General features: G+C 43.7%; 1 protein-coding gene and 1 long non-coding RNA gene across 3 annotated transcripts; both read left to right on the forward strand.

The window, feature by feature from the left end:
- Nucleotides 1-26,841: 26,841 nt before the first annotated feature.
- Nucleotides 26,842-54,896, forward strand: LOC308093225 (dermatopontin-like). 2 transcript variants are annotated; one of them, XM_080439483.1, is made up of 5 exons: nucleotides 26,842-26,971; nucleotides 27,953-28,043; nucleotides 28,364-28,552; nucleotides 51,361-51,513; nucleotides 54,451-54,896. In XM_080439483.1, exons 1-5 carry the CDS (start codon nucleotides 26,935-26,937, stop codon nucleotides 54,494-54,496), a joined length of 516 nt encoding a protein of 171 aa, XP_080295609.1. In that variant the 5' UTR covers nucleotides 26,842-26,934; the 3' UTR covers nucleotides 54,497-54,896. The 2 variants fall into 2 exon arrangements, with proteins under 2 accessions (XP_080295609.1, XP_080295610.1); XM_080439484.1 differs by lacking the exons at nucleotides 26,842-26,971; nucleotides 27,953-28,043; nucleotides 28,364-28,552 and adding exons at nucleotides 47,442-47,525; nucleotides 50,605-50,695; nucleotides 50,857-51,042.
- A 2,599-nt stretch (nucleotides 54,897-57,495) lies between these two features.
- On the forward strand, nucleotides 57,496-59,423 carry LOC308093065. The gene is made up of 4 exons (XR_013933844.1): nucleotides 57,496-57,734; nucleotides 58,891-58,974; nucleotides 59,085-59,201; nucleotides 59,320-59,423. It is a non-coding gene; the product is annotated as an uncharacterized lncRNA (long non-coding RNA).
- Nucleotides 59,424-62,881: the final 3,458 nt, after the last annotated feature.

Genomic DNA, 62,881 nt, shown 5'->3' on the forward strand with positions numbered 1-62,881 from the left:
TTTTTTTACATCTCTCGGGCTTATCCGAGAGTGTGGCGTTGTAGGGGAGGTGTCCCCGCACGCGTGCGTATGTCAGAAGTGTCGGCAGTGTCCGCCGGCGCCGGTCCAGTGTCCACCGTTGTCTGAAAACTGCACTTTTCTGACCTCTGACCTCACTGGACGGTCCGCCACACTTTTCTTTACACCTCTCGGGCTTATCCGAGAGTGTGGCGTTGTAGGGGAGGTGTCCCCGCACGCGTGCGTATGTCAGAAGTGTCGGCAGTGTCCGCCGGCGCCGGTCCAGTGTCCACCGTTGTCTGAAAACTGCACTTTTCTGACCTCTGACCTCACTGGACGGTCCGCCACACTTTTCTTTACACCTCTCGGGCTTATCCGAGAGTGTGGCGTTGTAGGGGAGGTGTCCCCGCACGCGTGCGTATGTCAGAAGTGTTGGCAGTGTCCGCCGGCGCCGGTCCAGTGTCCACCGTTGTCTGAAAACTGCACTTTTCTGACCTCTGACCTCACTGGACGGTCCGCCACACTTTTCTTTACATCTCTCGGGCTTATCCGAGAGTGTGGCGTTGTAGGGGAGGTGTCCCCGTACGCGTGCGTATGTCAGAAGTGTCGGCAGTGTCCGCCGGCGCCGGTCCAGTGTCCACCGTTGTCTGAAAACTGCACTTTTCTGACCTCTGACCTCACTGGAAGGTCCGCCACACTTTTTTTTACATCTCTCGGGCTTATCCGAGAGTGTGGCGTTGTAGGGGAGGTGTCCCCGCACGCGTGCGTATGTCAGAAGTGTCGGCAGAGTCCGCCGGCGCCGGTCCAGTGTCCACCGTTGTCTGAAAACTGCACTTTTCTGACCTCTGACCTCACTGGACGGTCCGCCACACTTTTCTTTACACCTCTCAGGCTTATCCGAGAGTGTGGCGTTGTAGGGGAGGTGTCCCCGCACAACGTGCGTATGTCAGAAGTGTCGGCAGTGTCCGCCGGCGCCGGTCCAGTGTCCACCGTTGTCTGAAAACTGCACTTTTCTGACCTCTGACCTCACTGGACGGTCCGCCACACTTTGTTTTACATCTCTCGGGCTTATCCGAGAGTGTGGCGTTGTAGGGGAGGTGTCCCCGCACGCGTGCGTATGTCAGAAATGTCGGCAGTGTCCGCCGGCGCCGGTCCAGTGTCCACCGTTGTCTGAAAACTGCACTTTTCTGACCTCTGACCTCACTGGACGGTCCGCCACACTTTTCTTTACACCTCTCGGGCTTATCCGAGAGTCTGGCGTTGTAGGGGAGGTGTCCCCGCACGCGTGCGTATGTCAGAAGTGTCGGCAGTGTCCGCCGGCGCCGGTCCAGTGTCCACCGTTGTCTGAAAACTGCACTTTTCTGACCTCTGACCTCACTGGACGGTCCGCCACACTTTTCTTTACACCTCTCGGGCTTATCCGAGAGTGTGGCGTTGTAGGGGAGGTGTCCCCGCACGCGTGCGTATGTCAGAAGTGTCGGCAGTGTCCACCGGTGCCTGTCCAGTGTCCACTGTTGTCTGAAAACGGCACTTTTCTGACCTCTGACCTCACTGGACGGTCCGCCACACTTTTTTTTACACCTCTCGGGCTTATCCGAGAGTGTGGCGTTGTAGGGGAGGTGTCCCCGCACGCGTGCGTATGTCAGAAGTGTCGGCAGTGTCCGCCGGCGCCGGTCCAGTGTCCACCGTTGTCTGAAAACTGCACTTTTCTGACCTCTGACCTCACTGGACGGTCCGCCACACTTTTTTTTACATCTCTCGGGCTTATCCGAGAGTGTGGCGTTGTAGGGGAGGTGTCCCCGCACGCGTGCGTATGTCAGAAGTGTCGGCAGTGTCCGCCGGCGCCGGTCCAGTGTCCACCGTTGTCTGAAAACTGCACTTTTCTGACCTCTGACCTCACTGGACGGTCCACCACACTTTTTTTTTTACACCTCTCGGGCTTATCCGAGAGTGTGGCGTTGTAGGGGAGGTGTCCCCGCACGCGTGCGTATGTCAGAAGTGTCGGCAGTGTCCGCCGGCGCCGGTCCAGTGTCCACCGTTGTCTGAAAACTGCACTTTTCTGACCTCTGACCTCACTGGACGGTCCGCCACACTTTTCTTTACACCTCTCGGGCTTATCCGAGAGTGTGGCGTTGTAGGGGAGGTGTCCCCGCACGCGTGCGTATGTCAGAAGTGTCGGCAGTGTCCACCGGTGCCTGTCCAGTGTCCACTGTTGTCTGAAAACGGCACTTTTCTGACCTCTGACCTCACTGGACGGTCCGCCACACTTTTTTTTACACCTCTCGGGCTTATCCGAGAGTGTGGCGTTGTAGGGGAGGTGTCCCCGCACGCGTGCGTATGTCAGAAGTGTCGGCAGTGTCCGCCGGCGCCGGTCCAGTGTCCACCGTTGTCTGAAAACTGCACTTTTCTGACCTCTGACCTCACTGGACGGTCCGCCACACTTTTTTTTACATCTCTCGGGCTTATCCGAGAGTGTGGCGTTGTAGGGGAGGTGTCCCCGCACGCGTGCGTATGTCAGAAGTGTCGGCAGTGTCCGCCGGCGCCGGTCCAGTGTCCACCGTTGTCTGAAAACTGCACTTTTCTGACCTCTGACCTCACTGGACGGTCCACCACACTTTTTTTTTTACACCTCTCGGGCTTATCCGAGAGTGTGGCGTTGTAGGGGAGGTGTCCCCGCACGCGTGCGTATGTCAGAAGTGTCGGCAGTGTCCGCCGGCGCCGGTCCAGTGTCCACCGTTGTCTGAAAACTGCACTTTTCTGACCTCTGACCTCACTGGACGGTCCGCCACACTTTTTTTTACATCTCTCGGGCTTATCCGAGAGTGTGGCGTTGTAGGGGAGGTGTCCCCGCACGCGTGCGTATGTCAGAAGTGTCGGCAGTGTCCGCCGGCGCCGGTCCAGTGTCCACCGTTGTCTGAAAACTGCACTTTTCTGACCTCTGACCTCACTGGACGGTCCGCCACACTTTTTTTTACATCTCTCGGGCTTATCCAAGAGTGTGGCGTTGTAGGGGAGGTGTCCCCGCACGCGTGCGTATGTCAGAAGTGTCGGCAGTGTCCGCCGGCGCCGGTCCAGTGTCCACCGTTGTCTGAAAACTGCACTTTTCTGACCTCTGACCTCACTGGACGGTCCGCCACACTTTTCTTTACACCTCTCGGGCTTATCCGAGAGTCTGGCGTTGTAGGGGAGGTGTCCCCGCACGCGTGCGTATGTCAGAAGTGTCGGCAGTGTCCGCCGGCGCCGGTCCAGTGTCCACCGTTGTCTGAAAACTGCACTTTTCTGACCTCTGACCTCACTGGACGGTCCGCCACACTTTGTTTTACACCTCTCGGGCTTATCCGAGAGTGTGGCGTTGTAGGGGAGGTGTCCCCGCACGCGTGCGTATGTCAGAAGTGTCGGCAGTGTCCGCCGGCGCCGGTCCAGTGTCCACCGTTGTCTGAAAAATTCACTTTTCTGACCTCTGACCTCACTGGACGGTCCGCCACACTTTTTTTTACATCTCTCGGGCTTATCCGAGAGTGTGGCGTTGTAGGGGAGGTGTCCCCGCACGCGTGCGTATGTCAGAAGTGTCGGCAGTGTCCGCCGGCGCCGGTCCAGTGTCCACCGTTGTCTGAAAACTGCACTTTTCTGACCTCTGACCTCACTGGACGGTCCGCCACACTTTTTTTTACATCTCTCGGGCTTATCCGAGAGTGTGGCGTTGTAGGGGAGGTGTCCCCGCAAGCGTGCGTATGTCAGAAGTGTCGGCAGTGTCAGCCGGCGCCGGTCCAGTGTCCACCGTTGTCTGAAAACTGCACTTTTCTGACCTCTGACCTCACTGGACGGTCCGCCACACTTTTCTTTACACCTCTCGGGCTTATCCGAGAGTCTGGCGTTGTAGGGGAGGTGTCTCCGCACGCGTGCGTATGTCAGAAGTGTCGGCAGTGTCCGCCGGCGCCGGTCCAGTGTCCACCGTTGTCTGAAAACTGCACTTTTCTGACCTCTGACCTCACTGGACGGTCCGCCACACTTTTCTTTACACCTCTCGGGCTTATCCGAGAGTGTGGCGTTGTAGGGGAGGTGTCCCCGCACGCGTGCGTATGTCAGAAGTGTCGGCAGTGTCCACCGGTGCCTGTCCAGTGTCCACTGTTGTCTGAAAACGGCACTTTTCTGACCTCTGACCTCACTGGACGGTCCGCCACACTTTTTTTTACACCTCTCGGGCTTATCCGAGAGTGTGGCGTTGTAGGGGAGGTGTCCCCGCACGCTTGCGTATGTCAGAAGTGTCGGCAGTGTCCGCCGGCGCCGGTCCAGTGTCCACCGTTGTCTGAAAACTGCACTTTTCTGACCTCTGACCTCACTGGACGGTCCGCCACACTTTTTTTTACATCTCTCGGGCTTATCCGAGAGTTTGGCGTTGTAGGGGAGGTGTCCCCGCACGCGTGCGTATGTCAGAAGTGTCGGCAGTGTCCGCCGGCGCCGGTCCAGTGTCCACCGTTGTCTGAAAACTGCACTTTTCTGACCTCTGACCTCACTGGACGGTCCGCCACACTTTTCTTTACACCTCTCGGGCTTATCCGAGAGTCTGGCGTTGTAGGGGAGGTGTCCCCGCACGCGTGCGTATGTCAGAAGTGTCGGCAGTGTCCGCCGGCGCCGGTCCAGTGTCCACCGTTGTCTGAAAACTGCACTTTTCTGACCTCTGACCTCACTGGACGGTCCGCCACACTTTTTTTTACATCTCTCGGGCTTATCCGAGAGTGTGGCGTTGTAGGGGAGGTATCCCCGCACGCGTGCGTATGTCAGAAGTGTCGGCAGTGTCCGTCGGCGCCGGTCCAGTGTCCACCGTTGTCTGAAAACTGCACTTTTCTGACCTCTGACCTCACTGGACGGTCCTCCACACTTTTTTTTACATCTCTCGGGCTTATCCGAGAGTGTGGCGTTGTAGGGGAGGTGTCCCCGCACGCGTGCGTATGTCAGAAGTGTCGGCAGTGTCCGCCGGCGCCGGTCCAGTGTCCACCGTTGTCTGAAAACTGCACTTTTCTGACCTCTGACCTCACTGGACGGTCCGCCACACTTTTTTTTACATATCTCGGGCTTATCCGAGAGTGTGGCGTTGTAGGGGAGGTGTCCCCGCACGCGTGCGTATGTCAGAAGTGTCGGCAGTGTCCGCCGGCGCCGGTCCAGTGTCCACCGTTGTCTGAAAACTGCACTTTTCTGACCTCTGACCTCACTGGACGGTCCGCCACACTTTTCTTTACACCTCTCGGGCTTATCCGAAATCCGCGATTTCAGACAACAGTGGACACTGGACAGGCACCGGTGGACACTGCCGACACTTCTGACATACGCACGCGTGCGGGGACACCTCCCCTACAACGCCACACTCTTGGATAAGCCCGAGAGGTGTAAAAAAAAGTGTGGCGGACCGTCCAGTGAGGTCAGAGGTCAGAAAAGTGCCGTTTTCAGACAACAGTGGACACTGGACCGGCGCCGGCGTACATTGCCGACACTTCTGACATACGCACGCGTGCGGGGACACTTCCCCTACAACGCCACACTCTCGGATAAGCCCGAGAGGTGTAAAAAAAAGTGTGGCGGACCTTCCAGTGAGGTCAGAGGTCAGAAAAGTGCCGTTTTCAGACAACAGTGGACACTGGACAGGCACCGGTGGACACTGCCGACACTTCTGACATACGCACGCGTGCGGGGACACCTCCCCTACAACGCCACACTCTCGGATAAGCCCGAGAGGTGTAAAAAAAAGTGTGGCGGACCTTCAAGTGAGGTCAGAGGTCAGAAAAGTGCCGTTTTCAGACAACAGTGGACACTGGACCGGCGCCGGCGGACAATGCCGACACTTCTGACATACGCACGCGTGCGGGGACACCTCCCCTACAACGCCACACTCTCGGATAAGCCCGAGAGGTGTAAAAAAAAGTGTGGCGGACCGTCCAGTGAGGTCAGAGGTCAGAAAAGTGCCGTTTTCAGACAACAGTGGACACTGGACAGGCACCGGCGGACACTGCCGACACTTCTGACATACGCACGCGTGCGGGGACACTTCCCCTACAACGCCACACTCTCGGATAAGCCCGAGAGGTGTAAAAAAAAGTGTGGCGGACCTTCCAGTGAGGTCAGAGGTCAGAAAAGTGCCGTTTTCAGACAACAGTGGACACTGGACCGGCGCCGGCGGACACTGCCGACACTTCTGACATACGCACGCGTGCGGGGACACCTCCCCTACAACGCCACACTCTCGGATAAGCCCGAGAGGTGCTCGCGTGTGTCCCCACACGCGTGCGGGGACACCTCCCCTACAACGCCACACTCTCGGATAAGCCCGAGAGGTGTGAAAAAAAGTGTGGCGGACCGTCCAGTGAGGTCAGAGGTCAGAAAAGTGCCGTTTTCAGACAACAGTGGACACTGGACAGGCGCCGGCGGACACTGCCGACACTTCTGACATACGCAAGCGTGCGGGGACACCTCCCCTACAACGCCACACTCTCGGATAAGCCCGAGAGGTGTAAAAAAAAGTGTGGCGGACCGTCCTGTGAGGTCAGAGGTCAGAAAAATGCCGTTTTCAGACAACAGTGGACACTGGACAGGCGCCGGCGGACACTGCCGACACTTCTGACATACGCACGCGTGCGGGGACACCTCCCCTACAACGCCACACTCTCGGATAAGCCCGAGAGGTGTAAAAAAAAAGTGTGGCGGACCGTCCAGTGAGGTCAGAGGTCAGAAAAGTGCCGTTTTCAGACAACAGTGGACACTGGACGGGCGCCGGCGGACACTGCCGACACTTCTGACATACGCACGAGTGCGGGGACACCTCCCCTACAACGTCACACTCTCGGATAAGCCCGAGAGGTGTAAATAAAAGTGTGGCGGACCGTCCAGTGAGGTCAGAGGTCAGAAAAGTGCCGTTTTCAGACAACAGTGGACACTGGACAGGCGCCGGCGGACACTGCCGACACTTCTGACATACGCACGCGTGCGGGGACACCTCCCCTACAACGCCAGACTCTCGGATAAGCCCGAGAGGTGTAAAGAAAAGTGTGGCGGACCGTCCAGTGAGGTCAGAGGTCAGAAAAGTGCCGTTTTCAGACAACAGTGGACACTGGACCGGCGCCGGCGGACACTGCCGACACTTCTGACATACGCACGCGTGCGGGGACACCTCCCCTACAACGCCACACTCTCGGATAAGCCCGAGAGGTGTAAAAAAAAGTTTGGCGGACCGTCCTGTGAGGTCAGAGGTCAGAAAAGTGCCGAGAGTGTGGGAGATCACTGCATAACCTATCTCTGATTTTGAAAAGTTAATTATAAACCGCAACACTTTTTTCCTTTCTGCATGTCCTGCCATCATTTATATGTACAATAAAGCTTAATACAAAGCCCATGTGCCAATGTCTAAGGTGTGTGAGGTATATTTCCCACTGTCGACAACCCATATGAAGTATCTCTTCCACGGCCTTAAAGGCTCTATTGCACTTTTGTAGTTACCAACAACGCCATATTGTAGATAAGTTTGTTGTTCCAGAGATGAGAATGAATGGTTATAGAATGAATGGAGTCATCACTAGTCAGTGAGGTGTCTTTGCTTCCAGTTTATTACAGCAGCCAACCATCTCCACAGCCTAACGGCCGGGAGTGGCACACACACTACAAGCTTACATGTCATAGTCTATATAGCAGTGGTCACATTGAATAAGGGGCTGGGGGTCAGCCTCCAAAGGTGAGACCCCACCCAGACAAACAATAGATCCCCCTTTTAGTCCCTGGTTCGATTTGCAACTGTATAGGCAGGAAAGGGGGATGGGGAACACATGCTCTCTCTCCCAGGTAAGCAACAAAGAGAATGTTAATAGTACCCCCACACCCCGGTCAGCCAACAGCTGTCTCAATCCGCTCTTCTGTCTGTATGCTCCCTGTGAAATATGGCTTACATTTATATCTATGTTATTAAATATACTCCATGTGTTATCCTTTTCCAATCATAGACCTACATTATTCCCATTTAACAATTGACAAAACAGAAATAAACTAATCTACAAAAATTATACAGGTCACATTACAGTGAAACAACAAATAAGATTGAGAATAAAAGGTATATTGAGATTTGTTTATTTCTATCTGCAGCAAAATGTTGGTGGGACATGTTCCACAAATACAGTATAACAAAAACATAGAATCAGCATGCTCATGTACATGTTATGCCTTAATAAACACATGCTTGAAATGCAATAATGGATTATCATGTTACACTTGGTTATGTGGATTTGCTGATGTTTCTCATCCTCTATAATAAAGCTGTTGTCATACTGTTAACATGAATAAGATGTATCTTTCATATGTGTGCGCTCATGACGTTTTCGGCTGCTTGAAGTAGTAAAACTCCTTCCACACTGACCACAAGGAAACAGTTTAAATCCAGTATGTACAACCTGGTGAGCTTTTAAATAATGTGAATGGCTAAAAGCGTTTCCACACACATCACAGTGAAAGGGTTTCTCCCCTCTGTGAATTCTCTGGTGTCTTTTAAGGTTAGACATATTGAGAAGTTCTGTCCACACTTATCACATCCATAGGGTTTCTCTCCAGTGTGGATTCTCTGGTGCATTTTTAGGTTAGACATAATAGAGAAATGCTGTCCACACTGAACACACCCATATGGTTTCTCTCCAGTGTGAATTCTCTGGTGTAATTTAAGTTTGGACATTGTAGTGAAGTGCAGTTCACACTGATCACACCCATAGGCTTTCTCATCAGTGTGCATTTTCTGGTGGCTTTTAAGGTTTGTCATTTGAGAGAAGTGTTGTCCACACTGATCACATCCATAGGGTTTCTCTCCAGTGTGAATTCTCTGGTGTCTTTTAAGGCTGGACATTATTGAGAAGTGTTGTCCACATTGATCACATCCATAGGCTTTCTCTCCTGTGTGAATTCGCTGGTGGCTTTTAAGGTTTGCCATTTGAGAGAAGTGCTGTCCACACTGATCACATCCATATGGTTTATCTCCAGTGTGAATTCTTTGGTGCATTTTAAGGCTGTAGATGTTAGGGAAGTGTTTTCCACACTGATCACAGCAGTGGTGTTTTAGCTTTGCCAAGCTTCTTCTTTCATTCAGCTCTGGTAGGACAGGGAGGCCAGGCTGATGATGCAATACTGGATTGGAAACAATGACAGTTGTTGAGAGTTAGAAGAAAGACAGTACTTCATGGTCTTTAAAATAGTTGTTATTGTGCAATAAATCCCCAACAATGTTGTCAAGTAGTTAACTAACAATGACCTAAATAACCGTAATTAAAAATAGCATAGCTAAAGTAGCCGAAAGCTCATAACAACTCATGATGATTTGACACATTGCAAGCTTTTAAATGTGCTAGTATTAAGTGGTTACTTTAGTAATACTAAAAGCACTTGCATTGTAAGTGAATATTTGTTAGAACTGTGAGGCAAAACAGAAATCATCCAAATCTACAGCTAAGCAAGTAGTCAACTTACAATGAAACACCAAATAAGATTGAGTACAACATGAATAATGAGACATGTTTTAGACTTGAAAAGGAAAGGGAGAACAGGGGAAATGAAAAAGGAGAGAGAGCAAGTAACATACCAAGGTCTTTGTTTCCCTCCTGTACAGCAGAGTTGAGGTTGATAGAGTTCATCTTTACCTTAAGTCTGATTGATATCCTGGATGAGTTGTGGACACATTAAAACTACGAACTCTTCTTATACTAGAGAGCCTGAGGTGGAATGATGGACTCCTTTTGGCCAAAGAGAACAATAGAACCATCTCTCCACCAATCAGTATCTAACACCCTGTGCCAAATTGCCCCACATTAGGGGTAAGTTGATTCAACTGAATGGGTAAAATGAGCCATACAATATTTTACATTTTCAAGTTTAAACTTGAACACATAATGTATTCACTTATCAAAAATAATGTAATAACTCATTTCCCTTTTGCAAATAGTCTTATTTATTTTCTTTGTGGTTATTTAAACAATTTAATAGTTGCAATTGTTAATACAACATTGAAAACTTCTCTTAAATGAGTGTATTCATCCAAATGAAAGGTCATACAGCATAATTTGAGTAGCAGAGACATAATAAAACGTATGAATAGTGAATAATATTAGGTTTAATTGGCTCAATTTACACAAAGGCATTTGGTCCATCTTGACCCACGGCCACCATTTTGACAAAACCTGGCTAGCTTAATGCTTCAGGTTAAATGATTGACATGGTTTTATACTTTGGTATATCAACATGCATACGTTTAGACCTGGGTACATTTTATTTTCTATCTACCTAACTCTATTCTCATAACACTGCTGATTCACTGTGCATTATTGCCTATGACCTCTTCAGAATGCTTGTTACATTCCAAAATCACTATCTGCCTGAGTAGTCTCTTTGACTTAGGCAATGATGCTGTGAGACTGACAGTGCACACCATAGACATATAAAGGTAGACGCCTCATTCGGCTCTGAAGCGTCTGTATCTCGGGCACGCTTCCTGCTTCCGCAGGGCTGCCGTGTGCGTCACACACGCGGAAGTTCGGTAGGCCAATCAGAGGCAGGTGGGGGCGGGTCTTTTTGTAACCCAGCTTTTAACCCTTTAAGAGGCAGCAGCTGTGCGCAGCATCTAGTTAGTTGGAACTTGGCAAACTCCACACTCTATTTGTGAAATTCAAATAAGAGACATGGTCCTTTTTCATATCAAGGTCCATTATTTATTCAGCATTTGAGTCACGGAACACCGTTTGATAAGCTTTAGCCTCTCACACCCAAAACGTAGAATATGTTATCGTTCGATAAGATGTTGTCAAAATAACAATTGTTTACGTTCTCTAATTGTGTACTTGTTTAGTAAGTAATGCAGATGTTTAACAATTTGACTCTTGACAGTGTGAAATGTTATACTCAAGATTGAAAGATCTATAAGGGTCCATTTGGTTATCAACTCTCCATCATTTAGCTGGGTACCACCTGGAACCCCCTCAAGGACCACTGGTGGTTCCCGGACCACTGGTTGAGAACCATTGCACTGACAAGTCCCGGAAAAGACGCACTGTGATTGGCCAGTAGTCAACGCACTGTGAGCGCTGTGATTGGCCAGTAGTCACTTTGAGTGACAGGTTCCCTGCGGAAGACGGAAGAGCCGCCGTGTATTGCGATACAAGTCGCCCCAATGAACTGCAGAGGCCAATGAGGTATCTAGGTTTCTAATATCTATGGTGCACACTACCTCTGACTTTGAACAGTGAGATATAAATCACGTGTGATCTTTTCTCTGTAGTGCCCGGCTATCCATTCATTTACATGTAAAATAAACAACTTTATTCATGTCCTCATGTGTGAGTCTCTCTCCTACCTCTTGTTATTCATTATAAGAGTAATTAAGGTCGATGGGCCATTCAAGTCCCTATAGAACCCTAAATGATTGTTCCAAATTCCTTCAGAACAATAGAACCTGGTTGTTGAAGGAACTGCTTGTTTATTGTCTACATAATGTGAGACTGTGCATCACAGCATCTCATTTTAAATTGAATGTGTAATGTATACCATAGTTTCTTTGTTATTACTCAAAGGTAAATGAATAGACTAACTTGACTCCATCAATAGCACAAGTGAGGACGTACGATTTTCTTGGCACAAAGACATTTCACTATGGTCTTTGACATCTCAAAAGGTAATGGGAGACCACTGCATAACCTATCTCTGATTTTGAAAAGTTAATTTTAAACCGCCACACCTTTTTCCTTTCTGCATGTCCTGCCATCATTTATATGTACAATAAAGCTTAATAAAAACCCCTTGTGCCAATGTCTAAGGTGTGTAATACTTTTCCAATCATAGACCTGCATTATTCCCATTTAACAATGTGCCCCCCCCCCATGATGGGGATTGTGCATTTAGTTTCGCCTTATTTAAATAAGAGTAAAATAAACAAGGCATGAACAACCTCTGTCTCAGCTGTGGTGCTGAGTTGTCCCCCGCCCTTGTCCCCCCCATTGTGCTGCAGGAGTTTGTGTGTGCATTCACTGCAAAGCAAAGTAGGTTTATGAATTGTGTTCTTTTTAATGATTTGAATACAGTGTTTGCATTATGTTGACATACTAGGGCGGGCAACTAATGTGTTTTGTCTGTTTCCTTAAAGGGACCAGTCCAGCCACTGTTTTCCACTGTTATTGTCTCCGCCAGGCCGAAAGGCATGGCGAGAGAGTATGTTTTGCCCCCTGTCCGTCCGTCCGTGTGTCCGTCCGTCCGTCCGTGTGTCCGTCATTCTGTCATTTTGTGTACAGCTAATCTCCGGCACCGTTGGCTTGATCGCAGCGAAACTGTGCACACACACTCCCTGGATGCCAGAGCAGAACCTCTGCCCCAAATTTTTCAAATTAGCCTTTTATAGCGCCACCAGGAGGCCGCTTTTTGCAAAACACATTTCTTGACAGTACTCCTACAGATTTTATCCAAACATCACGCAAATCAGTACACAGTATCTCTATAGTCATGTGATCAACACAGATCTGTCCAATTTTCCATATTTCATCCTGATTGGCTAAGGTTGGCTTCCAAAGTTTGCAGGATTGCTCCGTTTTCAACAAAATGCCTCAAATCATGAACGCAGCTTGCGATTTCCGTGAGATTTCACACGCACATTCCCACTAGGCCGAGGAAGAAATGCCACTTGAAAATGTTCAAATCAGCATAATGGTGGCGCTATAAATGGACGATTTGTGTTTTTAACTATAACTGCACCGATCTGCACGAAACTTTGCACGCACACTCCCTAGAGGCCAAGGAAAAACAACTGACCTGCATTTTTCACATTTGTCTTTCATAGCGCCACCAGGAGGCCGACTTATGTAAAACACATTTTTTGATATTAAGCCTTCAGAATTTATCCAAATTTCACGCACATCGGTACACTTGATCTCTATAGTCATGTGATCACGATGGATCTTTTAACATTTTCATATTACATCCTGATTGGCTAACATTGACATCTAAAGTTTGCAGGAGTGGCCCGTTTTGAACAAAATGCCACAAATCATGAATGCAGCGTCCGATTGTGGTGACACTTTGCACGCACATTCGCACTACATTGAAAAACAAATGCCACCCTTTTAACATTGCCCTATTATAGCGCCACCAGGAGGCCAATTTTGCAACACTTTTCTTTTTTATATTACTCCTACAAATTCAAACATCATGCAAATCGGTACACATATAGTCAAGTGATCAAGATGGTTCCGTCAAATTTTTCATATTCCATCCTCATTGGCTAATTCCGAACATTGCTGCCCCACAATAACCTACCTGACCTGGCGGAGACCTGTGCTCCGAGGAGCACTTTTTCTAGTTTCACATGGGTCTTTTATAGCGCCACCAGGAGGCCGATTTGTGCAAAAAATATTTTTTGACAATACTCCTACAGATTTTGTACAAAAATCCCGCAAATCGGTACACAGTATCTCTATAGTCATTTAACGAAACAAGTCTTTCTGTTTTTTCATATTCCATCCTGATTGGCTAAAAATGGCTTCCAAAGTTTGCAGGAGTGCTCCGTTTTGAACAAAATGCCTCAAATCATGAACACAGCATGCAATTACCTTGAAATTTTGCACATACATTTCCACTATGCCGAGGAAGAAATGCCAATTGAAAATTTTCAAATCAGCCTCATGGTGGCGCTATAACAGGCCGATTCGTGTTTTTACCTATAACTGCAACGATCTGTGTAACACTTTGTAAGCGCACTTCGTAGCGGTCAAGGAAAAACCCTTGCCCTGCATTTTTCACATCTGCCCTTTATAGCGCCACCAGGAGGCTGACTTATGTAAAACATTTTTTTTAATATTACTCCTTCCGATTTTATCCACATTTCACGCAAATCGGTACACATGATCTCTATAGTCATGTGATCAAGACGGATGTGTTTGATTTTTCATATTCCATCCTGATTGGCTAAGATTTACATCAAAAGTTTGCAGTAGTGGCTTGTTTTGAACAAAATGCCGCAAATCATGAACGCAGCATCCGATTGCGGTCAAACTTTGCACGCAGATTCACACTATGTTGAGGAGCAAATGCCACCCTTTTAACATTGGCCTGTTATAGCGTCACCAGCAGGTCTAATTAAGCAAAACAATTGTTTTGAACAAAATGCCTCAAATCACGAATGCAGTGTCCGATTGCCGTGCAAGGCCTAAGAAGAAATGGCTACCTGACGTGGCGGAGACCTGTGCTCCGAGGAGCACTTTTTCTATTTGCCTATGACCTCTTCAGAATGCTTGTTACATTCCAAAATCACTATCTGCCTGAGTAGTTTCTTTGACTTAGGTAATTATGCTATGAGACTGACAGTGCACACTACCTCTGACTTTGAACAGTGGGATATAAATCACGTGTGATCTTTTCTCTGTAGTTCCCGGCTCTCCATTAATTTATATGTAAAATAAACAACTTTATTCATGTCCTCATGTGTGAGTCTCTCTCCTACCTCTTGTTATTCATTATAAGAGTAATTAAGGTCGATGGGCCATTCAAGTCCCTATAGAACCATAAATGATTGTTCCAAATTCCTTCAGAACAATAGAACCTGGTTGTTGAAGGAACTGCTTGTTATATTGTCTACATAATGTGAGACTGTGCATCACAGCATCTCATTGTCTCCGCCAGGCCGAAAGGCATGGCGAGAGAGTATGTTTTGCCCCCTGTCCGTCCGTCCGTGTGTGTCCGTCCGTCCGTGTGTCCGTGTGTCCGTCATTCTGTCATTTTGTGTACAGCTAATCTCCGGCACCGTTGGCTTGATCGCAGCGAAACTGAGCACACACACTCCCTGGATGCCAGAGCAGAACCTCTGCCCCAAATTTTTCAAATTAGCCTTTTATAGCGCCACCAGGAGGCCGATTAGTGCAAAACCCATTTTTTTACATTACTCCTACAGATTTTATCCAAACATCACGCAAATCAGTACACAGTATCTCTATAGTCATGTGATCAACACGGATCTGTCCAATTTTCCATATTTCATCCTGATTGGCTAAGGTTGGCTTCCAAAGTTTGCAGGATTGCTCCGTTTTCAACAAAATGCCTCAAATCATGAACGCAGCTTGCGATTTCCGTGAAATTTCACAAACACATTCCCACTAGGCCCAGGAGGAAATTCCACCCTTTTTAACATTGGCCTGTTATAGCGCCACCAGCAGGTCTAATTTAGCAAAACACATTTTTTGAACAAAATGGCTCAAATCATGAATGCAGTGTCCGATTGCCGTGAACGACCTAAGAATAAATGGCACCCTTTTCACATTGGCCTATTATAGTGCCACCAGGAGGCCACAATAACGTACCTGACCTGGCAGAGACTTGTGCTCCGAGGAGCACTTTTTCTAGTTTGAGTTCATTCATTTGCGGTATAGGAGTTAGGCATTGATTTTAGATTTGCATTTTTAGTGACGTGTTTTAATTGGTTCTCTCTTCTCCTTATGTTACATTGTAACCATGTTCAAGGCCGGGTCCGCCCTGTTACTCACGCCTTCCATTCCTCTCTTGGGACTGCACTGTGGGACCTTTGGTTTTTATTGGTGTGTATGTAAAATCCTGACACTGCATGTTTTTGTATTGATTACTTTGTTTTATATTGCATGAGTTTGGTGCCAGGCCTGTCCCCTTCTCTTTCCCCATTTAAGTAACTTGTCACTTTATTTGATAACATCTTTGCCTTATTGAGTATTACCTGATATTTTAATAATCAATGTATTACATAGTGGTTTAATAAAGTATGTTCTATTTTTACACAAACTGCCTCTAGTAAATCGTTCCTGTTTAAGGGAAAGTGGTCATATTACACTGTGTTGAACTTTCTATGGTTTAGGGGTTCCTCCTGCCCCCTCCACAAGCGGGAGGTGGTGTAGTCAGGCATATCATTTGGCTCCAGTTACTACATACATATTGCTCCTTAAGTAACAATATCATCTTACTTGTTACTTGAAATCAAGAGTAATATATTATATGGAATATTACCCCCACCCGCAAAAAAATAAATAAGAGTCACCAATCAGCAAAAAAAGGCTATAAAACAAAACAGTCTCTCATCTTTTGAACTCTATTTCTTCTGCATCTTCCACATTATGGAACAATAATTATCCTTACAGGAATAGTCAAACATCAGCAATCTCTCCTACAATAAAACAAAAATGTGATATTAACTCACAACCCTTATAATGTTTTTGCGTGACCCAAACATCTTTGGGTGAAACAGTCGACATGCATACTACTGACCGGCACCAACACGTTTAAATCCCCATGAATTAAATTGCATTACATTATTAATTTGCCTTTATGTATATCTACCTTACTCTATTCTCATAACACTGCTGATTCACTGTGCATTATTGTCTATGACCTCTACAGAATGCTTGTTACATTTCAAAATCACTATCTGCCTGAGTAGTTTCTTTGACATAGGTAATTGTCTCCGCCAGGCCGAAAGGCATAGCAAGAGAGTATGTTTTACCCACATTTTTGGAACAAAATGCCTCAAATCATGAATGCAGTGTCCGATTGCCGTGAACGACCTAAGAATAAATTGCACCCTTTTCACATTGGCCTATTATAGCGCCACCAGGAGGCCACAATAACGTACCTGACCTGGCGGAGACCTGTGCTAATTGTGTCATGAAAAACTACTGGCATGAAGAGAACAACTGTTGACCACATTTGTTTCTCTGATGATTTAACCTCATTTAAACCACCTTGTTACATGATGAGCAAGGCACTTCCAATGAGCTCTAAAGAGGTGATATCTTAAAGAATTGATGAATTATGATCAAGAAGCTCCAATTCAATTCAACAGCATGGCATTTGACAAGTGTTGCCAAAGCACAATTACAATTATGACGTAAACAACATAACAACATAACATTTTGGAAAGAACTCCCTAATATTTGTGTAGTTGTCTCTGCCAGGCCGAAGGCTGTTTTGCACCCTGTCCGTCCGTCTGTGGACAGCTAATCTCCGGCACCGTTGGCCTGATCGACGCGAAACTGTGCACACACACTCCCTGGATGCCAAAGCAGAACCTCTGCCCCAAATGTTTCACATGGGCCTGTTATAGCGCCAACAGGAGGCCGATGTTTGCAGAACAATATTTTAAATATTATTCCTACAGATTGTGTCCGAACATCACGCAAATCGGTACACAGTATCTCTATAGTCATTAAACCAAACGGGTCATTCTGATTTTTCATATTCCATCCTGATTGGCTAAGATTGGCATGCAAAGTTTGCAGGAGTGGATTTTGTTGCTTATAAATCATAAACGCAGTGTCCCATTGCCGTGAAACTTTGCAAGCACATTCCCACTAGGCCGAGAAAGACATGCTACCCTTTTCACATTGTCCTGTAATAGTAATAGATTTTTGCTAAACAACTGTTTTTTATATTACTTTTTATATTTTATACTTTTATATTGGAGATGTTGTCCAAACATCACGCAAAAAATCGGTACTCATTATTATCTCTATATAATGTGATCAAGACGGATTTGTCCGATTTTTCATATTCCATCCTGATTGGTGAATTTCGAACATTGCTGGCCCACAATAACCTACCTGACCTGGCAGAGACCTGTTTTCAGAGGAACTAGTTTTTACATTGTGTTATGAAGTGTCATTCTGTCTCTACAGCTCCCTCATCACAATGACAGCACAGCCTCTCCTCTCTGGGCAGCCAGGCCTGTCTGTGTCTACCCTTCTCCAAACTGATCACTCAGTCTGTACATTGTCAATGTCTTTCTCAGGTTTGTATCAGTATAAGGTAGTCTGCCACAGCATACTGTCTGTTTAGGGCCAAATATGTTTCTAGAGGTGATACCTTGAAGCATTGATGAAATAGGATTAAGAAGCTCCACTCTACAATAAATAATATAATAAATCTACAGTTAAGGCATACAGGGTCTAATACAACCGTGGCTTCACTGTAATGAGACATGATGAAGGTTTGCAGTTTAATAGTGTTTCTGTCATGTTTTTTTTCTCTCACTCGGCATGTGTTTTTTTGCACTTTGCAGGATTTGATTTGTAGCAAGCCATCTAAACACAGTCAGTAGGATACAACAGCAGTGACAACACACAGCAAGGCGTGTGGGGAGGAATCAATTGGCATACATTGGGGAGAAAAAAGCAGCTCTGTCACTGTCCTACACATCTTCACAGACTGTTACTGGTGAGGAGCATTTCTACTGGTATCACCAGTATCCAGGAAAAGCCCCAAAGTTCCTCCGTTTAATCGCAGGCACTGGATTATCATGTAAAGGAGATCTCAACTGGCAACTCTCTGCTAACGTGATCAAAGAGAAGGCTTGTGTGGATCTGGAGATCTCCTCTGCTGCACTGACACACTCTGCTCTGTACTACTGTGCTGTGAGGTAGAGCCCTGCATGCTTTCTTAATCCAACTCTCCCCTCTCCCGTTGGATTTCTGACCCTTTCCCGCAGTGATTTCATTTCTGACCGCATGCAGTAAATTTCTGGCTGCCGCCATCTCCCGCAACAAAAAACTTAAGTGCCATTTAGTGCCCCATAGTACCGCAATATTACCGTCCAGTCCTGTATAAGCCTGCAATATTTCTATTGAGATCCAAAAACATTACAAAACAGAATGAGAGCGTGAGTGAGCGGGGGGACAGTTTATTTTTGAGCAGTTGCAAAAAGGAGAGATAGAGAATTTGTGTTTATTAAGACGAGCTTCGCACAAGCGAGAGACTGTACATACACGAGAGAGAGAGAGAGAGAGAGAGAGAGAGAGAGAGAGAGAGAGAGAGAGAGAGAGAGAGAGAGAGAGAGAGAGAGACAGAGACAGAGAGAGACACAGAGAGACACAGAGAGACAGAGACAGAGAGAGAGACAGAGACAGAGAGAGACACAGAGAGAGAGAGATTCCGTGACACAGTAGGGGAAATTAGGTTGTCCTCTGAATTCATAATATTCATTAATTGCTAAACTAAAGCATGACCAGGCCGGTGCTCTGTCTGGTTTATTGCAGGGCCGTGCGGGAATATGCGGGGCCCGCAGGTTTAGTTTTGACCGCCTGTTCCCGACAGTGGATATTTAAATACCGCCCGCGCCCGCAATATTTGCACTGGGACCCACAATGCAGGGCTCTACTGTGAGGCACACACACACACACACACACACACACACACACACACACACACACACACACACACACACACACACACACACACACACACACACACACACACACACACACACACACACACACACACACACACACACACACTATTCACTTGTACATTAGTCACATAAGTCAGTTAATCAGTATATATAAGATTATTTATAAAATAAATCGATGAATTATGTCCATGACAAAGTTAGGCTTTTCTCTCTCTAGGTCATTTCCAGTAATGTTGATTCTCCATACATCTGGCTTACCAGTACTTTCCACCCCTGTGTCTGTCTATAGTCTATAGTAGCCTACGTAGGTACTGTAGGTGTGGGACGGCCTCTTGAACAGTGTCCATATGTTGGCTCCCACACACCAGTTTACGATCCAAGATGGCACCACGCACAGTACGGCTGCTTCGTCTTGTGCTCCTCTTAGACAATGCAGCTTTTATATATTCGTATAAGCTCCACTGCAGCCACTTTGTTGAAATCTTTTTAGGGTTTTATCATTATTGTTGTTGTTGTTATTATCTATGCTGCTGCATCGTCTGAAGGAAGTCTAACAATAACACGTTTAACTCTTTAAGTACCTGTACACAAGATGTAACAATAAAGTACAACCTTGAACTCGTGAACTGTCTGGAAGCTCCTGGTGTCGATGGTAGTGACTTCTACCAGCTAAACTAGTTTGTTGTTTGTCAAGGTATTCTATTTCGATGAGAAAGTCTCAAGTAGAACAATGGGAAAAGAAACTTGAGAGTCAAAACAGACAACGAAGGGCATGACAGGACTTAAAGGAATGCAGTGTCACAATAGTTTGATGCAAAGGTGCCTGACTTTGATCAGAGGTAGATGGAGGGCTACCATTGTCGGTACACAGTATCTCTATAGCCATGTGATCAACACGGATCTGTCTGATTTTCCATAATCCATCATGATTGGCTTCCAAAGTTTACAGGATTGGCTGTAATTTAATAACAGAATAATCAACGCAGATAGACAGAGACATTCATGAATTTATTTTTAAAAGTACTTTTTTTTTTTTTTTTTTTCTGGAGCCAGGGTTATGGCAGCTGCAGTACACTGCCATACCCAATTGACGCCTCTGGTTTCAGCAGGCATGGTGAGTGGGGCCGGGAGCAACATTTTCAGGGACAGAAGCAGCTGCAATTTAAAAAGTATTTTATTTTAAAACATGTGGCATCTTCAGCTAGTTTTTTTTAAATTTGTATCCTTTTTTCTCCCTCTGCTTTTCAGCACCCTCCTTAAGTTTGTTTCAGTGGCATTGTGTCTTGACTCTGGTTTGTCACCCTGCATTCGTGTCCGTCTGACTGAGAAAGGACAATATTATCCATGTAACATCTGACAAAACATCCAGTAGAAAATAATGCGTCAAATGTTCACCCACGACTTGTTTAGAATATCATTTTAAACTGCTTTCATAACAGGGATACGAAATGGCAAAAATGAGCCTGTCTGTCATGGCAGCAGTGTAACGATGATTGACATTTGATTTAGTTTCTCTCTACAGATGGCAAGGAAGCATCACTGTATATAAAAAGAAGAGATTAGAATAAATAATTATAGGCCTGAGTCCTCTGATGATCACTGAGCTCAACAATAACACATGAGGATGTAGTTCAGCTGTTTTGATGACAAGGCATTGTCATTGTGTCTTTACTGTAAAACAGATGGGTGTGAGTCTGATCACTTCCTCACTCTGCCTGACATCTGAATGAGGAAACTATCTACCTGCCGTGGTTTCCGCATTCAGTGTCAAATGCAAATCCTACCCCTTAGTACAGCATTTTCCCATAAGTGTTTTTCTCTAACTTCCATCCTCCACTCACACCTTAGCCTCGTCCCCGAGCGAGGAGGTGAGGATTATGGAATTATGGCTACGGAAAGCAAGGTTTCATTCAACAAGATGACAGACTACCGTATCTTTGAACATTGGCATTGTCCTACCGTCAATGGCATTGTGCTTTCTCAAGTCCGTTTTCATCTTTTCACCAGTCTGCGTTACAGTCACTTTCTTTCAATAATAATCAGGTGATTCATTTAGATTATCCCTGATTTAATCTGATCTATGTCCTGTTTACTCCACATGATATTAGACTACGTTTCTGACATGCACAAATAAACCAACAGTTTTATTAGAATATGATATAAGATGCATCTGCACTTTTCTATTCTATTCTATGAGTACATCAAAACACATCACCGTCGGTGATTCACAGAAAGTCCGCAATGGAGCTCAACTGACGGTCAGTTGGTGTCCTACGCACGCACGCACGCACGCACACACGCACATACGCAAACACACACACACACACACACACACACACACACACACACACACACACACACACACACACACACACACACACACACACACACACACACACACATCCAACTGATTCAGGATGAAGAGTGGCACATACCGCCCCTCAACTAGTTGCCCTGGGCAACGGGGCTGTCAGAGTAGCTGAACTCTAGGCTCCTCACTCTGGCTCCCACTGTAGGAAAACTCACCTGACCGGCGGGACTGGAGCGGGACTCCACAACATGAACTCTAGTCAATAAGCAACAAGGTAAATAGTCCCATGTAGAGTGCAGAGATGTAGTGCCTCAAAGAAACTAGGAGATTAGACAGTTGTTTAGACAGATGTTAGGATCATTATTTATCTGGTATCCATTTCTTGGAGGCACAACATTGTTCTCTCTGCTCTCTACTTGGGACTAATTACCTTGTTGCTTATTGACTAGAGTTTATGTTTACTCTGCTTATTCTGATCCCGTACTTGTAAGTCACTCTGTATAAGAGCGTCTGCTAAATGCCTAAATTATAGAGAGAAATTCAATCAAAAGTCAATAATTAGTACACTGGGGCCATGCTGTGACAGGCATGGGTTGCCATCTACACCTGAAATTCAAATAAGGGACCCTCATTTCCAAGAAAAATAAGGGTAGCCCAGACGGCGGGGCTTGTCTGCGGCACTACATCCAGTTCCATCAAACATGTCCTGCATGCAGCCAGTAGGCCAAGCAGGAAGTACCTTTTCAAATTAGCCTCATGGTGGCGCTATACCATTTCGCTTTTCATTAACTCTTTGACTGCCAGAGTATTTTCATAAAGTACTCCCCCAGTGCCAGCAATTTTCGTGTTTTTTTATTTTTATATTTTGAATTTTTCTCATGAAAATAATTTAAGGACACATAATTTAAAGACCCAGCACAAATCCGCCACTAGAGAGCAGCACATGACAGCTTGATCATGTCGTTGGGTCTCTCTCACCCTTCTTGATAGATTAGACAAGGAAAAACATGAAAACGGATGTGACGTTGTCCCAGATTGTTTTGATCGGCGAAAATTACGATGTGATACACGACGGCGATGACTGATCGTCACCCAGACCATAGATTATTTACCTATTTTGGACGAAAATGACTGGGGAAAAAAATCAAAAACCGGAAACGGAATCCAGGCCATGAAACCGGATGCAGATGTCCGTGAAGTAAGTGGAACTCGAGAATAACATTGAATATTAAGCAGCATAGCGCAATCAGAGATTAAACAATGAACGCGCGTCAAGCGCGTCGAACGCGTCGACGGCCAACTGGACAAAGTAGCACTTGACGCGTTATCGCGTCGTCCGCAGTCAAAGAGTTAACCATCCATGATCAATCCGTTCAAGAACAAACTATGTCTGATCAAAATGTAATTACAATATTATTTATATCAACTATATTTTTGAACAATCTTTCTATTAACTACCTATGCTGCTAAGGTACCTACAGTATGCATTCTCTCACTCTTCTGCATTGGATTGATGCCATACAGATCATTTTGTTGTACACCTGTGTTCAATGACAACATAAAATCATCCATCCATCCATACTGTACTTTCCTTGTCTCTGCTCGACACTTTCTTAATCACTGGTCCTAATTATGTTTACGAGGTAGACAACATCTGACCAAGCATCAGACTAGACCTGAGACCCCTGACATATCGCATGTTGACGAGGATGAAATAATTATTTATAATTCTAAGTTCAGTATGCTAGAATGGTGCTTAGTCGGCAACAAGTTGACATTGAGAATGTCAACTCGTGTGATGTGACAATAAAGTTGAAGTTGAGAATGTGTAGCTATGCCTTATCTTCTTGGCAAACAGTTTCACCTGAATTAAAATGTTGTGTATGATGTTTCTTTGGAAGTTTTTGGTTTCCTCGTCGGACCAGTGCCATGTTACCTTCCTCATACCGAATGAGGAGACAAAAAACTTCCAACACAACGACAACTCAAACACACCCACATTCAGGCCCAGCCCCATGGAAAGTGTTCTGTGAGGTCACAGTCAATCTTGACCTTTAACCTTTGAGTCTAGGTGGACGTTTGTGCCAAATGTCAAGAAATTCACTCAAGAAGTTCCTGAGATGTCATGTTCACAAGTTTGGGACGGACGGACGGACGGACGGACGGACGGACGGACGGACGGACGGACGGACGGACGGATCAAATACAAATCCTACCCCACCTTAGAATAGCATTTACTGCAGGGACAGAATAGTCATAAAGCAAGGAGCTTGGTTACTATGGAACTACTGTATGGATACAGTGTAACGTTTAACCAGGATATCTGCAGTGGTTATGTTTATCATGTAGCATGCAGAACATGTAGTACCATATATGGCCTTATTAATCTGTCGAGAAGAGACAAAGGAAACAGCCATAACAACAACATAACATATCCCCATTATGCAGTATAAAGACAGTGAAATTCTACATTGTTGGTTAATGATTCAGAAGTATTTTATCTGTTATTTTAATCTGCAGCAGACTGTAAAAAATACTGACTGAAAGTAGTCCTTGGTGCAAAACAGGTCTGGGTCCCCCAGAGAGTTACTAGAGTAACTACTACTACCACTGTACAACTATTATTGTCTATACTTCTTCCATAGTTGCTTTAAGCCTTCCAGCTACATAGCCCACATAGCTTAGTAACAGTTTTGACCCCACAGGAAGGCAGAGGCTTTATGTTATCGGTTTGTCCATCCGTCCTTCCACCCGTCCGTCCGTCTGTCTGACCGTCCGCCTGATTGTCTGAACCTTGTAAATGTGATATCTCTCCTTGAGGGAATTTCATGACATTTGGAACAACCGTCCGCTTGGAGCTTGTTTAATAATAATAATAAAACAAATATAATAACAGGGACACAAATTGGCATTACATAAAAAAAAATGACAATAATTGCATAATCTGCCAACATAATTATATATTCTTGTCTCTAAAGGGCTTGCCTAGGTGCCTTAATAAGCAGGCATGGCAGTACTTTGCACATCAGGCAGCATACTGAAGATTAATGTCTCTCTACAGATGACAAGGAAGTATCACTATAATTATAGTTGACATGGCTCTATGATCACTGAGCTCAACAGCAACAAATGAGGATGTACTCATGTGTTTTTTCCCGTAAAGTTGATTTTGGGAGAAATCCAATTTAATCAAGAAAAAAAAAGTTCTTAAAGAAACTTAGTGGGCTAACTGAAATCAGCAATGGAAAAAATATATATAAAATATTAGTACTTGTACAGTAGTAGTAGTAGTCCGACTCCATACCCTAGCTCTGGTCAAGTGCACTAGTAGCACTATATGCTGCATTAATGCCCTGGAGACAATGAGACATAGAGAAAGTCTTGCCCTCTGTATGTTTGAGCTTGATATATATATATATATATATATATATATATATATATATATATATATATATATATATATATATATATATATATATATATATATATATATATATATATTATCAAGTGTGTATATTGTGTATACTTATGTGTGTATATGTTACAGTATGATTGGAGAACCAGTACGATTGAAGAATGCGCGCTCGTTTTTACCACCCACCCAGCACTAGAGGGAGCCACAAGCCAGGCTTGTGCACAAACATATATGGCCACACACACACACACACACACACACACAGTCACACACACACAAACACAGACGCGCACACACACACGCGCACGCGCTCATGCTTTTTTTGGTTTATTGAAAGCAGGACTGTTTAGATACTTTTATTGTGTTCTGGCTTTTGTTTTACTTTCTCCCTGACACACACACACACACACACACACACACACACACACACACACACACAGTGATCCATGAAAAGAACTATTCTGTCCCTATCGGTTTACAAATCAAACGGCGCTGAGTCGACTAGTGGAGCGTCGGCCGGTCACCGCGGGCACTCGCGCCTGGAGGCGCGAGGGCGCGCTTCCTCTGCCTCAAGCTCCACTAAGTCGGCGCGCCGTGCGTGTGAACGCGTGTTCAGCGTTCCCCTCATAGATATTATGGTTCCCCTAGCGTAGCTTCCTGGTTGCTATGTGGGGGGGAACAACAAAAGACAGGTCTCCGTCGGCGCATCAAAGCCCCGCCTCTCCGCGCTCTCCTTCTCCTCCTCGGAGGAGGAGGAGAAGGAGAGAAGGAGAGGACGGGACGGTTTAAAACGCGAGGAGGAGGAGGAGGAGGAGGCTCCTCTTCCTCGCGAGCCTCGCGTAATAACCCCCCGCCTCGCAGCGCCGTCCTCCTCCTCCTCCTCGCGAGCCTCGCTAATAAACCCTGTCTCGAAAAGCCCCGCCTCGCCCCGAAGGAGCCCCGTGCCTAAAAACGAGCGCTCTGTCTTCAATCGTACTGGTTCTCCAAACGTACTGTGACATATACATATAGTGTATATATACATATACACGCACGCACGCACGCACACGCACACACACACACACACACACACACACACACACTGACATTCTCGCCTGCGACACCAACAGTGCAGTTCGGCTGGACTCACACAGTGCCAATATGCACACACTCACACACACACACACACACACGCACACGCACACACACACACACGCACACACACACGCACACACACACACACACACACACACACACACACACACACACTCACACTCACACTCACACTCACACGCACACGCACACACACACACACACGTGCGCAAACACGCGCACACACACACACGCACACAAATACAAAAGAGTGCTGACAGCAACAGGGTGATATCTGTGTCAACTCCTTCCCTCCCTCCCTCTTTCTCTCCATCTTCCCCTCCTCGCTTTTACTCCTCTTCCTTTGTCTGCTGTAAGCAGATTATACAATAATGTTAATTTGAGTGAATTTGAGGAGTCTGCACACATACTGTAGTGAGAACCAATTAGTGGTGTTTGATTGCATGTGCTAAAATACAATAAAAAATGTATTGCAAATTACAGCAAGTTGATAAATATTAACAAGTGACATCTTTCTCTCTCCTCTCCTCTCATGACACCACCCTCACAGCATTCTGTCACACACCTTTACTGTAGGTGTGGAGCCACTTTTGTCTCTATTTGTTGCTACTATACACTGGCTGTTATAGTGTATAGTGTTAATACATCAGTAGACTTAAAATCACACCAAAGGCCAAGTGGCCTTGCCCCTGAAACACTAAACAACAGTGCCCTAAATGTTATAAGGAAATGAGGAAACAAAAAATAAAAAAAGATCCAAAGACCTGGCAAACTGACATGACAACTCAAACACACCCACATTATTTCACAATTCACTATTCACTGTCTAGTCCATCAAACCCACATTATTTCCTGGTTCATAAAGGTATATATTGTCATGTTTGCCCGCTGTGGATACATTCTCCCTGAAGAGTTGATGACAACAAGATGCTGTCTCTGCCTCTGTTCCTCATCCTTCTGACAGGTAAGAACAATAAGTTATTATGTTCGTTTTTTTTACAATTGAATCATTTCAGATTATTCCCAAAGACCCAGATACATTACGGTGAGCCAAAAGAAGATGATTGTTGATGACTAGCAGCCTATTTCAATTAGTTTTATGGAGGTGGTTTTAACAATAATTGACAGATGGATAATTGCTGCTGTTGCTGCTGTGTGGCACTTTATTGTTGCAACATTGCTGTAGTGATCACATTAGGACCTTTAAGAAAGTGCAAACGTGCACGTTTTATTTTGGTATATATATATGTTTTTGAGAGAGAGATTTATTATGTTAATTAATTCGTTTTTAGTTTTCACATTTTATTATTTATAGCATTTTAATCGGTATCGTATGGAATTAAATATATATATATATATATATATATATATATATATATATATATATATATATATATTTATATATATATATATATATATATATATATATATATATATATATATATATATATATATCGCACAACACACATTTTGGGATGTTGAATTTGTATCAGATTTTGGGCTCTGTTAAAACACTTTTACAACATTTTAAACTTTTTGAAGCGTAAGGTGGACTGTATTTGAGGAGACTGAGACTTAAAAACCAATGTGGCTCTGAGTCCAGAACCAATGGTGGTCCGAGCTTTTGCTGCCAAGGCTCCTGAGCTCTGAACTCGATGCCTAAAAGTCCAGGGAAGTGACTTTAAACTGCTGTTTGTATCATGAGAACATCCACCCAGAACGTGAATATTACGTGGTGATAAAGCCACTTAATTATTTAGCAAAACAAGGCTGATTTTTCACCGTAAATAAAAGCATCAACCTGTATGAATGAGACATATCAGTATTTTATTCGTCACACTCTCATGTGTAAGGACCTTGAGAATCTCACACTGGAAAACTGTCTTCTTAAAACATACTTTAATGAAGCAGACTTTTAATCAATCTTCTCTGAAAATGTTTACAGTTGGAGAAAGAGTGACAGCATGGGACAACGACTGGGACCAACCTTTGCACCGTGAATGTCCAAGGGGCCAAGCTGTTTCCCACATCTCAAGGTACAGAAATAAATAAATAAATGAGGACACACACGCATGCACACGCACGCACGCACGCACGCACGCACGCACGCACGCACGCACGCACACACACACACACACACACACACACACACACACACACACACACACACACACACACACACACACACACACACACACACACACACACACACACACACACACACACACACACACTCTCTCACACACACACACACACACACACACACACACACACACACACACACACACACACATCGAAGCATCATTTCATTGTTAACATAGTATCAATCATTCCATCACTTTCATTTGTTTCCAAGTGAACACCACAACGGTCATGAAGATCGTCGCTGGAGTGTCCGATGCAGGGCAGCCAGGGTGCTCTTCAATGACTGTTCCTGGTCAGGCTACGTCAACAATTTTGATCGTCCCGTGAACTTCAACTGTCGTGACAACTTTGTCATCACTGGGATGAAAAGTTATCACCACAATGGCTACGAAGACAGACGGTAAGAACAGTGCATGCAAACCCATTATCATGAAAAGCTGGCATGAAATATAAAGCATTAGCTAGACCCTCCAGAAAAATGCGTTTATGCGATCGCAGAATTTACCGCATAATCAGCAAAATGGCGCATAATTATGCGGGGGTAACGTTTTAATACGCACATCGCATCGCATAATATGCGTTTCGCTTCGCATATTTCGCAACTTTTAACATATTTTGCATTTTTCGCAGATTGAATTATTGAATTATTACAACGGGGGTCATGACAGTTTGGCATGTTGGTGTATAATCACATTATTCCTGGCCACGCCCACTGTGGGCCTGGCAGGTAGGGTAGTAGGGGAGGTGGGGAGCCCCCATATCAATGAGTTTCCTGTTTACCAGTGTTGCCATGGCTGCTTTTAATAAACAATTATTATTATTATTTTTTAAGCGTAGTTGCTTAATTGGTCATGCTTTCTAATGTTTTCAGAGTCACAGACCTCCATCTGAAAATATGTGGTGCCAGGGACCCCCATACAAGATTTATGTTGTTAAAATGTTTCAAAAGTATTCTAAATATTTTACTTTTTTCCCCCAATATGTTTTGAAAATAGCAGATCTACAAGTGGTAAAACTGAGCCTAGTTGCTTATTTTGGGCTTGTTTTCATAGACCTGGCCGCTTGTTTCTTTTGCAAAATATGGCAACACACTGATTACCTGCATTACACCCAAGAGGGAAATAGCAAGAGTCGCATTCTCCGGTTTACTTCCCGTTTCTGCGTGACGTGGGTGGACGCCTTTTTAGGAGACAGGAAGCAGCTTGGAGTCTATTGATTCCAATGGAAGAGTGAACGTGAACACAGCTTCTGAACCATTCTTTAGCTCCATGGTTACTGAACTAAATATTGGACCCAATCGTCACAAGACACACAATATGTACAAGATTTTCATACTAAAATGGCTTTTTTTTGTGACACAAATGAGGAGAAAATCTACTTTGTTATCGACTTTTCTCTATCCCAGCAACACACTCTCGCGAGATTTGGAAAGATATCTGGAGGGTCCATCTCGGTCCATCTGCAGTCTGACGGAGACATAGAGGGCTCTGTCCCTTATATTATATTTTATTATTATATTATATTTTAACTCTATGCTCTGTCCCCATAAGATGCTCTAAAAACTGATAAACTGAGATTCTGAATATAGTATGTGAAATCATATGGACATATTCAAAAATAAATACAATGTGTGTTCCAATGCTCAATATCATTTTCCATTATTGAATGTCTTGGTTGATGGGGTATGATTTGGGAATCATGACATTTTGTTAAACATTCATGCTAAACACTAAAGTCTATATTGGTAAAATATATACCTTATAAATAAAAGGCCCTGTTACAATGTTGCGCAGAAACAGGAGCACATCTAGCATAAGACTGAATAATACGTGTGTGTTTGTGGGGGGAATTGTATGGGTTTCTTAAAAAGCATATTTGCCAATAACAGTGCACTTTCAAACATGGAAAGCATTTATTTTCCTTAATGAAGAAAATACACAAATACACATCCATATGACATTGTCAGCCAGGGAGAGGGGAGGGGGAGGGTGGTGGGATGGTCGGGGGAGAAGACAACCACGCCTACTTAGGAGACCATTAAATGGTCTCCAAAGTAGGCGTGGTTGTGGTTGTGGTTGTAGGATTTGTGTACTACTTCACCTCTAGTGGCTCCAATGGAGAATGTGTATCTTGCTAAATGAACAATCTTTGATTACACCTCCAGTAGGCGAACTGCCTATTCCCATATTGTTGAAGCAAGGGGGCGGGGCTGGCGGGGCTGGGAGAGAGTCAGCGCACTGAAGTCAAGGCACAGACTACTGTGTTGTTGACGGACAACGGATGCGCGCTTATGAGAAACAACAACAATAAAACCTGGCAAAACAGTTGCGTGCATTGAATGAAGCAGCACAAAGAGAAAAACTCAATGGCGCCCCCCTGTAAGAGGCAATGGCGGCACCCTAGAGAAGGCTAGGAATAAGGTGAAGATAATTATGCCTCTGGTGTCTGGCATTTTGTTTTAAAATACAAAATGACTATCCTTGTTCGTCATGGGCTAGTATGGCCGACTTTAAGTAATCATCACTCAGTCATAATGATGGTACTTGGGGAGCCAAATATCTTCTGTGGTGGCTCTCAGTGTCAAAAGTTTGAGAGCTATTTGTATGTATATTTTTAAAGCAATTTAACAATAGGTGGTCAGAGCCAGGGCCTATGGCTACTTGGGGGTCCTTCTCATGAACATATTTGTGAACCCCTGATCTACTTTGCACTGCCATGTAGTTGCTGGTAGATTGTTGACAGTCAGTAGGCTAATACTGCCACTTGTATCTCCAGGGCTTGGTGAAGGGGAATACAACGCTGCTGTTTTGCCTTTGCCTGGATATATTTTCACTTTCAACCCTGACCGACAGCATTTGGTCTTATCCTCACAACACAATCAGAGATGTTGCCCTTTTTGGTACCCAAAACTTTATGTACAACTCACAGCCAAAGCAAATGCTACAAAAATCGCTCATGGCTTTTCTGACAATAACATTTTTTTTTTTTTATTTGATTTATTTGAAAAGCCAAAAACCACATGGTCACCGCAGTTCGAGGATAACACAAGAAAGTCCTGAGACTTATTTCCGTTGAGGTCCTCTTACAATTAACAATCAATACGTTAAAAATACAGTACAATACAAAACACATATAACTACCGAAACACTACATAGACACAAGTGACATACACAGTACACATTACACAACAATACAAAACACAAGTAACATTTACAGTACATACATACAAACAATACAAGAACACATGTAACATACACAGTACACAAACAAGTGCTACCTTATCTTTCCTAGTCTAAAGACCCTCTATAGGGGAACCTTTTCTAATAGACATGATTTAGTTTTGCATTTAAAAGTCCTCAGATTGGTTGTCAGTTTGACACTGTTTTCGAGGTCATTCCACTGTGTGGCTCCTATGTAAGTAAATGATTCCCTGCCTACTTTACTTTTAAAAGCCGGATGGCTCACATCTGCTACACTGGCTCTGGTGAAAAAATGGTGTACTTCGCTTCTCTGAGTAAAACATGTCTTTAAAAATATGGGGACCTCACCATATATTATCTTATGAACCATGGTCAATCTGGCCATGGTTACCCTGGATTCCACTGGGAGCCAGTTGAGTTCTCTAAACTGGATCCTACCTATATGGGATCTGGGTTCTAACCCTAGAATGACCCTGATCAGTCTATTCTGAGCTGACTGTAGCTTTGTTTTGAGGGATTTCATTAAGCCCTCGAACCAAGATGTACATGCAAAATCAAAATGGCACATAATAAGAGAATTGGCCACCACCTGTTTTGTCTCCCTATCCAAGTACCTTGCTGTCCTTGCCAGAAATTTAGTCAATCCGGAGACTTTGCTCAATACCTTGCTGGCCATATTTCGGCCATCTAGATTACCCTCCAAGATACATCCCAGGTATTTCACCGATGATTTTGCTTCAATGTAGTCCGAATTTAATTTGACCTTGAAAACAGGGCTCTTTCCTAATTTGATTTTAGAGCCAAACAGAATTGATTCTGACTTCCCTGTGTGTAGAGATAACTTGTTATCTATAAGCCAGGAATTAACATTTGTCAATTCCTCACTCAGGGAACTCTCCAGTGTGGATTGTTCCTTATGGGACATCAGCAGAGCAGAATCATCGGCATACAAGAACAAATCACAGTTACAGGCGTCTGTCATATCATTCACGTATACCAAAAACAGTGCTGGGCCTAGAATGCTTCCCTGAGGAACACCACATTTCATGATGCTTAAATCATCTACTTTCTTTTCCACCTCCACATGTGTCTCCACTTCTAATAATCATAAAGTGTTTGCAATATTTCAGCTCGCACTGTACTTCCGGGATGTGTGCAACGTCAAAATGATCACTAACTTTACAAGCCACTCATGTGCGAGAAACAAGCGTTGCCACATCCGTTAAACGGGCGAGAAACAAGCGCTGGCGTGGTCTATGAAAACAAGCCCAAATAAGCCCAAATCGCATTGAAAATAAGCAGACATGGCAACGCAGGCTAAACCAATCAAGTGCGAGGAGAGAGAGAGAGACGGACAGACAGAGGTGCGAGAAACAAACACGCAAGCGCTGCACTGGGAGGGGGGAGAGAGAGAGAGAGACAGAGAGAGAGACAGAGACAGAGAGAGAGAGAGAGAGAGAGAGAGAGAGAGAGAGAGAGAGAGAGAGAGAGAGAGAGAGAGAGAGAGAGAGAGAGAGAGAGAGAGACACACGGAGAACAAACGACTCAACCGGGGGGGGGAGAGAGAGAAAGAGGGAGCCTAAATAATTCCACATCGCTCGGACAGAGAGAGAGGGGAAGGGGGCGAGAGAGGGTGGATCTGGCCGATCTGTGCTGCGAAGTGGGCGCTACGTCACGCTAGATGTGAGGCCCGCGCAGCGGGCCGAACTCCTAGTTATTACAATGTGTCACCTAGACTGTCTAATGTGAATGTATTTTACGGGTCCTCATTAATTCATTGTTTTCTGTCGCTGTGTAGCTCTGGTGCTGAGGGCCCAAGTCGGGACCAGGCGACGCCTGCTCCAGTGGTGGTGGTATCCCCTTTTCTTTAATGCTGTTTAGTTTATTTTTCCATTTTGCTGTGGCTCGGGGGTGCCACTGCCCTGGACGGGTTAGCCGGTCCCCCCCCCCCCCATGGTAAGCCTCAGTATCGATCCTTAAGAGGTACAATGCATATCGTTGAACCAGTCATTGTCATACTATTTTATACAGTTGATGCATCATTTATTAAATGCTGTCACCTATTACCTCTTATATGAATAAAATGGATTACTGTTTGTACTTTATGCCACGCCTCTGCCTCCGATTCTTACCAGTACAACAAATCTAGTGGGGATGTCATGTGTTCAGGTGGTGTACTTTACTTTATTAGACTTCCAAAGGGTGGCTACCTTAATGTATACCTTAATGTATACTGCCCTGTTACAATTGGAAAGACCTTCACACTTTGTCCAGCTTTGATTCCTAGAGAAAATTGTTCATTTGTGATTTCAGGTTCCTGTTTGAAAGTATTAAAAGTTCGGTCTTATAAAACAAAGGAGTCTCCCCAAATGTTTTTCGAATCTGTCAACTACAACTATGTTGTTTTTGTTGTGGTGAATTTATAACCTCAGACCGCCTTCCATCCAGGATATGAGATCAGATCAGAGTATGTCTGCCCAAAAAGGAGTTCCATGCTGATGTCATCAATTTGATCTTATTTCTGCCCAAATATGGAGTTTGTGTTTGTGTGGCTGTACCAATATAAGTGTTAGCATGTGGAACATCACTGCATTGTTTTACAGAGACTTGAAGACTTCACTTTCATCTGCTTTGTTGCTGCTGTCCAAAATGTGGCACTGGACCTTGGATCTGAACAGAGGAACAAAGAGATCCTTCGATGCTGCTGTAGCAGTGGAACACAATCTGTACTCCTTTGGAGGGTACTGTAACTTGAATTACAGGGACCAGATTGCAGTGCACGTCTTCAATACAGTGTCTTTGAGATGGATTCAGTTGCCTCCTGTGACAACTGGAAGAGGAGAACATCCACCTGAGGTTCCCTCCAACTGTGTGTTCCACACAGCTGTGCTCACAGAAGCTATCGTCTACATCTGGGGTGGTGTAGTGAATTTTCAGATGGAGGAAGGTAAAATCCGGGGGCACGACTCCAACATGCTTCATGCATTTGATATCGACACCCACAGTTGGGTCAAGCCCGGGGTTTCTGGGACAGTTCCAGTAGGGAGGAGGTACCATTCAGCCTGTGTCTTGGGGAAGGTCATGTATATTTATGGAGGATGGAACAAGCTGACTGGACAAACTAATGACATCTACAAGTTGGACACCACCCACAATCGTCTGGTCTTTAATTAACACCACAGGCACTCCACCACCTGCTTCATCAATGCACTCGGCCACCATCATCGGGACAAAGATGTTTGTATTTTGGGGAACGGAACCAGAACGAAAACTACAACATTAGAGTGTTTGACACAGAGACCAACTGCTGGCTGAGCAAACCTTCTACACAGCTTCTCCCAGAAGGATGCTGGAGCCCTGCAGCCTTTGCTCACAATGGAGAGCTGTACATATTTGCTGGATACAACAGTCATCTGAAGCAGAATTTCAATGATCTGTGGAAATTCAATCCAGAAACCTTCTCCTGGAAGAAGGTTGAGCCCAAGGGGAAACGCCCGTTTCGGATGAGTTGTATGTCCTGTTGCATGGTGGGAGATCGTATCATCCTCTTTAGAGGATACAGACACACCCAGTAATCTGTTCATCTTAGACTTGAATCCTAGTCTGAAGACGTTATGCAAGCTAGCAGTTATTCAGTACAATCTGGAGCAGTCTGAACTCCCGCACGACATCAGGTGGGAACTGGCAGCCATGACACCTACAGAATAAATGATTAGAAAATCTCTGCCAGGCTGGGTTGCCTATCCAGGCCTGTGTCAGTCGTGGGGTGCAGCCGTCAGGACACGAGGAAGCTACAGGGAAAACTAAAGGTTGTACGACAGATGGTGCAACTGTTCACGTTTGTGGCGTCCCCTATCGGCACAAGTGAAAAAACTTGTGCCGTTCTATAGATGGGTTTCCGCGCGACGTCATCACAGAGCAGAGTGCGCAATCTGCGCATGCGCGGGGGAGAACGAACCGGAAGCGCCATTCACTCTATTGTTATTTTCGGGATTTAGATAGGCATAATGCTGCTATTATAGGCATAATAGGCATAATGCAGCTATTATATACAAACAGATCCAACTTCCGACAAATCATTTTTATTGAGTAAAGAAGATATTACAAACTGCATCATTTAATCTACTTTCATTAAACCTGGTGAAGACCATTTATTTTATGGGTAATAGGGTATAGGATATTTTTAGGCTAATAGCGCCCTCTACAGGCTCATCCCGCCACTGCGCGCGCATCATCCTCTCATGTTTACAAACAGGAAACCCATCTATAGGGACCCCTCAACATGCAACTTCATATTCTGAAAAAATAAACAATACAAACAAACAAACAAACAAACAAATAAACAGTTCAATTGAGAGAAATTGCTTACTCAGGGTGTAAAGTGTATGTAAAGAGTCTTGAGACAACTTGTGATTTGGTGCTTTAATAAAGTTGAATTGAATTGAATTATTAAATATACACATCAGCTTATACATTGGTCTCACTTTTGGGTCCGGGGACCACCAAGGGTCCAAATGGACCCTAACGGGTCTGTAACTCTGAGAGTACACAAGGAACCACATGGACCCGTCTACACTCTCAAAGGTAAAGAGTGTGTTTTTCTCCATTGCACTGACCGGGGAAGATGAGCACAGAGCAGGTCCTGGTCCTCCCCGCTCGGATGTCACGTCGGTAGAAAACGCTGTTTGTTGACTCAAATACCAAATTTGTGGGCTTGTTTTGTCTGCAAGGATGCAGTTATACAACAGATAGAAAATGTACACAGGGACCGTTTACAGTTATACAGACATGTAACCTCTCAGGTTTACAAAGAGCAGATTTATATTTTCATGTCTGAACACACCTTTATTTCTAAGCTGATATACAGTACAGTGCACTGCTGGAAGCCTTGTCCAAAAATCTCCACTTGAGGGCAGCATTATCATTTAGACACATTGCATCAGTCCCTTTAATTAAAGTAACATTAATGCTACACACAGATAAACACATCAAATCAAACATTACTCATAGGCAGTCTAATCTCCCAAATAGAAAGTGAGACTATAGACTGGCTGTTAAATATACCCACAACAAAATAGATCTCATGTTTAACAGGACCCAAGACCCGTATGTGTCCGGATCTGTATCATACCATAATCACTCGGACCCGGTCGGTTCCAGGTTTTATTATCTTGGACCTCGGGTCTGTTTAATGCTGTATAATATCAGAGTGGATCCGAGAAGACCCGTGCTCAGTGCTGATCAGCAATGGTGGAAAAAGTACTCAAATTGTTTACTTAATTAAAATTATCAAAATTATTAAAAATTTACTTGAGTAAAAGTACAAAAGTATTGGTATGAAAATATAAGTACCAAAAGTATAAAAGCACTCATTATGCAGAATGTCCCATTTCACAAGTTTTCAAATGTATACAAAATCTTTTGAAAATAGCAGATATACAAGCTCACAATGCGTCGCTACGCAACACATTGTGTGCTTGTAGATCTGCTGTTTTCAAAAGGCTGAAATGTATATAGGGCTGAAGTGGTTAATGTATGTTTTGTAATAATAATCACAACCTACAAAGTAACTAGTAAATAAAGTTTTCAAATAATTGTAGTGGAGTAAAAGTACAATATCTGCCTCTGAGATGTAGTGGAGTAGAAGTAAAAGTACTGGAAATTGGAAATACTCCAGTAATGTAACGGTACCTCAAAATTACAGTAGGCTACCTGAGAAAATTAACTTTTTACACCACTGCTGATCGATAGAGAAAAGCATGAAGTGCTATGATGATTAAACTGACCTGGGATCAGGTGCAGCTGCGTTGGATCCATTTCTTTTTCAATTAAAATAAATTATTTTGAATATGATTTTATTTATTTTTTATTTTCAATATTAGACTGACAGTCCTACATAGGCTATTATAATCTATCCCCACCTGAAGGATGGTTATTAAACTTTTATATAACTTGCCTGGTACCATATGCATATTCATTATGCTTCATCTTGTGGTGCCATCTAAAATTATATTCCTTGGCTTGCAAGCAGCCAAAACTTGAGTATCCTCTTTATACTTTTGGATAGTGTGTCATAGCAGCAGATTAAATGTTTAGCGATCTCAAGCAGTCTGTCTCTCTGCACAAGTAGCAGCTGCAATCCATCCAATAACGACCAATTTATGCTTCGACGTACAACGGTGTTGCTTCCGGAATATATTCAATCTGCGCTGCCTTGTGAGCTTGTAGATCTGCAAAGCGATCCTATGATGAATCATGCTTAATGATGTGACGTTGTAGCCCCTCTGGCAGAAGGGGGTAATAATAATGAGAAATATAGCTGCAAGCAGCGATAAGCGGGGCCAGGGAATAGAGAGAGAGAGAGAGAGAGAGAGAGAGAGAGAGAGAGAAAAAAAGAGAGAGAGACTAATGAGGAGTGAGTGAGGGCAGGTGTGATTATGGATTGAGAGGGAATGACAGCAGGTGAGGTGGGTAGATCCAATCCATGGGAATAGGCCAGGTGGACTGTTGCTGTTGCTCACTTTCTAAAAGAACATAATTATGAGAAGAGAGAGAGAGAGAGAGAGAGAGAGAGAGAGAGAGAGAGAGAGAGAGAGAGAGAGAGAGAGAGAGATAGAGAGAGAGAGAGAGAGAGAGACGGAATAGATTGAAGAGAGAGAGAGAGAGACGGAATAGATTGAAGAGAGAGAGAGATAAACAGAATAGATTGAAGAGAAAGAGAGAGAGAGAGAAACGGAATAGATTGAAGAGAAAGAGAGAGAGAGAGAGAAACGGAATAGATTGAAGAGAAAGAGAGAGAGAGAGAGAGAGAAACTGAATAGATTGAAGAGAAAGAGAGAGAGAGAGACTTGGAAAAGGAATAGATTGAAGAGAGAGAGAGACATGGAAACGGAATAGATTGAAGAGAGAGAGAGAGAGAGAGACACATGGAAACGGAATAGATTGAAGAGGGAGACATGGAAACTGAATAGATTGAAGAGAGAGACATGGAAACGGAATAGATTGAAGAGAGAGAGAGACATGGAAACATAATAGACTGAAGAGAGAGAGAGATGGAAGCAGAACGGATTGAATGGACATCTCAACCTATTGCCATTAACAGGAATCGAACCCTCAACCTTCGGATTGACAGGCTGCAACACTACCTATAGTGCTATAGCTTTGTACAGATTGAGGTTGTCTGTTGAAGATAAAAGTGAACCAGTGAAAGCAGCCGACCTACAAGCTCAGAAATACGTTGCTATCTGAAAAGTTGTGAGATTGTAGATCGGAGAGAGAGACATGGAAACGGAATAGATTGAAGAGATAAGGGTTAAGAGTCTTGCTCAGGGACAAATTTCATTTGCTGGCCTGGCCTGGAATCGTACCTGGGGCAACTAGGGCCTCTGGCTCCCTAGGCTGGCTCACTAACCACTCAGCTATGGCCGCCCCTCAAAAGAGAGAGAGAGAGAGACACATGGAAACGGAATAGATTGAAGAGGGAGACATGGAAACGGAATAGATTGAAGAGAGAGAGAGAGAGAGAGAGAGAGAGAGACATGGAAACAGAATAGATTGAAGAGAGAGAGAGACATGGAAACATAATAGATTGAAGAGAGAGAGAGAGATGGAAGCAGAATGGATTGATTGGACATCTCAACCTATTGCCATTAACAGGAATCAAACCCTCAACCTTCGGATTGACAGGCTGCAACACTACCTATAGTGCTATAGCTTTGTCCAGGCTAAGGTTGTCTGTTGAAGATAAAAGTGAACCAGTGAAAGCAGTCGATCTACAAGCTCAGAAACACGTTGCTATCTGAAAGGTTTTGAGATTGTAGATCGGCTATTTTCAGAATGAAGTATGTCATACATTGCAAAAACATACCTTCTCAGATAAGCATTTCATGTTATCTTTATCAATATGTATTCATTAATACAGTCTTGTTGTTTGCAATGTACTTTAAATGAAGTCTCCACCAAGGGAGGCTTGAACCGGCAACCTTGCTGTTGTGAAACATTCACTTAAGCGGGAAGCCATTGGACCAACAGACCTGATCCAGTGAAAACGGAGGTCAAACAGATGATACCATTTCACGCAAATAAATAAAAAATCCTGGGTTTAAGTGTTTTTCAAACTGCTCAAAATTGCGGACAATCTAAGGGCGGAGAGAGAGACATGGAAAAGGAATAGATTGAAGAGAGAGAGACATGGAAACATAATAGATTGAAGAGAGAGAAAGATGGAAGCAGAATGGATTGATTGGACGTCTCAACCTATTGCCATTAACAGGAATCGATCCCTCAACCTTCGGATTGACAGGCTGCAACACTACCTATAGTGCTATAGCTTTGTCTAGGCTGAGGTTGTCTGTTGAAGATCAAATTGAACCAGTGAAAGCAGCCGATCTACAAGCTCAGAAACACGTTGCTATCTGAAAAGTTTTGAGATTGTAGATCGGCTATTTTCAGAATGAAGTATGTCATACATTGCAAAAACAGACCTTCTCAGATAAGCATTTCATGTTATCTTTATCAATTGCATATGTATTCATTAATACAGTCTTGTAGTTTGCAATGCACTTTAAATGAAGTCTCCACCAACTGAGGCTTGAACCGGCAACCTTGATGTTGTGAAACATTCACTTATGCGGGAAGCCATTGGACCAACAGACCTGATACAGTGAAAACGGAGGTCAGACAGATGATACCATTTCACGCAAATAACTGAAAAATCCTGGGTTTAAGTGTTTTTCAAACTGCTCAAAATTACGAACAATCTAAGGGCGGAGAGAGAGACATGGAAACGGAATAGATTGAAGAGAGAGAGACATGGAAACAATAGATTGAAGAGAGAGAAGGATGGAAGCAGAATGGATTGATTGGACATGTCAACCTATTGCCATTAAAGGAGAATTCCGGACAAATTAAGTGTTATCTTTGATGTCTCGTTACTCACCTACCGATGTGAAAAGTAGCGTTCTTTTTTTTCATATATTCCCCTGTCGTCATTTTTTAAACACCCTCCGTTGTTATAATGGGAGCCGCTGGGTTAGTGAAGTTCGTCTATTATAACCGACGCAAAGTTGTTTTTTTCACTACTAGTATTCATAGTAGAGTCTCATGATAGTCAAACATGCGTTGAAACTATCTGCGAGGCTGCCGTCAATGGCGAACGATTTAACACTGGTTGCTTGTTTCCAGATTCTGGCAACACGAGTTGCCAGGTTCTGGAAGAAACAAGCAACCAGTGTTAAATCGTTCGCCATTAACGGCAGGCTCGCAGGAATTTTCAGCGCATGTTTGACTATCATGAGACTCTACAATGAATCGTAGTAGAGAAAAAAATAACATTGCATCGGTTATAATAGACGAACTTCACTAACCCAGCGGCTCCCATTATAACAACGGAGGGTGTTTAAAAAATGACGACAGGGGAATATATGAAAAAAAAGAACGCTACTTTTCACATCGGTAGGTGAGTAACGAGACATCAAAGATAACACTTAATTTGTCCGGAATTCTCCTTTAACAGGAATCTAGCCCTCAACCTTCGGATTGAAGGGCTGCAACATTACCTATAGTGCTATAGCTTTGTCCAGGCTGAGGTTGTCTGTTGAAGATAAAAGTGAACCAGTGAAAGCAGCCGATCTACAAACTCAGAAACACGTTGCTATCTGAAAAGTTTTGAGATTGTAGATCGGCTATTTTCAGAATGAAGTATGTCATACATTGCAAAAACATACCCTCTCAAATAAGTATTTCAGGTTATGTTTAACAATTGCACATGTATTAATTGACACAATCATGTTGTGTGCAATGCAACTTTAATGAAGTCCGCATCAAGTGAGGCTTGAACTGGCAACCTTCAGGTTGTGAGGCACACGTTTAAGGGAGAAGCCATTGGACCAACAGACAAGAACTTGTGAAAAAGGAGATCACACAGATGATACAGTTTCACGCAAATAGCTGAAAAATCCTGGGTTTAAGTGTTTTTCAAACTGCTCAAAATTGCGGACAATCTAAGGGCGGAGCTTACTGGTCAAACGTGATACATGTGTTCCTCATGAGTCAAGGCACATGTGTAAGCAGGTTTAATGGCTGTCGGCCAAACGAGGCATGACTTTTGCATGTTTAAAGTTTGCACTTTCAAAAAATCGCTATAGCGCCCCCCTTTGACCAATTGGAGTAAGATTGGTTTCAGTAATATTTGGAATGACCCTCAACATTAACGCAAAGTTTCAAAGAAATGTGAGTCTGCATGTATGTGTTAGGGGCAGATGAATAATTGTCATAAAACTGCAATATTCATTGGCTAATTAAAGCTTCATTTTTTCACTTATGGAAAAATCTTGCTGCTTGTTTGTCGGCATAGGTCCAAAGTTCATGTGTAAAACGTTTCGTGCAGATTACTCAAAAATCCCAGGAGGAGATAGGTTTTAACTGTTTTTCATATAATTCAAAATGGTGGGAGATCTAAAGGTCAGAGGTCAAAAGTCAGAGGGTTAAAGTTGTTCATCATGAGTAGACGCATGTGTGTATTGAAGTTTTATGGCTGTAGGTCAAACAGGGCATGAGTTGTACCTGTTCAAAGTTGGCATTTTCAATTGAGTGCTATAGCGCCACCTTTTGACGAAAGATTGTGAGATTTATTTCTTGATAGTTTTTCATGACCATCTACCATATGGCCGAGTTTCGTAAAAAGCGACAGCACGGTTCACCCAGAACTGCGAAAAGTGGCAGAAGAAACAGAATAAAGGGAATAATAAAACAGGTCCAGAGCTGAGCTCTGGCCCCGCAATAAAAGTATGTAAAATCATTCAAATTATAATTATAATGGGGTAGGCTCTGCTACATGGTCAGTCCATAATGGTATTACTATTCACAAATGGAAAGGGGTGAAAAACAGCTTGTTTACAGTTTATTATGCCATTTATTATCTTACATTTTGATTCATTCTCTGTATCACAAATGTAGGCTAATATATGTTGTGTAAGGTGTTTCTGTCTTGACTCTTGGAGTTCCAGTACGTTTTTAACTATCAATTTCTTAAATTAGCCTTTCATTATGTTATGTCCCGCCATCTAATGCCCTAGAAAAAAAAAACTTTCATGTTGGTGCACCCTTCATTAAATCCATTGATTTTGCTAAATGTTGCAAGGGAAGTCTCTCTGTGCCATGCCACTTCACAGTAAGTTCAAGCCTGGATAATTTTCCGTCGCACGATGGTGTCGAGAGGATAACATTATGTGATATAAGACCACAAGCAGATGAGACGCGTTGTGAGCTTGTAGATCAGCTCTGATGCAAGGCACCGTGGTAAGACGAAGCACAAATCAGGCAACAGGCCTGTGTGTGTGTGTGTGTGTGTGTGTGTGTGTGTGTGTGTGTGTGTGTGTGTGTGTGTGTGTGTGTGTGTGTGTGTGTGTGTGTGTGTGTGTGTGTGTGTGTGTGTTTTCTGCGAGGCGCAGCTCAGGAGGGCAGCTGGCTGTCAAAAAAAACACTGCACAATCACCAGTCAGTGTATGCTCATAAAAAAACGTTAAATATGATTTTAATGGTTGAAAATGTAGGTATTGTAATGTTGTGTTACTTTATTTAATATCAAAATAATATAGGCTACTAATAATTATATTTCAACTTAAGAGAGACTTCACACCATAAGATGAATGCAATGATATTTATTGATAAATACAGAAGACATGAATGCAGTAGTATGCATGTATGAATAGTAATACAATTATATTAGATACTGTAAGTTAGAATTAACACTTAGGTGCGGGCCCCATCGCAGGGAAGAATCAGATCAGATCCGTCCTAATCGGATCCTGCCTGCTGAAGACAGGGGGCTCTTCAGGAGCCCGCCCCCTGTCGATAGGGCCAACCTGGTGGTGCCTGCTGCTTGGGCGGTGTCGGGGAGGTGGTGGGTGACCTGAACAGAGAGCATGAGAATGAGTGAGACAAGGGAGGAGGAGGAGTCCTTTTAAAAGGACAGTCAATCAGCTCAGCTGATCTGATTGGAGCAGGACTAATGAGGTGATGGTGAGGAATTACATTTTGCTCAGTCTCTCTGTTGAACTGTCGTTAATAAAAAAAATCCTATTAATGTCGCGGAGCAAGGCAGCTAGCCGGCCACGTTGGTCGGTGCTATTTTGTATTTATTATATTATTTATTATTTATTATTGCTGTGTTCGGGCTAGCCTGAGAATCTGGATATAATCCTATATGTGTGATGCCGCATGTAACGATTTATCGTAAATCGATTCAAACGGGTGACGATTTAAAACCATTTTAAACCAGTATCCATGCAGGAAAAGCCCCAGAGTTCCTCCGTTTACTCACAGGCACTGGATTATCATGTAAAGGAGATCTCAACTGGCAACTCTATGCTAACGTGATTAAAGATTAGGCTTGTGTGGATCTGGAGATCTCCTCTGCTGCACTGACAGCAGAGGACTGACTGCATGCTTTCTTAATCCTGCTCCTGCCCGCTCCCGTTGGATTTATGACCCTTGCCCGCAGTGATTTCATTTCTGACCGCCCGCAGTAAATTTCTGGCCGCCGCTCCCTCCCGCAAAAAAGAAAAGAAAGAAGTGCCATTTAGTTCCGCATAGTACCGCAATATTACCGTCCAATCCTGTATAAGCCTGCAATATTTCTATTGAGATCAGAAAACATTACAAAACAGAACTAAAAAGCGCTCCTCGGAGCACAGGTCTCCGCCAGGTCAGGTACGTTATTGTGGCCTCCTGGTGGCGCTATAATAGGCCAATGTGAAAGGGGTGTCATTTTTTCTTAGGCTTTTCACGGCAATCAGACACTGCATTCATGATTTGAGGCTTTTGTTCCAAAAATGTGTTTTGCTAAGATTAGACCTGCTGGTGGCGCTATAACAAGCCAATGTGAAAAGGGTGCCATTTCTTCCTCGGCCTAGTGGGAATGTGCGTGTGAAATTTAAGGGAAATCGCAAGCTGCGTTCATGATTTGAGGCATTTTGTTCAAAATGGACCAATCCTGCAAACTTTGGAAGCCAACCTTAGCCAATGAGGATGGAATATGGAAAATCGGACAGATCCGTGTTGATCACATGACTATAGAGATAATGTGTACCGATTTGCATGACGTTTGGATAAAATCTGTAGGAGTAAATGGGTTTTGCACAAATCGGCCTCCTGGTGGCGCTTTAACAGGGCTATGTGAAAGATTTGGGGCAGAGGTTCTGAATTGGCATCCAGGGAGTGTGTGTGCACAGTTTCGGAGCGAGCGGGCCAACGGTGTCGGAGTTTCGCTGTTCACAGACGGACACACGGACGGACGGACACACACACGGACGGACACACACACGGACGGACACACACACGGACGGACACACACACACACACACACACACACACACGGACGGACGGACAGGGGGTAAAACATACTCTCTCGCCATGCCTTCGGCCTGTCGGAGACAATAAAGTGGGAGTGAAACCCGTTTTTATTTAGAACTTAATATATATTTACATTAACTTAAATAGACTTTAACGCGTGTGTGCGGGCAGGGGTGATGGGCTCCATAAGATGAATCTGAGGGCGGAACACACAGGCGTTGCATGATGAACTATATGTAAAAACGTCAGAGGCTTGACATGTTTGTCATTTCAAATCCGTTTCAATATGCAAATAACTCGACCTGTATTGTTAGAAGGATGCATTGCAGATATTTACAGGCATGCATTAATCGCTAGGTATGTGCAGAAACCGGTTTATCAGTTTCATGGTAGAGCAAAGTAGAATATGACAAGAACATGCTTGCATAACATGCAACGGCCACGTGCCATGTGAATGGCAACGACTTGCCGTACAGCACGTTAAGTTACATTTCTTTGATAAGACTTTCAGAGGTCTTTTATCTCTCTCTCTCTCTATCTTTCTCTCTCTCTCTCTCTCTCTCTCTCTCCATGCCAGGAGATAATAAAACACCTTTCTATCTACGCCGATTACAAATTCATTACTATTAATATATAATAGTTTTGTTTTAAATGTTCTAGCCTATTTTTTTAAATTAGATAGCATTTTATTTAGACAGATGCCAGGTCATTGTTGACCTGGCATCCTAAGTGTGTGTATAGTTTCAATGTACATCATTTCCACCAGTTCCACCAGTCCACCACCACACAAATGTAAATTAATTCTTAAGAACTTTGGGACGTCTCTGTTCCGGCCCTTTCCCATTTCGTTGGGTTCTGTTTTGTAGTAAAGCCATACTTAGGAGCTTTTGCCACCACGGTCCATATTGTTGCTCGCTCCGGTGTGTGTCTGTCTGTGTGTGTGCGTGCATCCGTGTGTGCGTGTAGTGTAGCTAGGTATGTGTAGAAACCGGTTTATTATTTTCATGGTAGAGCAAAGTAGAACATGACACAAACATGCTTGCATAATGCACATGCAACGGCCACGTGCCATGTGAATGGCAACGACATTACTATTAATATATAATAGTTTTGTTTTAAATGTTCTAGCCTAAAACATTAAATTAGATAGCATTTTAATTAGATAGATGCCAGGTCATTGTTGACCTGGCATCTTAAGTGTGTGTATAGTTTCAATGTAGATAATTTCTTAATTTTTTGATATTACTATAATGTTTAGACTGATGGATAGGTTATTGGTTTATCTATGATCCTAGATTACTGAGGCACTACACTATGCATTTGATGTATTACCTCGAGTTTATCTTGCTTACTGTAAATCACGTCTGCTAAATGCCAAAATTGCAAATTGTAATTTGGCTCTTGTAATTTACACGGTGTCCTAGTTATTTGTGTTTGTGAAATAGCCTTATTTATTATTAAATAATAGGCTATGGGTGTTTGTGTGTGTGGGGGGGGGGGTAAAATGCTGCCTAGGGCAAATTCCTCAGGGCCAGCACTGGGTACACACACACACACACACACACACACACACACACACACACACACACACACACACACACACACACACACACACACACACACATACACACACAATTTCAAAATAAGAGCATCTTGTAGGCCTAATATATGTATATGATTAGTGAACACTAGTTTTATCTTTTAGTCTATTTACAGGAAGTAAGTGTGTGTCACTCTGACCAGAGCGCGTAACTGACGTTGCACCAGCGAATGTATTTATGAGTTCTACAGTAACATCTCTGACTATGAGCAGTGGTGGGAAAAGTATTTTTTTACTAAAAGTGTTAGTTCAGATTTTTTGAGTATTTTCTGTAGGAAATACTTACCATTCATTTTTTGTGTCATATATTTTGTGCATGAGTAGGCTGCCGTGGCGCAGTGATTCTGGACACAAAGATTAGTACCATGTGACAGAGGGGTCGAAATTGAACGAAACCTGCTCTATATGGTAGAAATAGGTCAACAATACAAATGACGCTAGTTTTTTTAATTAATTTATTTTTAATGAGCGGCCCCCACCAAATCTACTAATCTACCGGACCTACTTCATATTTATCAGAACCGGACCATAACTCTGACCACGGGACTCGGGCAATCAATTAATACCTTTGCAACCACTACATTAATGGTAAGTATTTCCTACAGAAAATACTCAAAAAATCTGAACTAACCCTTTAAGTGAAAGTACCAATACTGCAATGTAGAAATACTCTGTTACACGTAAAAGTCAGGAATTCAAATTTTACTTGAGTAAAAGTACAACAGTAATGATATAAAAATGTACTTAAAGTACCAAAAGTAAAAAGTACTCATTAGGCAGAATGTCCCGCTTCACAAATTTTCAAATGTATAACAATCTTTAGAAAATAGGACGAGACCGAGACCGTCAGTAGGATCTCCAGGTGGATAGATTCTATAGCCCGAAGGGACAGTCGTGGGTTCTATTGGTTGTTGTTGGTTGTCAGGGCAATATCACAACCAATCGGTGGACGAGCTCTGCCTGGGCCTCGTCTTTTTTTAAAGACACACCCCCTTTCCAAGGGGTATAAATATGAACGCGAGTGCACGCCCTTTACTCCTCCCATTTAATGCCTTATAAGGCCCTAACTCCTCCCTTTTTTTGCAGGCTGTTTATAGGAGTGTGTTACACACACTAAAAAAATGTCTATTGTCATGTTTGCCCGCTGTGGTTACATTCTCCCTGAAGAGTTGGTGACAACAAGATGCTGTCTCTGCCTCTGTTCCTCATCCTTCTGACAGGTAAGAACAATTTAGTCTTATTCTGTTCGTTTTTTACAATTAGAATGCAGCTTCCCTTTTATGATGGGTAATCATTTCAGATTATTCCCAAAGTAACAGATACATTAGAGTGAGCCAAAAGAAGATGATTGTTGATGACTAGCAGCCTATTTCAATGAGTTTTATGGAGGTGGTTGATCCATAATACAAAATCCCTGGAAGGAGGTCCTACATTGCTGTAGTGACCACATTATAATCTTTATCTTTAAGAAAGTGCAAATGTGCACGTCTTATTGTCTTTCGGCCTGGCGAGAGTATGTTTTACCCCCTGTCCGTCCATCCGTCCGTCCGTCCGTCCGTCCGTCCCTCCGTCCGTCCGTCCGCCATTCTGTCTGTGTACAGCTAATCTCTGGCACCGTTGGCTTGATTGCATCGCAACTGTGCACACACACTCCCTGGATGCCAGAGCAGAACCTCTGCACATGGGCCTTTTATAGCGCCACCAGGACGCCGATTTGTGCAAAACACATTTTTGGACAGTACTCCTACAGATTTTGTCCAAAACTCCTGCAAATCGGTACACAGTATCTCTATAGTCATTAAACGAAACAAGTCTTTCAGATTTTTCATATTCCATCCTGATTGGCTAAAATTGGCTTCCAAAGTTTGTACTCTGTTTTGAAATGCCTCAAATCATGAACACAGCATGCAATGTCCGTGCAATTTTGCACGCACATTCCCACTATGCCGAGGAAGAAATGCCACTTGAACATTTTCAAATCAGCCTCATGGTGGCGCTATAACAGGCCGATTCGTGTTTTACCTATAACTGCACCGATCTGTGTAAAACTTTATTTGCGCACTCCCTAGAGGCCAAGGAAAAACCTTTGCCCTGCATTTTTCACATGTGCCTTTTATAGCGCCACCAGGAGGCCGACTTATGTAAAACACATTTTTGGATATTAAGCCTTCAGATTTAATAAAAAATTCACGCAAATTGGTACACATGATATATCATATTCCATCTTGATTGGCTAAGATTGACATCTAAAGTTTGCAGGAGTCGCCAAAATGCTGCAAATCATGAATGCAGCGTCCCATTGTAGTGAAACTTTGCACGCACATTCGCACTACGTTGAGGAACAAATGCCACCCTTTTAACATTGCCCTATTATAGCGCCACTTGGAGGCAGATTTTTGCAACACTTTTCTTTTTTATATTACCCCCTACAAATGTTGTCCAAACATCATGCAAATCGGTACACATTATCTCTGTAGTCAAGTGATCAGGATGGTTCTGTCAGATTTTTCTAATTCCATCCTGATTGGCGAATTCCAAACATTGCTGCCCCACAATAACCTACTTGACATGACGGAGACCTGTGCTCCGAGGAGCACTTTTTCTAGTTTTGGTATTTTTTTTATTTTTTTTAAGAGAGATTTATTTATGTTAATTAATTTGTTTTCAAATGTTATTATTTAATAGCATTTTAATCGGTATTGTATCTAATTAAAAAATATATATCGCACAACACACATTTTGAGATAGTTTCATTAGAATTTGGGCTCTTGAATTTGTAACAGATTTTGGGCTCTGTTAAAAAACTTTTACAACATTTTAAACTTAAAGTGTAAGGTGGACTGTATATGACGAGACTGAAAATTAAAAACCAATGTGGCTCTGAGTCCAGAACCAATGGTGGTCCGAGCTTTTGCTGCCAAGGCTTCTGAGCTCTGAACTCGATGCCTAAAAGTCCAGGGAAAGTGTTTCATGTGAATAATTCACATTACTTTAAACTGCTGTTTGTATCATGAGAACATCCACCCAGAACGTGAATATTACGTGGTGATAAAGCCACTTAATTATTTAGCAAAACAAGGTTGATTTTAATAAAAGCATCAACCTGTATGAATGAGACATATCAGCAAATTCATAGTTTGATTAACCACATTTTTATTTTATTCGTCACACTCTCGTGTGTAAGTACCTTGAGAATCTCACAGTGGAAAATTATCAGTACAACGTATCTCTATAGTCATTAAACAAAACAGGTCTTTCAGATTTTTCATATTCAATCCTGATTGGCTAAAATGGCTTCCAATGTTTGCAGGAGTGCTCCGTTTTGAACAAAATGCCTCAAATCATGAACACAGCATGCAATTTCCGTGAATTTTGCCGCATGTTTCCACTATGCCGAGGAAGAAATGCCACTTGAAAAAGGTGGCGCCTGTTATAGCGCCTCATGGTGGCGCTATAACAGGCCGATTCGTGTTTTTACCTATAACTGCACCAATCTGTCTAAAACTTTGTATGTGCACTCCCTAGAGGTCAAGGAAAAAACCTTTGCCCTGCACTTTTCACATCTGCCTTTTATAGCTCCACTCCAAAATTCCACAAAACATGAACGCACCGTCCGATTGCGGTCAAACTTTGCACGCACATTCACATTATGCTGAGGAACAAATGACACCCTTTTAACATTGGCCTGTTATAGAGCCACCAGCAGGTCTAATTTAGCAAAACATTTTTTTTTAAACAAAATGCCTCAAATCATGAATGCAGTGTCCGATTGCCGTGCAAGGCCTATAAGAAGAAATGGCACCCTTTTCACATTGGCCTATTATAGCGCCACCATGAGGCCACAATAACCTACCTGACCTGGCGGAGACCTGTGCTCCGAGGAGCACATTTTTTTTACCTATTTTTCTCCCCAATTTAGTCGTTATGCCAATGAATTCCTCCCCACACACATTTATGTGTTGTCACTGCTGTTGTATCATACTGACTCACCTACCAGTGAGGAGCCCCCACCAGGAGGACGTATGAGCCTTCGTCCTACTCCTCCCGCCCAACACTCCCCGCTGACAGGTGCCGCCTCAGCCCGTAGGAGTATGTGCAATGACAGATATCACCCTCCCCGCCCGGCTTCCCTCACCCGAACATGGGCCAATTGTGTTCGTGTAGACGCTAGACAAAGCCATATGCACCACAGTGGATTCGAACCCACAACCTCCATGGTGGTGGGCACTGACTTCACCACTGCGCCACCCGAGCGCCTAATGAGACTTTTAATCAATCTTCTCTGAAACATGTTTACAGTTGGAGAAAGAGTGACAGCATGGGACAACAACTGGAACCGAGTTTTGACTCGTCAATGTTCACATGGCCAAGCTGTTTCCCACATCTCAAGGTACAGAAATAAATAAATAAATGAGGACATACGCACGCACGCAACACACACACACACACACACACACACACACACACACACACACACACACACACGCACATCGAAGCATCATTTCATTGTTAATAGTATCAATCATTCCATCACTTTCATTTCTTTCCAAGCTATCACGACAACCGTCATGATGATCGACGCTACACTGTCCAATGCAAGGCAGCTGTGACCTTCAATGAGTGTTCCTGGTCAGGCTCGGTCAACAATCTTGATCGTCCCGTGAATTTCAACTGTCTTGACGACTTTGTCATCACTGGGATAAAGACTTATCACAGCAATCGCCACGAAGACAGACGGTAAGAACAGTTGCATGAAAAGCTGGCATGAAATAAAAGGCCATAGCATTAGGGTATTATACAAAGGACTATTTAATTAGCAATATCGGCAGCTACTGTGTGTGTGTGCGTGCGTGCGTGCGTGCGTGCGTGCGTGCGTGCGTGCGAGACGTTACATCCACCCGGAGCAGAAATGTGTTGGGAGGGCTAATTGGAATAATGACAATGAAAAATAAATCTAAAAAAACAAAGGGAGAAAAAAAAATGGAATGGATGGACAACCCCCCCCCCCCCCAGCCACTTCCAATGAATAAATAAATAAATACAATATCATTTCAGATGGGAGTTTAAGTGCTGTAAGTCCCCTCGACTGCAAACACATGGATGCCAAGAAACACACTGGGTGAACAACTGGGACCAGTATTTCTCCTGGAATGTTCCTGGAGGAAACTTCTTGACAGGCGTGTACAGTGACCACGATAATGGCAAGGAGTAAGTACAGCCACAGCCCCACGTAGTTTTTTTCTTTGTCTCTCTAACTGCAATGTTGTTCTTTATCATTCATTATTACAAATATTATGTAGTTTCCCCTACAGTTAATAAAATATGGGTGTTTCAGGTCTTGCAACAGACACCCTCCATCAGGCGACCCGACCGAGGCTGATCAGACCCTGGCCTGTGTCCAAGTGGCATGCTACTGCCCCCACTGTCTCTTGAGAGTAGTTAGAGACAGTGCTAATTGGGGGTTAGGGTTAGGCCTGGCACTAGCCAGACCGACGTGGATCCACTCACACATGGAACGTATGTGAGTGAATCCACCGCATCAGTCCGGCCAATGCCAGGCCGGGTTAGGTGAGATGTTGCAGGAGGTGTTGGTGACACTAGGAGGCTCTAGACTACCATTGTATTCGCCTTATTTTATATAGCTCTCTAGGTCGTCCTCAGACGAGCCATCCATCGTTGCTTCCAGTCATCCCGACTCTCCATACATCTGGACAGCTCATTGGTGCTATGGGCTCCTGCATCCTTCTTGAGCGTGTCCACATATGTTGGTGTGGGGCGTCCTCTTGACCGGTGCCCATGTGTTGGTTCCCACAGCACCAGTTTGCTGGCTGGCAGCTCTCGGTGCCTTTGGCAGTGTCCTGCTAGTCTCATTCTCCTTACAGCAATCTTCTCGCTCACCCTTGGTATTCCCTCATACAGGATTATGTTGGTAACATGCGCACTCTTGCTGATGTTAAGCACTGCACGCAGCATCCTGGTGTAGCACCCGTCCAAGGACTTCTCAAGGGCTGGTTTCAGGGTCCAGCATTCACTGCCATAGAGAAGAACGGACTCTACTGTCGCGTAGAAGAAGCTGAGTTTGATTTGGCGGGGGAGATTGGAGTTCCATACACTGGTCATGCCATTCAGGGCCCTCCATGCAATTGCCTTCCTCACTTTAAGACCAATTGTTCTATCAACCTCGCTTCTTCTCTTGCTGTGCATGCATTGAAGGTTCCCATTACGAATGGTCTCCGACAACGCATGAGTGCATTGGACGGGGTGCTGTGATCGGACAGGACCCTCCCTGGGGCAATCCCAGGGTTTGAGGTCCTGTCGTCATGGTGTCCTCCAGAAGGAGGACCAGCACCACCGACCGCCGCGATGCTCCTGCGGACTCCCGCCGCTGGAAGTATAGGATTTGGGATGACTTTGTACTCCATGGTTGGCTTTACTATGCTGATAGCGGACTGTGGGGCGCAACTCCTTGCAGTCCCGGTTTTAATTCAGAGTTACCTTCTCCTAGACAGGTTGCCATCCAAGGCTATGAGCCCCATCTGCCCATGCATTTTGACCCTTAGCTGGGACAGTGGTTGGCAGACGCCAGGGCGTGTCCACACACCGGTGGGCCTGCACGTCGTGCCTCTGGGGTCCACTGCTACTCCGAGATCCCCTACAGATTAGCCTGGGACCTCGCGGAACCCAGTATCCGTGTGTGGCCACGTGGAGGCACTGCAGGAGTCTTGGTGGTGGAGAGGCTGTGTACCGGCAGGAGGAGGCTTACGCACTCGGCTCCTCTTTTCACCCCCGCTAGGAGGCTAGCCGGTGGCAGTAGCTGAAAGCAGAGAGTAGCAAGCAGGAGCAACATGCAACACACAACATGCAACATGCACTGTCATTTAAGGTCACTTTCAGTATAGAACAGGTCTAGTTTGTGACACACACACACACACACACACACACACACACACACACACACACACACACACACACACACACACACACACACACACACACACACACACACACACACACACAGGCAGAGAGAGGAGAGAAATATCTACATGTGTTTAGTGAACGTTAAATGAAATAGATGTCCACAATCCAACTGGTAAATCATGTTACATCGACCCCAACCATCTGAAAAGCAGGCAAAGATATCCAGAAAACTCTGTTTCTACGATGTCACGGATAACAAAACAATGTTTGAGACTTGTACTTGAACTGAAGCCAATCAGTTGTGGGAAAAGAACTTAGGTTTTTTACTTAAGTAAAAGTATCAATACTGCAATGTAGAAATTCTCTGTTACAAATTGAAAGTCCGTTATTCATAATATAATAATTGTAAAATTACAAAAGTATTGGCATCAAAATATACTTAACACATTCGGTGCCAGAATTTTATACTAACAGATTACGTTCGGTGCCATAAATCTCACCGCTGCGCGGCGCTGCGCCGCGCGGCGCTGCGCCGCGCGGCGCTGTTTAAGCTGTAGACTCCACGACGAGCAATCCATGTGAAACAATGCATGCGTGCAGGGTGCACGATGATCCTGGCTAACGCCTGGAACGATAATATCTCTCACGCGAGTCACAATGGCGCAGCGATCGTACAAAATGAGTCGTTTTCTCCAATGTAAAAAGTTTCGGAGCTACAGGGGTTTTAGAGAAGGAGATAGAACGGAAGCGGATGGGGAGCCATGTTTTTTGGCAGGGTGATACATCTGTCCCTCCCTTCTCAGAGTCAACGTGGGTGATTCCAGAGCTGCTCCAGCCCCCCCCCCCCCCCATGTGGAAAAACACGTAAAAAAAACAAAAAGACTGAGTTAAAGGACCAAAAGCAAAAGTACTCAATATGCAGAAAGTTTTCAAATGTATAAATCTTTTGAAAGTATAGCAGATCTACAAGCTCACAACATGTTGCACCACGTCGCCTTTGCAAGGCGTTGTGAGCTTGTAGATTGGCTATTTTCAAACATTTTAGTACTTTTACTTTCGGTACATTAAGTATATTTTGATGCCGATACATTTTGAACACAGGCCTTTTACTTGTAATTATTATATTGTGGTATTGTTACTTTTACTGAAGTACAATATCTGAGTACTTCTTCCACCACTGGTTGCATGTGGTCATTCAATTTACTATGCTGTGTTTTGTATTGACAGGGATTGTCGCTTCCGTTTCAAGTACTGCCAGGGACGTATCCTCTGAAGACCAAGACTTTGGCAGCAATACATTCTATGATTGTCTGTAATTGCCCGTCTATTCATTGTATTATTCATTTACTTTCAGCTTCATTCTCATGACTCTAGAGTTGGTTCATTATAATCTCACATTGTTATGAATATGAATGGGTGTTGTATCAGAGACAGTTAACAGGCTGATAGAAAGTACACCTGTGTAGTGTTCATAGCAATGAGGAATGTAAGAGAGCCTAAACACTGTATCAGGCCCGTTTGGTTAATATGTATCCATGGGGTTAGATTTGTATCCTTTTAGGGAGATTGTATCCTCTTTGTATCCTCTTTCGGGAGACTGACCTTCTGGTCAGGTTCATTTCTTTATTATACTTTATATCTCTGTCGTATCAAATAAATATTCAATTATTTAAGTGGTCATTGTTTATTATCTTACCAAGGAAATACTTAATTGTCATGATTGTTCATGAAAAGTCATCAAACTGTGTTTCTAATTACAGCCCAGAGGAACATTCATTAGTTTATCATGTATAGTAAATACTATCACTATGATTTAGATACATTTTGGGGTTTCAATTACTTTATATATATTCAAAAAGCAGGAGGATGTCCTTTCTCCACACTGTGTTTACCCTTAAATCTGGATCCACAGGTCAGGATGAATGACCATTAAAGGGATAGTTCACCCAAAAACTGTTCACCTTTTTTTCTATTGTTTAGTCACCCTATGGAGACTTGAATTCATGGATATTTTTTTGCTTTTGTCACAAGCCAATCATTTTATGACCAGCGAACCAGTAGGCAGCGGTTTCGGTAGGAGACACAATATATCATACTGTGCATACATATTATCAAGAAGCTCCACTCTACCATAAATACAAGAATAAATCTACAGTTGAAGCAGAGTGGCTTCACTGTAATGTGACTTGATGAAGGTTTACAGTTTATGGTGTATGTGCATGTGTTTTTGTCTAAACTTTGCAGGATTTGATTTGTAGCAAAACATAACACGTGTCTGTTTTACACCATGGATGTGAGGTGTCTGTCTGTCCGTCCATCCATCCGTCTGTCTGTTTTAGATCTGCAAGTGTCAATGTTAACGTGGGTTACAGTCTTGGTAGTGTAGGGGTGGGTGTCCTTTCTTTTGTGTTATTTGTTGATCATGTGTTTCTTTATGTAACAGGGCGGTATAAATTAAGGTATAGCCAACTACGCCACCTAGGGGATTGCGCCCTAGGAAATAGTTTCGAGGAATCTAGCTGAAGTAAACCACCTGCAACATGCATTACTCCTCACACAGTTCGGGTACAATAAATTATGAAAACAGAGTAATAATAATAAGTTAACAATAAAACATACTGTGCTATATGGCCAATGCTGGGGGGGAAGGGGGAATATGGGCAGGCTGACCGACCCAGGGAGGGGGGAACCCCAATGTATCACAGCAAACCAAAATAAATGAATTAAACGGAAAGCACAGAAAAGGGGGGGGGGGGGTATACCACAACCACTGGGCGGCCGTCACCTGTTCCTGTTCCCATGCACCATGGATCCCCAGCATCAGGCCTGTAATACAAACAGTAAGTTAAATGACTGGCAGTGAAATATATTAAGAATGACAAATGCTCAAACACTAAAGATCAGGATGCAGTCTGTCATGGGCCTCTTTGCCCGGTAGCCTCAGAAAATAACGAAATAAACAATAATCACATGTAAGGGCATAGGCAGTATTAAGCCGCACGGTCGCCGTGGAGTCACCCTCGCTCCACGTCACGGCCGACCGTATTATGAATGGGAAGACGAGTGGTGTGTAGAGTTAAGATGGTTCTCAAGGAGTGGTAAAACCACAACCGGTAAAGCAGCAGTTAGTGTAGCTATCCGGCCCTGAAATAATAAGCGGCCGTGTTAACCTACTAACTTAATAATACTGACATTCAATAAAGAAACAAAGACATGACGACAGACAGCAACCTACCATGGTTGCAAGGGCAGAGCGCACAGTCGCCATGCCCACAGCAGCAGCGACCGGGTGGTCTAAGGCGACCCACGGCAGGTTTAGGGGAACCCCAGCAGGAAATGCTGTAGCAGCACACAGGGGCTAAAATGACAACAAGCGGCTGCACGGTCAAGTTCAAGACTAGAATAGCATATAAAGGCGATTATCCAACAGATAGAGAAGAGACACATACCTGCACTGGTGCATAACAGGACAGCTAAACTGAAGCCCAACATGCCAGCTTTGGTTGAGTCTGAGGAGACGCACACGCACACGCCATGGGCAGCGTGGCCAGCTGAAGCCCAACGATCCAGCCTCTAGGAAACACCTCCCGCAGCCATAAGCTGAATTCCAATCCCCCAAATTCGGTCACTCGCTCACTCTCCTCGCGTCCTCCACTCGTGCCTAAGCCCCGCCCCTGCGAGGAGGAGAGGATTAAATGCAAGATCGGAGTGGTCGACCCGTTAGCCTCACAGGATCGTAACGCACTCTAGCGTCATTTCAAAGCGACGGCAAATTCTGGGATCACTTATGACGTTTCATACAGCTGGACCAGAGCCGTGGATGAAAATATACAGTACATGCATAATATAAAGGTATAGAATAATACAGAATATAAGAACAGACAATTCATCAATGTGGATGGCCACATCGTTATCTTTATAGTTGTACTGTGCTATATGGCCAGTGCACATATATACAGTAACATTGTTGTGCAAAGCCATTTATTCCTGAAATAGTGAATGAAGCGCCAGGATGAGCAAACTTACATTTATGAATTAATTCCTGACCCGTCCCTCTTTTTGCTCGTACAGTCCCCAGAACATAGAGTGTATACACGAATCCACAGAGCGCTTCCCTGTAGGTATGGCTCCGCCCCCTTTAGGTAGCGCCGCCATTACTGCTGTGTCAATATCAGTCAGCTGCTACTACGCTGAGTACGGTGTCAGTCAGGTGCAGTCACTGACTGCTCAAGTTACTCCTTTTACCTGCTTTTTACTACTAACTAAAGATGTACAGAAAGTCGGGACGCACTTGTGTTGTTTATGGCTGCTCCAACAGCAGTGGACAAATGCAACTTTGGAGAGAAACGGAATGCGAAACACACAAGCCTAAAGTTCATGACAACTGTCTGTGCCTCAGGCCCTATGGCTTGCACAGATTCCCTGGGCGTGAGAGTGGAGAGGACCAAGATGTTCGCCAAAAGTGGATACAAAATGTGAACTTAAAGGACTTTGTTCCCACAAAGAACAGCGTGGTAAGTTTTGGAAACTTTTGGTAGTTACTCACTCTTAATGTTAGCATGCAGCAGCTGCTAAGTAGCCCTAGCTCTGGACCACAGCGTCAGAAGGAGTTCTCCTTAACGCTATGAGACCTTCTAGCCTTTGCCCGAACACCCGTGGTAGCACAGCCTCTCCTCTGTAGTAAAACAAAAAAATACACTTTCGCTAGTCGCCAAAACAAAGACGGTTTAAAGATGTTGTAAGCCTACTTTCCTTAGTGGGAACACTCTGAGCCCCCCACCTCACGTCTAAAATACACTTTTTGCCCAGAAAATAAAGTATTTAACCGAAGGAAAAATCTGGTCAATGGAAATATTCCATTGACCAGATCTGTAGGGGGAGCGGTGGAGTAACTAAAACATTTTTTTCCTTCCGGTGAAATATTTATTTTCTGTCCAAAAAGTGTATTCTAGACGTGAGGTGGGGGGCTCCAAGTGTTCCCACTAAGTAGAGTATGTTTTCAACATCTTAAAACTGTCTTTGTTTTGGTGAGTAGCCAAAGTGTATTTTTTATTACTCGAGACGAGAGGCTGAGCAGCCTGCGATCCCGTTGGTATGCAGGCAAAGTACCATGGCGTTAAGGAGAACTCCTTCTAACGCTATGGACCAGAGCTACATGGTTGAAACATCTTATCTAAGTTCAGCTAACGTTAATAACATCATTGTTAGTAGTATGCTAAGCTGCTGCTCTTGTGTGTGCAAAAATAAACCACCTGTGGCGTTATTGTGATTAAATAGTACCTTATTTGATAAAACTATGGCAGTCTAATGAACACAAACACTACTGTTTTTATGTTGTATTCAGCCACTTATGTAACAGGGGATACACAAATGCATTTAGTGTACACATTTTAAAAGGTCTGGAGTTGAAAATAATAATAATAATAAAATAATATATTATTTTCAATTTTATAAAATGTTGCCCCAACCTACACAACTCTGTCAGGGTGTAAATGGAACCAAATGAACAGAGTGACTGTTGACTCAGTCACAACAGTGGCTGAATGTTGATGAGCTTCCTATGAAAGTCTATGACATGAAACCATTTAGTGGACAATAGTTTATGTATTGTTGAGTTATATGTGGTACCAGTATTTACTATTAATCTTTTCTTTATTCCATCTTAAGGTGTGTCTCGGAGTACACTTCCCGGATGGTAGGCCAACAAAAGAACACCCATATCCAGTTTTGCAACTAGGATATAAATATCACGTACGTTCTTTTTCCCTTTCAAATTGATTGTTTTTGGTTCAACATGTTTAATTTATTTTGAAAAAATAAAAATAAATGTAGCACTGTTTCTTTTTCTTTAGTTTTCACAGGGGAGAATGCAGTCTGGTAGAGCCCCCCCTAAGAGAAGATGCCTTCAGCCATTAAGCAGCAACACATTAAGAGCAGCACCTGCAGACACCACATCCAATGTGGAAAATGTCGATCAAGTACGTTAGATCTTTTCCCCCTTCAAAATGATTATTTTTGGTTCAACATGTTGTTTAATTTATTTAGAAAATAAGTAAAAAAAATTAAGCATTGTTTCTTTTTCTTTTGTTTTCATAGGGGAGAATGCAGTCTGGTACAGCGCCCCCTAAGATAAGATGCCCTCAGCCATTAAGAGCAGCACCTGAATCCACCACATCCAATGTGGAAAATGTCTATCACTTACGTTAGATCTTTTTCCCCTTCAAAATGATTGTTTTTGGTTCAACATGTTGTTTAATTTATTTAGAAAATAAGTAAAAAAAATTAAGCAGTTTCTTTTTCTTTTGTTTTCATAGGGGAGAAGGCAGTCTGGTACAGCCCCCACTAAGAGAAGATGCCCTCAGCCATTAAGAGCAGCACCTGAAGCCACTTCATCCAATGTGGAAAATGTCTATCACGTACGTTAGATCTTTTTCCCCTTCAATTTGATTGTTTTTGGTTCGACGTCTTGTTTAATTTATTTTGAAAGTAAATAAAAAAATGTAAGCACCGTTTTTTTTGTTTTCATAGGGGAGAATGCAGTCTGGTACAGCCCACACTAAGAGAAGATGCCCTCAGCCGTTAAGAGCAGCACCTGAAGCCACCTCATCCAATGTGGAAAATGTCTATCACGTACGTTAGATCTTTTTCCCCTTCAAAAGGATTGTTTTTGGTTCAACATGTTGTTTAATTTATTTTGAAAATAAGTAAAAAAAATGTAAGCTATTTTTCTTTTGTTTTCATAGGGGAGAATGCAGTCTGGTACAGCTCCCCCTAAGATAAGATGCCCTCAGCCATTAAGAGCAGCACCTGAAGCCACCACATCCAATGTGGAAAATGTCTATCACGTACGTTAGATCTTTTTCCCCTTCAAAATGATTGTTTTTGGTTCAACATGTTGTTTAATTTATTTCCAAAATAAGTAAAAAAAATGTAAGCACTGTTTGTTTTTCTTTTGTTTTCATAGGGGAGAATGCAGTCTGGTACAGCCCCCCCTAAGAGAAGATGCCCTCAGCCATTAAGCAGCAACACATTAAGAGCAGCACCTGAAGACACAACATCAGCACCCGAAGACACCACGTCAGCACCTGAAGACACCACATCCAATGTGGAAAATGTCATGCCTCTGGCTGTGTAGCGTGACATCGGCACCCAGTGGCCCGATAGGCCTACTGAGCACAACTACTCAACTACCAAGACAAGGCGCAACAGGGCAACACAAACTGATCCTACACCATCATTGTCAGCATATGACCTGGATGACAAAGATTCCAAATTTTACACAGGCATAGGGATTGAAAGTTCTTGGCAGCTTTTGCATGCCGTCATAGATTTTCTCCCACCTCCAAAGATTACCTATTTAGCAGTCCACGACCAGCTCTTACTTGTTTTAATGAGGCTACGTCTTTGTTTGATGTTCACAGACTTGGGTAAACGATTTGGAGTAAGCAGGAGCTCAGCATGTAACATCTTTTCACTTTGGAGACCAAAACTTGCTAGGTTTATGAGGGAAAAGGTGATTGCGTGGTTGCCCAGAGATACTCTCAAAAGAATTATGCCTTCCTGTTTCAGTGTAAATTATCCCAAAGCAACATGCATAATAGACTGTACTGAAATATTTGTACAAAGTCCAAAACACTTAAGGAAAAGATCACAAACATACAGCAACTACAAACATCATAACACTTACAAAGTCTTATATTGTATTGCCCCGAATGGCTATGTAATGTTCACATCAAAACTGTTTGGTGGAAGGGCCAGTGACACTTTTATCACAAAGAACAGTGGGCTTCTGGAACTCCTGATTCCTGGTGATCAAATTTTAGCAGACCGTGGGTTCAACATCTCTGATATATTGCCCCCAGGGGTGACTCTGGCTCTTCCAGCCTTTACTCGCGACCTCAAAGAACTTCCTGAGCATGAAGTTGTGGCAACACGACGCTTAGCAAATGTCAGAATCCATGTTGAGCGTGCAATTAGAAGGTTCAAATGTTTTAAAATTGTCTGTTATGTTATTCCTGGGAGGGTACAGCATGTTGATGACATTGTAAGCATTTGTGCTGGGCTTTGTAATTTGCAACCCAAGTTAATTCAGACTGAGGAAACATCTGATATTGAGGAAGAAGAGGAATGTCATTTGGATGAAGCTGATGAGCAAGATGGAGAAAATATGTGCAGATTACTCCAAAAACAGTTGTATTCATTAAGACTTCATTCTCCATTGTAGCTTTAATATTCAAAAAGCAAATTGAAGCACTAACACATCTCACTGTCACAGCTTTGAGTTAAATGTACTATTGGTTTCTGAAAAGGAGGGAGATGTTTGTATGAAATGCATCATCTGTGTATTTTAAGACGATATTGTACTTTGTTGTATCACAAACTTTGTCAACTGACCATTTCACTTTGATGAAGTGCATTTACTCATGAATGAAATCATTTGACCCTCATTAGATTCAAAAGAGGACTACTTTAGTCCATGTACTTTCATGACTCCATGTGCTATTCTAGTAGCTATTGCTGGTAATAAATACTCAAAGTACACAACCTTCAGGTGGCCGATTTTCTCTGTTATCCACTCTTGGTTGTATGGGACATCTGTGATAATCTTTTCATTTTGGGTCCATACAAGGAACTTGCAATTTGTTTTGTTAGCACAATGCATTGCTAGCTGTACCTGGTAATAGAACCCTAATCCTGATGCTGTTTCCCTCAGAATATATTGTCCATTAATATGCCTTACATCATATTTGTTTGACTCAATCATTTTTAGCAGACTGCCATTGTGTGCCTCAAGTTTTTTCTCTGTAGGACATTTAATCTCAAGGATGGTATCTGCATCTATGATACCATCGAGGCTGGCACCAAGCCAATTTTCTTCCTCGTGCACAATAAGACCTGTGGTCTCCACCGTCAGTCCTGTGGTCTCCTCAAACCATTTTCTAGCCAAAGGCTCTGATGTCTGACCATGTCTTGTGGCTGCATTACCAGCAAAGGTGCCATTCAGTTTCCGTTCCACCCAGTTTTGTGGGTTTACCTTTTTGGGCACTTCAGATGCCTCACTACTGGTAATTCTAATTTTCCTTTGATCTAGCCAAAATTTACTATTCTGGCCCTTTGTTTCTGTGGCTATTCTCTCCCTCTCATCTTTCCCACATACCACATATCTTTCAAAAACAGAGTTACAGAGTGTACATAATTGTGTTCAGCACATTGTTTATGACATGTAGGCAGTTCATTAACAGTTGCTTTCTTTTGTGGCTGTGCAGTCAACACATGCAAAATGGTACCCGGTATATTGGCTAGGCCAGCCATCTCAGGGGATGAAAAGTGCTGAATGACGTCTGCATCTGTCTGAAATGCCGTAGCTGTGACTTTCATATTTTTTCGAGGTCCCTGGTCTGGCCCTCGTATGTTCTCCACTGTGTCAGGCACCACATTTTCACAGGTGGATTTATTCCAGGCACAAACCGCATCAGTGCATGCTGTGCCTGTGAATTCCTGACTGGCAGCATCTTTCACTTTGTACAGTATTCCAGCTGAATGACTGCAGCTCCTCCCTCGGTTGGCCATGCAGTCACAGCTCACATCTACAACTGTGCCATCCCTCCTCTGCAGAGTTACTTCAACATGATGATAATGTTTTATGTCCTGTGAGTAA

This window comes from Gymnoscopelus braueri, assembly GCF_963280865.1.
Source record: "Gymnoscopelus braueri genome assembly, chromosome: 10".
NCBI lineage: Eukaryota > Metazoa > Chordata > Actinopteri > Myctophiformes > Myctophidae > Gymnoscopelus > Gymnoscopelus braueri.

Excerpts from the sequence above, each read along its gene's own strand:
- LOC308093225 (XM_080439483.1), top strand. The coding sequence starts at position 26,935 with ATGCTGTCTCTGCCTCTGTTCCTCATCCTTCTGACAG. Across the intron at positions 28,553-51,360 it reads AATGGCTACGAAGACAGACG|ATGGGAGTTTAAGTGCTGTA; the intron begins GTAAGAACAGTG and ends ATATCATTTCAG. Across the intron at positions 51,514-54,450 it reads GACCACGATAATGGCAAGGA|GGATTGTCGCTTCCGTTTCA; the intron begins GTAAGTACAGCC and ends TTGTATTGACAG.